Source organism: Cryptomeria japonica, chromosome 5, assembly GCF_030272615.1.
Source record: "Cryptomeria japonica chromosome 5, Sugi_1.0, whole genome shotgun sequence".
In the NCBI taxonomy this organism is placed as follows: Eukaryota; Viridiplantae; Streptophyta; class Pinopsida; order Cupressales; family Cupressaceae; genus Cryptomeria; species Cryptomeria japonica.
In genome coordinates, this window is record NC_081409.1 from 708601767 (window position 1) to 708673855 (window position 72089).

General features: G+C 36.4%; 1 protein-coding gene across 1 annotated transcript; it reads left to right on the forward strand.

The window, feature by feature from the left end:
* The first annotated feature begins 26017 nt into the window (after positions 1-26017).
* Positions 26018-34160, forward strand: LOC131075042 (uncharacterized). Its single transcript, XM_058011825.2, has 3 exons — positions 26018-26855; positions 33744-33825; positions 33940-34160. The coding sequence occupies exons 1-3, from the start codon at positions 26365-26367 to the stop codon at positions 33976-33978; spliced, it is 612 nt and encodes a 203-aa protein (XP_057867808.1). The 5' UTR covers positions 26018-26364; the 3' UTR covers positions 33979-34160.
* Positions 34161-72089: the final 37929 nt, after the last annotated feature.

Genomic DNA, 72089 nt, shown 5'->3' on the forward strand with positions numbered 1-72089 from the left:
GTTCAGACCCCCCCAAAACACCCTTACTAATCACCAACCCGACTAAGGTGGCTCAAGAGGATACAACCACAGCCTCTCCAACTCTGGAGGAATCTCCAGTTATGGAAGGATTGAATGTAAATGAGGAAAGAGAATTAATTATCAATGAACTGATCGATATGCAGGTAATGGAAAATAGCATAGTATTAGACAACAACTCTAACAATCCACAAAATAGAGGTATCCTTCAGATGGGAGGTGAGAAATCAATTCCTGACTGTGGCAAATCCATGAGCAACAAAAGAGGTCGGAAGTCTTTTTTAGACAAAAGGAAGATGGACGGGGATGCAAAGGGGCAGGCCAAAATTACAATACTGTTGGGGCAAGGAAAATATCCCCACCCCCTCATAGAGGTATAATTACATGGAATGTTAGGGGTTTGGGAGCCCCTAACAAACAAAGACTGATTAAGCAAAGCATACTAAAATCTGCTATGGATATAATTATGATACAAGAAACAAAACAAGGCAAGACTGACATGAATAATTTTAGCAGATGTTCACCCAATGGCAGATGGAAGCAGTGGAGTCTATAGGGGCATCGATGGGACTAGGTATAATGTGGAGAAAAAATGTAGTTGCATTCACATATCAAACCAAGATGCAAAATTGGATGGCTAGCAAACTAAGAGCCCTTAGTCTAAATCTTGAGTTTATTATTATTAATGTATATGGCCCAATTCCTATAGATAAAAAGAGATTAGTGTGGTAGGAAATTGAACACTACTTAAATACTCAGGTTGAAAAACACATCATCATAGGTGGTGACTTCAACACCATTTTATACTTATCTCATAGAAGCAGTGGGATAAAAACTATTAAACAACCACAAAGAGACTTTGCAAACTGGATAAATAACAGTAACTTACTAGAAATCAAAACTGAGATAGGTTTTCACACATGGAATAACAGAAGAAAATATTTCTCCAACATAGCAAAAACACTTGATAGATTTTTTTTTAAAGGAGATCTAATCGATCTTCGAACAAAACTAAATACTATAGTATTACCTTGGTCAGGCTCTGATCGTTACTCGGTATGCTTAGAACTTCTAGGGGAAACAAAGAAAACTGGGTGCCCCTTCAAGTTGAAAAGAATGTGGTTTACACATGAAGACTTCCTCCCCAACATACAAAAATGGTGGAAGGATAGTATCTTTGTAGGATCAAAAATGTACTGTCTGGTCTCTAATCTGAAAGAGATTAAGCACAAGCTATTAGATTGGAACAAAGAGAAATTTAAAAACATCTTTGAGGAAAAGTAAAGAATTGAGTATGAGCTGGAGACGATAAACACTGATGTGATGCAAAATGGGATGACCTCTAAAACATATGAGGCTGAGAAAATGCTTTTATGTGAATATGAAGGCATTCTGGCCAGAGAAGAGATATACTGGAAATAGAAATCTTGAGAGACATGGTTAAAAGATGGTGATAGAAACAAAAAAAAAATTCACAACAATGTCAAAATGAAAAGGGCAGCAAACAAGATTACTCAAATCACAAATGACAGTGATCAGACCATAACGGATCAAAAGATCTGATCGCAAAAGATGCAACCAAGTATTTTGAAAATATCCTCAACAACTAGGAACACTCAGATCTCCTTAACAATAGAATCTTATTAAATAACATACCCAAATTGATAACAGAGACAGATAATAAAATGTTAAACTCTAAAATCACCCATGAAGAAGTTAAAATGGCTTTGGCGCAATTTTAGGGAGACAAAGCCCTTGGACCGAATTGCTTCCCTGCTAGCTTTTTTCAGAAATGCTAGCACATCTTAGGGGATGAGGTTACCAATGCCTTGGAATCCACCCGCAATGCAGGGAAATTCCTAAAAGAGATTAATAACACCTTTTTGGCCTTAATTCCAAAGAAGGAGAACTCCTTAAAATGGGAAGAGTTCAGACCCATTTCTCTATGTAACATGACTTATAAACTACTAGCTAAAGTCATGGCCAATAGACTAAAAAAATTACGACCTACCATAATATCAGAAGAAAACACAAGGTTTGTACCCAATAGATCAATTTTGGATGGAATTATTATTGTCCAGGAAGCCATCCACTCCTGTCAGCTCCAAGGGTAGCCTAATATGCTGATAAAATTAGATATCAAAAATGCTTATGACAAAGTGGATCGATACTTCCTTTGCAGTTGCATGAAGGCCTTTGGCTTTAACAAACAATGGATCAATTGGGTTTACTTCTGCATATCAAACCCTAGGTTCTCTATCTTACTAAATGGGAAACCGGAAGGATTCTTTGAAGTTTCCAGAGGACTTAGACAGGGGGACCCTTTATCCCCATTCTTATTCATAATTATGTCTGAAGCCTTAGGTAGAAGCCTAGATGCATCACGGAGGTCTAGCAGACTAACGGGGATTCAGATCACTGGTGGGGTAGAACCATGCACCCATCAACAATTTGTTGATGACACAATGATTATGGGGAAAGGACAATTAAAGGAAGCTAAGAAAATTAAGAACATATTACAATATTATGGATTGGCTTTAGGAGAGATGGTAAACAAGGAGAAAACATAAATATTTTTCTTTAATATGGAAGCACGAGAGGAATACATGATAGCTTCGTATCTAGGGTACAAAATAGGGCATCTTCCATTCACATATTTAGGGATGCCTCTGGACAAAGGTATCAGAACCAACAAACTTTGGGATCCCCTGATTGAAAAAGTGAGGAAGAAGTTGTCATCTTGGAAAGCTTTATGGTTGACAGGGGCAGGAAGATTAACCCACATAAAAATAGTATTAGCAGCAATGCCTATCTATCTTCTATCCTGTATACCACTTCCAAAAGGGGCCTATAAGAAACTAACTCAAATAATTAGAGACTTCTATTGGAATGTTGCAGAGGATAAAAACAAAATGAAACTGATATCATGGGAAAAGATATGTCGAGAAAAGAGGGATGGAGGCATGGGAATAAGAAAATTACTATGGAAAAATAAGGCTTTAGGGCCAAAATTGGCATGGAGAATGTACACATCCTCAGAAGCCAAATGGGCCAAAATCCTTAGGAGAAAATACATATCACAAAATTAGAGAGAGGGAGTATTTAAGGAAACAAACCCACCCAAGGGATCTAGTATTTGGAATTTTATAAAACAAAGTCGATCGCTCATAGTGAACCATCTATCCTGAGATATTCACGATGGTAGAACCGCCTTGTTCTGGGAGGATTTCTAGGGGGTACCCCTCAATAGACAGTCTAATGAACACAATCGGCATAAAAAATCAAATGAAATCTTTATGGGGGAATCATGTAAGGGATTACACGATATTGACACCAGAATTGACAATGGGATGGAAATGGAAAAACATGCTCCCATTCTTGGTGAACAATAAAGACCAAGAATTGTTGCAAATTCTTCAGGGAAGAATAATAACACTCAAACCTGGGCTAGATGATCTTATATGGTCAAAATCAAAGGATGGGCAATATAATTACAAAGATGTTTTTAGAACCATATACGATGAGGCAAACGATATCAAAGACGATATCTCTAACACAATTTGTTGTGACAAATTCGGTCTCCCAAAAGCTGGCTTCTTTGCCTGGGAGGTATTTCAGGAGAAGGTCCTAACTACGGATCAATTTAAACTTAGAGGTTACAAAGGGCCCTCAATTTGTATCTTATGCAAGAAAGATGAGGAAACAAATGATCACATATTCACAACCTGTAACTACACACAGAAATGATGGTATTGGCTGATGGCACAATTAGGCTAGTCAGGTGCCATCATCCCTTACCTAAAGGATTGGCTTAGAAATTGGCCAATCATCAAAAGGAATAGCATCTTCCACAATCTATGGATATGCAGCCCAACAATAGTAATTTGAGAGGTTTGGAAGGAGAGGAACAAGAGAATCTTTTAGGAGACAGAAATGAAGTTAGAAAATTTGATAGCAAAAATAGAAGCCTCCATCACAGAAACCTCCAATAATAGGAATATGACCATTCCACAACATGATATGACATTTACAGATTGGGATAACTATATCAGAAAGCAGTGGAAGGGGATTAAAATCCCTCCTTTCTTTGGGAAGGAGAATAGCGATAAGACCGAGGGTAGAAAAGCATGCAAATGGATGCCTTTGGAGACTGGATGGTGCAAACTCAACTTTGATGGAACATCCAGAGGTAATCCAAGGGAGGTAGGGGAAGGATGTATAATCCACTCACATGAAGGGATATGTATTGGATTGAGATCCTGATATCTAGGGCATTGCACTAACAATAAGGCAGAATTATTGAGCCTAATAGAAGGTTTAAACCTATGTAAACAATTAAAAATATCCAAATTGGAAATAGAAGGGGACTCGGTCATCATTGTTAATGCAATGAGGACTAGGAAAATGCTAAACTGGGAGCTCAGAAGTTTATTGGATAGATCCCTCTCTCTAATGGAAAGTTTCTCACATTACATGCTCAATCACATCTATAGGGAAGCTAACACATTGGCAGATAAGCTATCCAATTTAGGGGCAGATGGAACAAATTGAACCACATCATTAAGATACAGGCAATCAGACCAGGATACTCATACGCAGGCAGATATTTAGACATAATCCTAAAAACAGCACATTCACATACATATTGGAAGGTATACATATGTATATGCACATATAGAGATATATATGTAGGCATATATTTGTATTTATATAATTATATGTGTACACGTGCATATATATGGTAGAAGAGACATATATAGATGTGCATATACATATATCATCATATATACAAATATTCATGGACACATATACAAATATATGTGCATATAATCATATATATACCTATCAATAGTATTCCTAGAGTAGAAATTACTCCCTTTTATAGATGCAAATGAATATAAATAAAGTATGTTGGTAAGCATATAGGGTTATATACATACAAGTATATGACATGACAACATACAAGTATACATGTATATACATACATAGACATATACATGTTTCATACTTACATAGAGATATACATAAATATCTATATATATAGACATATATACAGAGGCCGAAATATGCAAACATACATATAGACATATATGAAAACCTGTTTATAGATAGATCTATATAATATAGATATGCATAAACATCATCATATGACAATACATTACCATTTAGACATGGTTTGAACCCTTAACAAGCTAGAGACACAAGGATATAAGACAAACAGAGAATAAATGACAAAGCAATCAACAATCTCACAATCGATACGACATGACAGAATAGGGTTGAAACTCTCACAGATGTGACAGAAATACATTGCTCATATGTACACATACAACAAGATTAAATACTCAAATCTATATGTACATACACATATATGCATATATATACAGATATACAAGTATGGATATAGATATATACACATATAACACACACACACACACACACACACACACACACACACACACACACACACACACACACACACACACACATAGGTGCATATATGTATACATAAATCTACATATTGCAAATATACAAAGATGTTTATAGATATAAATTCATAAAGCCATATATATATATATACACACACGATCATGGACAAAAATTTAATACAGATAATATATACTTACACACAGATATAGATATATATAAAAATGATTAAACATAATAAGCTAGAAATCATCATGAAGATACTGATCGACTACTTGAGCAATCATACATTGATAAGGGTAGGGAATAAGGCAAACCAACAATCATGAAAAAGTAATAATTACTCCCGCAGTCATTACAACAAGTCACTTTGGGGAGGGAAATATGTCAGAGTTATCAGTAAGCAATCATAATATATACTGAAAGGCAGAAAGGAAAACATCATGAGAATAGCCTGGCACAACCAAGGTCACAACTTGTATTACCGATAATACCGGTTGACATAGCCAGTATATCTAAGCATAGGCACTCAACACTTAGTTGTGTTTAAAAATGGATTCTGGTATTTGTCTTTGCCCTGAGAAGCATGAAATGTCCTTCCTCGGAGAGATCTCTAACAAATGTTGGTCGGTTATTTTGAGATCTGAAGATGATTCAGTCATACATGCGACCAAAAGGATTTTAGGTGATGAGATTATACTCTCAAAACATAGGAAACAAGTTAATAGTATCATCCTAGTAGGGTTTGCAGCATACTACTCACAATGGGAGAAGAAAAGGCAGTCACAGTCACATTATGCAGGTTGATTTTCAAAGAAGAATACTTGGTCAACCTAGAAATGGCGATAAAATGTGTGGTTGATAAGCTTCAAATACCTTACCCAAAAGATTACTCCAAAGTCACGGAAGATATAGATAAGGAAGAGGTGCTCAATATAGAGTTCAAAAGGCCTATTCTAAGTAGCAAGGATCATAAACTCTCTCATCAAAGACAAACAAAGATTGCAAGGAACATTTCATTCCTTAAGCAATGGCTTGGAGTGGTAAAAGAACCAAAAGGGGAATGGTGGGTGAGTTATATGGTAGAAGAGTGGTGGACCCCATTCCAGGCTGATAATCCCAATGAATCATAGGCCTCTGGCATGGAAGTCATAGATGACAAGGAGGAAGATTAAGTTTAAATTATGTTGGTGTAAATAATTATTCATCATGGATATTATTACACCTTACTTAAGTTTACTTAGGAAATGCATTTCATAGTAGTTTGGGTATGAGACACTTGGGTGTTTGTGCCACATTGGGATAGCGTGTGTAGGAGAATTTCCACCTTTTATGGTGTTGATCTTGTTACTACTCTATCATATCCACTTATTGTGGTGTGATCATTCCACCTTCGGTGGGTGATCCACCTCATATGAAATATTATATTGTTTCTCCTACCTACCCATGACTATTTCCTACCTACCCTCATTTCTTATTGAGCCACATGCCATGTTTGTATGCTCACATATCCATATAGACTTGCCTATATAAGCAGGCTCATATTCATTGTATGTAATGCTTGATGATCCAATTGATCAATATTTTCATCTTGATAGAATATAGTTTATTTATATCATCTATTTTTTTCTCTCTTATTTGTGATTTTCATTGCCTCTATATCTTGGCAAATTGTCACATGATATCAGAGCCATTATAGTGTTAGTGGTTTGCTAATTGAGAGAAATGTGATGCTATTTGGGGTTGTGTATTTTGGAGCTTTCTATTGCGGGTTATTATTGAATCTTGATGGGTCAAATATGAGGTTACCATTGGATTGAGGCGGTCCAAGAAATTCATTTTTTCCTTTTGTTTCATCCAAATCGGACTTCGGAGGCCAAATCTAGAGGCATTTGAAGTTTGAAGCTGCAACGAAAATTTTCCAGAAATTATAATTTTGTAGACAATTTTCAAATAGTGATATCTCACTCATCCGGACTGATTTTTTCGAGCAATTTTTTTTCATTTTGGGGTAGAATTTCATGATCTGTACAGTGGTGCAAGATTTTTCTGATTTTCGGATATAGTTTTTTCAAAAATCATGAAATCCCGATTTTTACAACTTTGGAGGCTTCGTTTGGGCTCATATGGACTCCTTGTCAGGTGTCATTTTTTTTTGAAAGCGCATAATTTTTTGTCTACTTTCATAATCTGCCATTTGTTTGCAATGATTTTTGAGTGGATATTGTACTTTCAATATTTGGTCTTTTTTGGCCTATTTGGTACTTGTATTTTGCTTGGATCTTAGTTTAGATCACTAGCAGTATTTGTTGAAGTCTCTTATATCTCATTTTGAGAAGTTGTAAAGTAGAAACTAGAAGTCCACATTGCCATTATTTTCAAGTGCCAACATGATCTTTTTATGGGGGGTTAGTTGTTCATTTATATCTCTTGGTGAAATTCCATTTGGAGGCACCTTCATCTATAGTATTCTACAAGGCTTCTTTGTTGGTGGCATCATTTTTCCACATTTGAATATTTTATCATGATGTATGCTCTTGCATGAGCAATGTTGTACTCACACTATCATAAAGTGTCACATGTCTTTGTATCTTGTCTTTATTGACTATTTGATGTAATCCTCTTGTACACGTAGATTAGAAATATCTTGTGAGACTTGGTGCATGGCTCTAGTTGAGACTTAGATTGTACACATTTGTGCATGGCTCCCATGAGATTTTGATTGTACCAATATTTATGTCATTTACGAGTATCCAAATGATGCTCAAAGCAGCTTGTCTCCATGCTTGATCTTTATTTTGTTGTAGTGAGTGATTCGTCGTCATTGACATGGTACCTGGTTTTGTCACAGTTTGACATTATTGGTGCAACATTGGCTCTCTTTCTTTCTTATGGGGAGGCATTTTGGTCAACATCTTGGACCATCCTTGCAGGAGATTTGAGATTGAGGGAGGGCTTCATGGTCTCTTCTTCTCTCTTATGGGGGGGAGATCTTTTGTTCTTCTCATTCATCATTAAGAGTATTGGGTGCTTTCATCATCTCTCTTTTGGGGGAGGGTTTTTTCCCATTGGGTTTTTCTCTCTTTCCCCGCTTTGTGAGAGATTTCATTGCATTGGTTTACATGCATTTGCATTTGTACATGGGTACCTAACATGGCCACATATCTGGGAACCATCTTGAATTGCTTAGTTGCATTGTAGACTTTAGTGCATTCCCCTTAGTTTCACTTAAGGGGGGGTGTTGGTGTAAATAATTATTCATCATGGATATTATTACACCTTACTTAAGTTTACTTAGGAAATGCATTACATAGTAGTTTGGGTATGAGACATTTGGGTGTTTGTGTCACATTGAGATAGTGTGTGTAGGATAATTTCCACCTTTTATGGTGTTGATCTTATTACTATTCTATCATATCTACTTATTGTGGTGTGATAATTCCACCTTCGATGGATGATCCACCTCATGTAGAATATTATATTGTTTCTCCTACCTACCCACACCTATTTCTTACCTACCCTTGTTTCTTATTGAGCCACATGTCATGTTTGTGTTCTCGCACATCCATATAGCCTTGCCTATATAAGCAGGCTCATATTCATTGTATGTAGCACTTGATGATCCAGTTGATTAGTATTTTCATCTTGATAGAGGGAGTGTGCACAAAGATGGTGGTCAAAAAAATGGACACCACCCAAAAAAAACATGAAAAAACAAGCAGCGGGTACGTGGTTTTAAAATTTGAAATTCCTGCGTACGCGCTTAGGTTTGTTCTTCCCGAGCCTAGAGAAGATAGCACGTACGTGCTTCTTTTAGAAAAATAAGTGCGTACGCGCTATTATTAGGAAAATGAGCGCATACACACTATTCATAGGAAAATGAGCACGTACACGCTAATAATCCAAATAAAATCGCGTACACAGTGCCTGGTAAAAAAAGTTTTTTAAAAAAAATCTGGGTCTCATTTACCCATGAATAGCGCGTTTTTAACTTCAATTTCCCCCATTTCCTCTCCTGAACCACGAACAGGGTGCTATATTTATCCTCCAAGCCATGGATCAAGGTTAGTTTTTCCTTATTTTTGTCTTTCTTTCCAGTTTATGAAATTTGTCTTACATTTTGAATTTAATTTCATTAATTTTGATTAGGTTTTTTTCATTTTTTATTTCAAAAACCAGATTCTTCTAATCCAGAACAAGAACAAACAAATGCACCTCCTGAAAACCCACAAGAACAACCAAATGCACCTTCTGAAAACACACAAGAACAACCCCAAATTCCTCCTTTTGACTGCACACCCGAAACACAGGAAGAATTAATTAATCAATTAGGACAAAATACGTCTAAAATCAATAGACTGATTGTTAAATTGAAAACTTTTGAACTTGACCATCATCAATCCCTCACCACTAGCCTAGAAACATTAGCAAGTCGTGCCATGGTTGTTTCCACAGAAATTACCAAATGGGGAAGCTTTAGGGATAGGTGTTGTCAATTCTATGCCAATGGGCTATCATACGATGGAGTAAAAAACAAAAATATTACTAAACAACAAATATGTGCCCTTTTTGTTGATCCCAAAACTAGTCAATCATTACCTCTTAATGCAAAGAGGTTTCCCATACATTGGTGTACCAATGTGCAGATGAAGAATCTTTTTTGGCAAAGGTGGTGGATGGTCTTCGATGATCCACCTTGTAATAATTATGAGGTGCCATTATATTTTTTGAGAAAAATATATTGTGAATTTATGCTCAATGTGTGGCCAAACTATTTTGACACGAGAGAGTTTCATGGTAGAGGTGGTGGCTCTGCCCAAGATAGACTTGGAGTCCGTAGGCCATTAGCCGCGGAGAGTCACCGCCCCCTAGCACCCAAACCCAAGGTGCATCATGCTATCCCATTAGAGTTGAAAGAGTCGATGGAGCTACAGACTCTTCAGGCGGCCACAACATTGACTGGTGCCATCATCCAGCATGGGACATCATTAGCACACCCTATTGTATTGGATGATGAGCCATTAGAAGGCGACAGAGAGCCCATCTAGCATATGTGTGTCAATTGCTCGGGGATATTCTCGAGGATAGATGATGCAGCCAGTGCAGATGGATCCTCATATCATCTGTGCACGATTTGCGGTTGTAGATGTGAGGCTTACACGGTTGAGGATGTCGCACTAACAGATGAGTTGATGGACATGGTGTTTGCCCATGAGCCACAGACATAGGTGTGTTGATTTGAATTCATAACATTTTATTTATCAGTCACTTTAAATTTGTAATTACATAAATGAATTTTCATTTATACATCGATTTAAATTGAGACAAATAATATGCATTTCAAGATGCAGCAACGGTATCCCATACACCTCCCCAAGTTACTATAGCTGCAACTTTGATGCCTGAGGTATAAATTTTGTAACATGTTAAAATAGAATAGTACATTTTGAATTCAAAAAAATACAAGATATACTAACTATCTTTAATGATTGGTCCAATTTCTGGTTTGTAGGTGTTGACAGGGAACGAAATGTCCTAGATTAATGATATCACGCTCTCTGCGATCGATTTTGGCCTACAAGGCTATACAGTATCATATTTTGTACAACTCTTTTTATGTATTGTTTTGATGGAATATGCAAGTCATTTCATTTTAGAACATTAAAATTATGTTTAATTTATTATCTGTACTAATATCTCATGTTAATTTTGTTTTTTTTAGGGTACCCCCTGCGCGTCTAGGGCTCGTCCTAAGAAAAAGAATTCCTCGAAGATGCCAAAACGTGGGAAGAAGGTAATTGAACACATTTTTAGTTGTACAATTGTTTGAAAATGTTGAAATCAAGTATTAGCTGGGGTTTGTATATTGATTAGTGTTTTTTGTCTATTTTACATGTACAGCGGCCATTGAGCTTTGTGGATTTGTTAAATGCACCTGATTCGCCCGCGGATTAAGAGAGGGCGGAGGTATGTATCTCTACTTTATTTTCTTGATTTCATGATTATATGCACATGTACACGTGAACTTGTGATATATTATAATCTTATAATTTTTTCATACAGGAAATATCCATACCTATTTCGTCAATGGTGAACCCTCCTCCTTGCACTGGAGAAGCATCTCAGGATCCGGTACACTTTTGTTTGATATGTAAAATTAATTGTTTTTAACCTTCAATACTTATTATTATATTAATTGTATTTAATCTTTGAATATGTTTTGTATAGGTAATAGCGACAATTTCTACATCGATGGTGAACCATCCTCAGTCCATTGGAGAAGCATCTCAGGTACAGGTACGTCACTTCTCTCTATATTATAGCTTTTATGTGTTTTTGATATATTTAAGTTAGTACATTGTATTAATTGTACATTTAATCTACAATAAACCCCTTCGCGGTATGACCATAACGTGGATCCATTTAAGTATGTCTTCAAAAAAACTCCTAAGAGTGACAAGGAGAGGAGAGCGAAGACATTAGCTCCTAGAGAAGTCGATGAGGTAATCTACATTTCAATTGCAAAGGAATTAAAGTTAAATGCATAGTTATGTTGTTAATTGTGAACTATTTTCTACAAAAGAATTCTAACTTGGCTTTTGAATTGTGGTTTTGCAGCCATCTGCAGAGTCACGTACTACATCGAAGAAGCTTGATTTTGATGATCCACCACAAATTTAGGATCATATAGTGTTAGTTTTGGTCATAGAATGACCAATACATGTAGATATATTCTACATTTTTATTGTATATCGATTTGGACATGGCATATGCCACATTTTTGTAATACTTGTATTGACTTGGCAGACATGCATTTTTTTATATATATAAATATCGATATTCGATCCAATAAATGTGTAATGAGTTTATTATTTTGTATTCATTGTATTTTGTGGTTGTCCTTTTATAAATTTAAATGAATATTTGCATATGTAATCAACAATATGAATATAAACAACAAAAATATATGATATAAAACATTGCAATCGTGGAATATGATTTGATAAAATTTCTAAAATGTTGAATTAACCCTACAAAACTCCTTGTATTCAGTTCATTATTGTGTATTCGTTGTATTTGGTGGCTGCCCTTTTATAAATTTAAATGAATATTTGCATATGTAATCAACAATATGAATATAAACAACAAAAATCGACAATATGAATATAAACAACAATGTGTTTGGTGCGAGAGCACCCTCACACTCGCAATGGTCAAATTTTGTTGATCCTGTACACAAACTGACGTTGCGAGCATATCCAGGTGGGTAGGTTTATGCTAGGCATGCCCCTATCGTGCATCCCAAAGCGCTAGAACGTCGAGAGTCATACCGTACCGGTGCGAACTCTCAATTTCTTTGAGTCCAAAAAATTATCAAAATTTGATGGATTGTTTCTTCAAATCTGAGACACATATGGTCAATCCATTTGATCCCATGGGGTCGCGTGAGGATCCTCTACAATTTCCTATCTCATTTTTGGATGAGTCGGAGCCATTTTCAATTGGTAGCATTTTTTCACCTGCTCCAAAAACCGTCAGTTGCATGCAATGCAAAGTTGCAAGATGGGCTAGAATTGATTTGGTTCATCGTGTGCACAAACCGATGTCGCGAGCATGTTCAGGTGGGCAGGTTTACACTAGGCATGCCCTATTCGTGCATCCCAAAGCGTTGGAACGTCGAGAGTCATACCGTACCAGTGCGATCTCTCAAGTGCCCTGAGTCCAAAAAATTGTCAAAATTTGACTGACTGTTTCTTCAAATCCAGGACACATATAGTCAATCCATTTGATCCCGTGGGGTCACATGAGGCTCCTCTACAATTTCCTCTCTCATTTTTTGACGACTTGGAGCCATTTTCAATTGGTAGCATTTTTTCGCCTGCTCCAAAAACCGTCAGTTGCATGCAATGCAAAGTTGCAAGATTGGCTAGAATTGATTTGGTTCGTCGTGTGCATAAACCGACATTGCGAGCACATCTAGGTGGGCAGGTTTACACTAGGCATGCCCTATCGTGCATCCCAAAGCATCGAAACGTCAAGTCATATCGTACTGGTGTGATCTCTCAAGTGCCCTGAGTCCAAAAAATTTTCAAAATTTGACGGACTATTTCTTCAAATCTAGGACACATATGGTCAATCCGTTTGATCCCATGGGATCATGTGAGGCCCCTCTACAATGTCCTCTCTCATTTTTTGATGACTCGGAGCCATTTTCAATTGGTAGCATTTTTTTGCCTACTCCAAAAACTATCAGTTGCATGCAATGCAAAGTTGCAAGATTGGCTAGAATTGATTTGGTTCATCGTGTGCACAAACTGACATCGCGAGTGCATTCAAGTGGGCAGGTTTACACTAGGCATGCCCCTGTCGTGCATCCCAAAGCGTCGGAACGTTGAGAGTCATACCATACCAGTGCGATCTCTCAAGTGCCCTAAGTCCAAAAAATTGTCAAAATTTGACGGACTGTTTCTTCAAATCCAGGACACATATGGTCGATCCATTTGAACCCATGGGGTCGTGTGAGGCTCCTCTACAATTTTCTCTCTTTTTTTTTGATGAATCGAAGCCATTTTCAATTGGTAGCATTTTTTTGCTTGCTCCAAAAACCATCAGTTGCATGCAATGCAAAGTTGCAAGATTGGCTAGAATTGATTTGGTTCATTGTGTGCACAAACCGATGTCGCGAGCATGTTCGAGTGGGTAGGTTTATGCTAGGCATGCCCCTATCATGCATCCCAAAGTGTCAGAACGTCGAGAGTCATACCGTACCGGTGCGATCTCTCAAGTGCCCTGAGTCCAAAAAATTGTCAAAATTTGACGGACTTTTTTTTCCAATCCAGGACACATTTGGTCGATCCGTTTGAACCCATAGGGTCGTGTGAGGCTCCTCTACAATTTCCTCTCTCCATATTTGATGAATCGAAGCCATTTTTGATTGGTAGCATTTTTTTGCCTGCTGCAAAAGTCGTCAATTGCATGCAATACAAAGTTGCAAGATTGGCTAGAATTGATTTGGTTCATCGTGTGCACAAACCGACATCACGAGTGTGTCTGGGTGGGAAAGTTTACGATAGGAATGCCCCTATCTTGCATCCCAAAGCACCAGAATGTTGAGTGCCATACCCTACTGACGCAATGTAGAAGTTGCTTGACAATTTTTTTGACAACTATGACAATTTTTGCTCAAATTGTATCTAGTCTCAATCTATGACCCCTATGACCTACTAATGACTCAAATAATTCTCCATGATTATTCAAGAATCAAGAATTCTCATGATTGACTAGGGACACATCACATATAATCAAAACATAGTCACAAAACATTGACACACAAAATAGTCACAAAACATTGTCACATATTTTTTAAGAATTTGCTTCTTAATATGGTCAAATCAGCTCTTGGCTATTTGATTATACAAAAAAATGTCTTACAAATCATCTCATGGGCTTTTATACAAAATTTGGCATTACAATATGTGCAATTCAACTCATCACCATTTTAATATACAAATCATCTCATGGGCTTTTATACAAAATTTGGCATTACAATATGTGCGATTGAGCTCATCACCATTTTAATATACAAAATTTGGCATGTACATATGTACAAATCAGCTCATTGCCATTTAAATATACAAAATTATGCCCCTAAACATGTAAAAATCAGCTCATGGGCATTTATATATACAAAAAATGAATATAGAACAATTTGTCGATGATTTATACAAAATTCTCAAAATCATTCTACTCTGAACTGTAGAATCAATCAAGTGAGCCTTCAGGATCGACTCTAACCCGTATTGTGTCAAGTATTGCCTCGTCGTTAGATTCACGAACTTTCCATAAAATCTTGTTATGAGGTCTACCACAATAATTCATCAAATGAATATTTGTTACAACAACAAGGTTAGAGAAATGAAGAATATATCTGTGTGTTTCAAAGTCCTTAAACAACTAAACATCAAAATTCTTGATAGGGTATCTCCGAAGCCATGTTCTTGTCACGACAACAAACCCTATTGGGTACTTAATACCCTCTCTATCAATGATTTTGGTTGTCGATTTTCTTTTAGGCTCAACACAATGACACAAATAGTAATTTGTTCCTTCTTCGTTGTTCTCTTCTGCAACAACTGGATACACATGACCTGCATTTTATAAAGTGTTAATTAATACCAAAAATAAAGTATGATGTACAACAAAATGAACCAAAAAGAATACTTGCAAAAAAATTAACTCAAAAAATCACCTAAATCCACTAGGTCGGATACATGGTCAAAATCCACTGATGTCTCCATCTGGCTCAATTGTAGTGCTTTGGGAATTTGATATGAATCAATCGGAACCAACGGTCTACAAGACCATTTGTCAACCCAATCGTGTGATTCACATTCTTCCCACAAACAATACATGCATGAAGAGCAAAAACATACCATCTGTCTTGTATAAATTACCAATGAACTTGAATTTGAACTCATAAATGAGTGCATGTCACTCAATCCTGCAACTATACAACAATCTAGATAGTTTTCAATGTTAGATTCAGTGATCAACCAAAAATATCTACGAACCAATGACGTACCTGGATTACTTGGACCCATCATAGACTTACACCATCGCACAATTGTTTTTGCATCTATCAACTCAGCACCACCTTCGTACTTCAATTCTTCCTCAGCTAGGGCTATTTTCACACATGCTCCTGCACCATTGTGCTCTCCCTTACCATGTCCAGCCTCAGTGAAATTCCAAAAATGTTGTACACCGCTTGTCACATGCATCTTTGTCAACCAATAAAACATCCTTGCATTCTTGAATTGTGCGGTGCAATTATCTGACCATATTAAGTGTCGGTTGTATCGTATGTTCCTTTCCCTTAAACTATCATAGAAAAATTTAAAGCATCCTTGTACAAACTCTGATGAATGAGTACGATCATCACTTATGTAGAAGTGATACTCTCTTACAACCTTTCTATCCTCCTCTATGCATAAAAATAGAAACTTGTGTAGAGTGATAATACATGGATTGCAGTTCATTTTGAGGTTGTAGTGTAAAAATTTTCAGTGAAATCAATGATAGAGACAATGGTGCCAAGAGGAAATGTGTCCTTACATAACTTGAATTGCTCATCTAACCATCGAGCTCTATGTGTATGCATTATGTACTCATAAACTAGTTCTCTTGAAATATTTTCATAAATTGAGCTACACATATATCATTTTTCACTAGCTCACATCTCTTCAAATCTTTTCCATCTTTAACTCCATATGCGACTGTCTTGTATTTTCCGAAAGAAACTAGTTTCATACCAATTTCATGTGTGCTCTCCAAATGTATGCATCTTGGTAAACGTTTCAAACCACCACATATAGTACAAGAACCTTCCAAACAAGGCATCTTATAATAAATGCAACCATCATGTCTATTACATAGCACACTTAAAATAAATTCTCTTGCTGACTTAGGAGGTGCATTCCTGCAAAACATCGTTAGTGTGCAAATTAGAACAAATATGACGAAAAATATCATAGTGCATGGAAAATTCAATATGCATCCTACAACAACATGTGGTGCATACATGATTAATCTTAATATAAAAAGGTTTTGCCATTTCAAAAAATCTTTGAGAAATTCTTATTTGAGGAAAATTTTGAAGGAATCTTTCATAAAATTTAGTTTGAGTCATATCCAAATAGTGTTTGGCATGTGGCTCATGATTTGTAGACCCAATTTGCCTTCTAACAATATCTCTTTGGTTGGGCGATACTCTTGTGTTGTCATGCCAAAAATTTTCAATTAATGTTTTTAGTGCATCAACAACAACCTTGTCTTTGCATGGTAGTCTACCCGAGAATGCCCAAAGAGAATTATTGTTAGGTTCCTCTATTTGTTCTCGCCTCTTTAATGCTTTACTTAATGTTGTTCTACTAACGTTTAATGACTTACTTGTTTTGCTTATCAAATGATCTTTTTTTATTTTCTTGCTCATTATGGTTGATGTAATGGCATGTCAAGTAGCATTAGAATCTTTACTATGTGATTTTGAACCAATAGATTGATATGCATCAAATAGATTTCTCACAATAGTTCTTTCACTGTTACTTTCAGATGATCTTAGGCCTAGAATTTTCATTGTCTCTAAAATTCAAATTTTTAATCATTTGAACAATTAATTGACATCTTGCGGTTTGATTTAAGTTTTGAAAATAGTTTTTCCATATTCTTTTAACCATTCTCCTACAAGTTCATTCATTCATTTTATTGGGCATTGGCTTCAATATATTCTCATCAATGTCAATTAGATATTTTGGTTTCCTACGAATGATTCTAGGAGGTGTTAACATCGGTGCATTATGTACATTTAATTCATCAAGTAGAGAAGGTGTAATATGTTCATCATTTAATTGATTATTCAATGTGGTATCTTCTTCAATTGCATTAGGTTCAAACGGTAAATGATCAAATGTTTTTTCTTCAATTGCATTAGGTGCATTATATTCATTTGGTAAATCGAATTGAGATGTTGAGGATGGCATACCTTCTTCTCCCATTGTTCTTATGTCGCGCAATTTCTTCATATGCTGCCTTTGTCTTTCCTTTTGAGCCTCTCATTGTTCCATCGTTCCTCTCTTGTTCTTTCCCATGGTTGATATCGGTTGTCCTAAATAGAACCATATTACATATATATGTAAAGAAAAGTTTATAAACAAACAAATAACCATAAATATGCATCTTATCACTATTTTTTGGAATCAAACTATTAAACAATCACAATTCAATCATTTGAAATCATGCAAAAAAACAAAACTAATAAAAACAATAATTCAATCATTTAAAATCATGCAAAAACAAGAAATTCACTTACTTTTATGTATACAACAGTGATAGAAGTGCAGACATAGTTCCAGTGGGGCCTTCAATGACCTCAAAAACTTCTTTTGAGGTCGTTGAGGCTCTTCGGAAACTAAAATAATGTCTATAAACCGCATACGTGCTATTAGACCATAAAATGTTGACAAGTCGAACAATATTATTTTTTCCCATTCTGGACTGATAAGTAGCGCATACGTGCTACTAAGCCTAAAAAATGTTATCGCAGGGTAACGAATAATGGGAATAGTACCGTGTACGTGCTTATGAGTAATAAGTACCGCATACGCGCTCCTTTGCCTTAAAAAAGTAATGGCAGGGCAGTGAACTAATAGTTTCAGTACCCTGTACGTGCTATTGGTAGTAGAAAAGATGTGAATGAGTAGGGACGGGGAGAGAGAGACGGAGAGAGAGAGAGAGAGAGAGAGAGAGAGAGAGAGAGAGAGAGAGAGAGAGAGAGAGAGAGAGAGAGAGAGAGAGAGAGAGAGAGAGAGAGAGAGAGAGAGAGAGAGAGAGAGAGAGAGGAGATTAGGGGAGGGAGAGAGGAGGGGGGACAGTGGGAGAGAAGAAGGGGTATGGAGGAAGGAAGAGGGGAGAAGGAGAGGGAGAGAGAGGTGGAGAGGGAGAGAGAGAGGAAAGGAGGGAGAGGGAGAGAGAGGGGGGTGAGGGAAGATGAGAGAGGGAGATAGGTAGAGGGAGGGAGAGAGGGAGAGAAGAGAGGGGTGGGAGAGAAGAAGGGGTATGTAGGAAGGGAGAGGGAGAGTAGGGGGAGGGAGGGAGAGAGAGAGAGAGAGAGAGAGAGAGAGAGAGAGAGAGAGGGAGGGAGTAGGGGGAGGGAGGGAGAGGAGAGGGTAGAGAGAGATAGAGAAGAGGGGGAGAAGAGGGTATGGAGTAGGGAGAGGGAGGGAGAGAGAGAGAGAGAGAGAGAGAGAGAGAGAGAGAGAGAGAGAGAGAGAGAGAGAGAGAGGGGGGGGTGGGAGAGAAGAAGGGGTATGGAGGAAGGGAGAGGGAGAGAGGGAAGGAGGGAGAGGGAGGGAGAGGGAGAGAGGGAGAGAAGAGGGGGGAAGGGAGAGAGGGAGAGAGGTAGAGGGAGGGAGAGAGAGAGATAGAGAAGAGGGGGAGAATATGGAGAGAGAGAGAGAGAGAGAGAGAGAGAGAGAGAGAGAGAGAGAGAGAGAGAGAGGAGAGGGTGGGAGATAAGAAGGGGTATGGAGGAAGGGAGAGGGAGAGTAGGGGGAGGAAGGGAGAGGAGAGGGGAGAGGGAGAGAGAGAGAGGGGGGGAGGGAGAGGGAGGGAGAGGTAGAGGGAGGGAGAGAGGGAGAGAAGAGGAGAGAGAGAGAGAGAGAGAGAGAGAGAGAGAGAGAGAGAGAGAGAGAGAGAGAGAGAGAGAGAGAGGTGGGAGAAAAGAGGGGTATGGAGGAAGGGAGAGGGAGAGGGAGGGAGAGAGAGGGAGGGAGAGAGGGGAGAGAGGAGAGAGAGAGAGGGAGGGGGAGAGCTAGCGGGGTCGGGAAAGAGGAGGGGTCTTAAGGGGTCACAAGACACCATATGACCTCTTAGGAAACAATACGACCTCTAATGACACCTAAGGGGTCATATGGTGGGCTCATAAAATGATATATTAAATTAAAAGTTATGAATAGAACATCATACATCGAGACTCCAAGCGAACAAACAATGAGACTTTGCTAAAAAGCCAAGTGTAAGAGCTTGACCTAACCCTAAGAGTACTGCCTAAGTTCTAAAACATATGATGCTATTAAATTTGCAAGGTTATAAGACAGATCTTGATTGTGACTATAAGAATTACACACTTGATTTCTTTCATGGGTATGTATTGTTCCAAGTTGTTTGACAAGTGATGATCATCATATACTACCACCGCCATGCATACAACAAAATTTAATTTCTTTAGGTGACAGGTGTTGTGTAACAACATGGTAACTCTCGCATACCCACCACTATCATTCTATAGGATATCATCTGTGTTACTCTCCCTCTTTCTCTTCCTACCTGTTGCTTCCTTCTGAAAAACATATTGTAGGTACTCTGACTCATCATGTTGCTTTGTTGACACTATTTTCCACATTTGCTCTGCTCATTAAAAACACATTCGAGAAGAATATTTCTACAAGTTTCCTTGTTTGTCATGGTAATACACCTGTGGTTCAATTTCAAACCCTATTCCTCCTATTCAATATACACACACAAATCCATCAGTCAATTTTCTTAGGAGAGCATACATGATAAAAATCAAAGAGGAAGTTGCAGACAAGAAATAAATTCACTTACTTCTATAGAAGTGCAGACATAGTTGCAGTGGGGTATGGAGGGAGGGAGGGAGAGAAGAAGAGAAAGAGGGATGGGGTATGGAGAGAGAGAGAGAGAGAGAGAGAGAGAGAGAGAGAGAGAGAGAGAGAGAGAGAGAGAGAGAGAGAGAGAGAGAGACCTTGTATGCATTTGAGAGGGAGAGACAATACACTTACATGTGTATATATATGTTTAATATACTATATATATACATATATTATACGTATATAAACATATTATATATACAATATCATATTATACACATATTATATATATACATATATTATATGTAAATAAACATATTATATATACAATATCATATTATACACATATTATATATTACATATATTATATGTATATACACATATTATATATAGAATATCATATTATACAGTAGCGTGTACGCGCTGTTTATAGGGAAACAAGCACGTACGCGCTGCTTACACTATAAGTACCACCGTATGCGCTTTTTAAACCATAAGTACCCCGTACACACTTTTGACTATTTAGGCTTGGAAATAGGCTTGGATGACAAAGCTACGGTTTGGAAGTTTGATTTCCCTCCATTTCTCTCATTTTTGACGTATTTTATTTTATCAACTTGGTTTATCGACTTTGTCATCATCAGGTTTACACTTCATCAAGTGGGTATTTCTAAAATTGCCACCATATTTTCACCCATCTTCTGAGATTTCTAACCATATAATTTTTTTCAATTTGAAAAACAATAACATATTATTATTGAATTTCTTTTACCAGTGTCTCCATAGTTCTCACAGACATGGGTGCACCATTTTTTGAATAACTTTTCATATACTTATCCAAATTTAAAATTTTTTATATATTATTGTAGTGCACTTGATTCTTTACAATTTAAAAAAAATAAAATTGTATTTTCGATTTGTTTAGTGCAACTTATGCTTCGCTCACAAACAAGTACCTAATTTTCGGGATGTGCTCGATTGGAAAAATCATAAAAAACAAAATACTCAACAAAAAATTACAAAAAAATACACATATTCTAGTGCTCACTCTTAACTATTTTTTTGCCAAAGTATTTGCCAAAATACTAAATCTAACTATGACTTTTTTTATGCGCACGTCAGACACTATGTTATGTTTTTCAAAAAAAAATCAGGGTCAGTTTTTCGTGCATGAAGGATTTGACCCCCTTAATCTTATCCACTTTTAAAAAAGTTTAGTAGTTTGAAAACTAGATTTAGAGTACTACAATATTTGTTCTTTGATTATCTTCATGTCTTGAGTGGATGACTTTCAAATTTTGCCTCCAAGTTCAGGTTCACCCGATTTCAGAAAAAAAGTGTCCACTTATACCCCCCTTTTTTCCCACCATCTTTGTGCACTTACCCTAGAATATAGTTTATTTCTATCATCTATTTTGTCTCTCTATTGTATTTTTCATTGAGCCCTAGATCTTGGCAAAATCTCACAAATTACATAGTTTTGTTTGCTATTACTACTACAACTAATCTTATACATAGAGATATAGGATTTGCAGTTAGTGCAAGGTACATATTGAACTATATATAAAAAACTTTGATATAGCATAGATAGCAAAGGGTAAGATACTCACTTGATGACAATTTCAAAACATATAGTTATACTAATTAAGTGAAGTTTAGAATGTCGATGTTTATTGAATCAGGCATCTACTAGAATACAGTAATAGGGAGTACTTTAGTAGTTGTGGCATAGTGGTTTACTTTAGCATTTATATTCAAACATATATAAGTCTCGAATATCATGGTAAGAGCCTGAAATACAGGCTAGATAGGTTGTGTTAGTAGCAATCCTTTGTTGACCAGTGTTTATACCTCTAATATTATTGTAGACTGGGTAATCTTTCATAGTACAACCAACAATTTCTGATGTTGAGTTAATATGAAAGAAACCTAGTCTATAATAATAATAATAATAATAATAATAATAATAATAATAATAATAATAATAATAATAATAATAATAATAATAATAATAATAGGGGTAAGTATGCAAATATAATATTGGTTCTTATTCTTCTCTTTGGCACTAATAGTTAACAAAGTGGTTTTGCAAAGGGATTGTTTTGAAAATCTATTTTGCAGGATAATCAGAAGATGGCAAATATGGCAACAGTGAACTTGGAAGTTTGGCATAAATACACAACCTCATGTAAATCATATATGCTACCTATGAAGGGCTTTTGATCAGCCAGAATGCAGAATTTGTAAAAGATTATATGTAAATCATTAAATGTTATTAGTCATTGATTGGACCTATGGTCTTGTGCAAGGCCAGAGGTTTTCTCCTCTTTGCTCTTTCCTACCGGTGCCCACACTGAGCAGAGATTGTAATACTATTTAATAATAAAATATGGCTTAGGCCTTTTACCAAGAAAAATAAAATAAAATAATATAATTAAATTATTTGACGGGAGAAATACAAAATATAAAATGGTTTTAAGAACCTTATTTTATGTTTACAATTTTCTACAATGGACTATTGAACTTACGAGAACTAAAATTGTCATATATTTCTCTTATACACTCTTGAACTAATGGTAAATCTCATCCTTAACTTTATACCCACATTTTCTAGCCCGACTGATGATGCTTTTCAATTGAATGATTTTTTTGTAAGAGTCAATACTAGGATTTGATACAATGCAAGAGCTAATTGTGAGCTCACCTACCCCAAGATCACTTGAAACACAAAAAATATCCTTCTATAAGAGAGTAACGAAAAGAATAAATTTATTGATTATGCATGCAAAAATTTACAATGATTGATATTAGATCAATGGTTGGGTAGGACTTAATTGGTTGAAGACTTCTAGAATTATTCCCATATTTCTAAGTAAAATTGACATATGAACATGCATGGATAGGGCCTAATGGGTGAACTAGTTAGGTAATATAACCCATTCACATCAAGACCTCCTCTTGAGTAAAACTTAGGGAATTGTAAAAATAATCAAGAATATATGGAGGCAATGATAGGTCCTATATACTATACCATATTGGGTATCCATTTACAAATGATCTCACACAAATAGATTAAAGAAAAAAAACCTTATGAAAAACAACCCTCTCTAAAAGAAAGAATTCAAGAACAATAATCATGTTTTTAAGTGATAGAAGTGATGAGTGGAGGACTCAACATGACTCCTCAAGGACCACATCAATCACAAATATAGAGTAGATATCCTCCCATGCAAGAGATAAGTAAAGTGAGACTATATATACCCTACATATAATGAAGTATCTCCTCTGACAATGATGAGTGATTAAATACAAAAGAGAATTCAATGCCTACAAAAAACATTCCTTCACTTGGGAAGAAATATGTCTAATAATAAATTTAGAAGAAAATTCATCACCAATAATAGAGATGAAGGAAGAATTTACATGATATGTGTCTCTAAATTCTATGACCCTTATCATCATCCTTGTGAGTCGTGCCAATATAAGAGTTTTTGAATAGGTTTATGTGAAAACTAGATTCGTTAAATTGTCTTTAGGAACTTCCAAGCACACAAAAATGATAGGTATGAATTTATAATACAAATGTAAGATTTGTGTTATTTTATTATTTTTAGGAATCAAATTTCCTTCAACATCTTTAAACCCTAATTCACCAAATGATGAAAATCCCAATGAAGACCAAGCATAGATAAACCCTCAAAAAAATTGTTTATTTGTTCCTCATCATTCTAATATGTATATTCATAAAATCTTTCAAAATCAATAATTGCTTATATAATTCAAAAAAGAGTAAATAATTTTCAAGCAAGAAATAATATTCAACCAAGAAATTATATGTGCTCTACTTATTACATGACACCCTAATGTAAATTAAAAAAATAATTATCCATATTGTAAATAAGTGGATGTTATAAGAATGATACTAAACTATACCACCTATAGAGCATGTTACCTCAATAAGTAGGATCAATGTATATGAACTCTAATAAATCCAAGGGTCACTAGTTTGGGTAATTTCTTTAGCACATGGAAATAGATGGGCATATTCAATGCATAAGAAACCTATAAACCTTCTATCCTCTACTCCAGTTTTGACTTTTGTGATGTGGAATGTATAAATTGAGAAAACAATTTCAATTATTTAGTCATACATATTTCAAGGGACAATGAAATATTAGGTTCTAAAGGCATGAAGTATGGTATACAGGACTCCATGACTAGTATATCTAAGATCTTATACCTCATATACACAACATCATTAAAAGTATCTAGATGTAATTTTAGCAAAATGATTGAATTCTAACTAGAGTCATATAGTAACATCTTGAAAACTTGAATACAAAACCATCCAAAACAATCTAATGAAATATAATTTCTCAATAAAATGAATTTCTAAAAACTAATTCATAAATAGTACTAATATAGATGCAATCACATGGATAACCATATAAAGGAAAGAATTTACCAGTATAAAATTTGAATTAGAAAGTAAAATAGGCAAAATTATTAGCTTAAAACATAGAAAAAACATAAGAGGTAATTCACACTAAGTATGGGATGCATAGAGGGGCACATGTAACCCTTTGTCAAAAGATCTATGTATAACTAAGAGCATTAAAAAAGATCCTCAACAGTTAAGAGCATTAAAAAAGATCCTCAACAGTTAAGTTTGGAATATAAGATAGGATATAGTGCATGTTTCATCACACACTTTTCTTAAAAGTTAATTAGTTAGAAAAAACCTTAAAGTTTTTCTTATAAAGAGGTTATATTTCAAAAGTTTGACATTCCAAAAATAAAGTATATTAAATTTATAAATACAAATTATATTAAATTTTCTATTTTCAAAAGCTTATCATTCCTTCCTAGTAATATGACACTTTGTAAATACCGTAAGTCTTAAATTTATTAAAACTTTTATTCTAAATACAATTTTTGGAAAAATTTCTAAAACTTTCATCAAATACACCAAAATAACTTTGGAACATTAGATGATAATAGAGCCTTAAAAAAGCATAATTCTAAATACAAATTTTCAAAAAAAATCTAAAACTCTCATCAAATACACCAAAATAACTTTGGAACATTAGATGATGATAGCACCATAAAAAAACATAATTCTAAATACAAATTTTCAAAAAAAATCTAAAACTCTCATCAAATTCATGAAAATAACTTTGAAACATTCGATAATGATAGAGCCATAAAAAAACATAATTCTAAATACAAATTTTAAAAAAAAATCTAAAACTCTCATAAAATTCACCAAAATAACTTTAGAACATTAGATGATGATAGCGCCATAAAAAAGCATAGCAATGTGACTTAGATTCATTCCCATGGAGATGGCTGTTAAGAGCAGTAATTGTAGAGGCATATGCCAGTACATTCTGTGGAAAATGCACCAAACCCATCTCCAACTCTTGGACAGCAAATAGTTTCCATAGTATATTAATGTTGTGGAGAGCAGCAAACGTCACATTTAATTCTAAAACGCGCGGGCAGATTATCTGGCGGCAGGGATTCAAAATTGAATTCACATTAAATTCGATCAGTCACTTCACCCTGGAGAGTTAAAAGAATCGCAACGGAAAGCAAAACAGGAAACGGAAATTAACTCTTCAAAAATTGTGGGGGCAACCGACGTTCCGCATTTCTTGGCTGTCTTCTGCTATAAATATAAGCATTTTCAACACCAGATATCCAAAAGGGCGAAGATCATCATCATCATAATCGAACAGGTGAGAAAGTAGAAATGAGCGGAAAGGAACGGCCTGTGGCGCGGGAAGATGAAGAATGTGAAGAGAGCTATGCATCATCATCTTCCGATGAAGATAGCGAAGAGAGCTATTCATCATCATGTTCTGATGAAGAAAGTGAAGACAGTTATTTATCACCATCTTCTGATGAAGACGAGGGTAGGGAAAATTCAGCTAGGAGAAGTCCCAAAGAACGTTTTCAATCTTTGCAAGCATCTCTGAAATGTGCTGATTACTGTAAGCAGTGTGATGGCACGAAAGCGGACTTGGTTAAAGCGAAAAGAGATAATAAGAAATTGGCTGAAAGAAACAAAAAATTAGAGGAGGAGCTCAAAAGGGCTAAAGAACGAGAAGAATCTAGCAAAAAAATAAAGGAGGAGCTCAAGAGAGCTAAAGAACGAGAAGATAAGGCTGGCGAGGTTAATGACTTGTTGAACTGTACAATTTGCTTCCAACCATGGACTCAATCAGGAGAACATAATTTCTGGTATGTTGCAGATGCAAATGGGTCTCAAATTATAGTGACTTATATTTCTTTTTCTGCTTTACAATTGTGCACTACCAATACAGAAATCCTGTACTACTCTCATAATCTTTTATACTTTTTTCAAATTAAAGGGGTTATTTTTGGGGTTGCTCTATTGATCTATAAAAATATCCTTTGATGTACATTCTGAACAGAGCTCCTATAATCTGATAAATTTGCTAGGATTTTATGCGTCTTGGATGTCTTACACTTCTTTGCTCTGCTCTTGTATTTACTTTAAAACTTCTTTCTTTTTGAAAAATTAACTGAAAGCCCTTTAATGTACCATGGAAACCAAATACTTTCCTTCGTGCCAGCAGAGAAATAAAAAGTTTATCCCATGGTCCGATCTTTCGGGTTTACTGATTTTTAAATTAACAAATTTTGGAAGAAATTCTCTTGACGAGTGAGTGATGAGCAGGGAATTTTTTTAGAACATTCCCTAATTTCATGTTTTAAACAGATTTTCTTTTTTTCTTTAATCTATTGACCCAGACGGTTATGGATTCTGTATTAGTTCTTCAAAACATTTCTTTGTTTTTAGGTGGCATAAGTGAAACAGTTCACGTGCCTTGTCTAGCCTCGCACATTTTGCATCCACACAAGAACAGATGGCTTCAGAATCCCTCATCAACTAGGCTTTCTGTCTGTTTCCCATTCTTTGGACCCGGTTAGTGACATTATCTGTAACAGATTGTGTATAAATTTGTTACACCAGTGCAAAAATGTCAACTCTAGCATTCCATGAATGTGCCTTCTTAATTAAGAATTGCTCTCATTCTCAATTTCCGTATGAAACAATTTTTTTTCCATTTTTGTTGTTCTACTCATTATATTCTACTGTTTAGCATTCTATTCATTTGGTTGTCCTACATTATTTACTTTCTTGCCCATGAATGTGTTTCCAAAATAAAATGTCCTCTGCAAAATGAAAGATCAAAATTGGGAGTTAACAATGGTAGTATTGGTTGTTTCACATTCTTTGCAACTATTCTAATGACAGGTCTTTTATAGCAATTACTAGGGCATCTTTTTTATCTCCAATAGATTTGTGAAATTGAAAGGACAGCCTTGGTGACATTATCTGTTAAAGAGTGCATTAGAAGTATTTGTGAAATGGAAAGGACAGCCTTGGCGACATCATCTGTTAAAGAGTGCAGCAGAAGCCAAAATAATAGCGTACCTGAGAGAATGTTGGGCCTGCTTTGGTATTTGTATACCACTAAAATTTACCTGGCTGGATATTCAAACTCATAGCTAATGATGCGTAGAAGATCTCCATACCCTAGGGTACTTATAGCTTTCCACATAGTCTGGGTTTCCTCCAACAAACTCTGAAAGACCAGGTCAAGAACTGAAGTAATCCTCAGTGCACAAATGTAAGCATATTGACTACTAAATATCATGAAGGGAGTTCAATGACTTGCTTGCTTGTGTGCGTAGCTAGTAAAAATAGGTTCACAGAGAATGAATCCAAGGAAAAGGAGCATTATAGGTAGGATGCAGAGTAATTCTAACGCTCGCTATAAGAAAACATGCACAAGCCATATCAAGTGTTAATGAACATGCATGCAGTAAAATCATCTCCAACAATATATTATTTTACTCCTAGGCCCTGCCGCCCTAGCCATCAATCAAACTCCAAAGCTAGTGGTATATAATATTTTACCATTTCCACATCATGCTATGGAATTCTTAAACAAATTCCAGCCTCAGGTTTCAATTATCAAAGAAACAACACACAAGCTGTCTGTTAGGGGAGACAAATATATAAATCAGAACCTGAGCACCAAGGAGATGTACTGCCACACCACTTGTGCAGAAACCTACAAGTGCTCCAATTGATGATCTTATGACGCATAAACTCTGCACATCCGATGCCAAGAGTGGAAGAGTGAATACTATTTTTGGCTATACAAGCACCCATAATAACATCTGCAATGGCAACACTGCCATTTGCAGCCATATGCAGCATCACTATAATGAAAATGGGCATCATACTGTTTAGGGAGATGCCAGTATTTAGATCAGCCCCATAAAACATGCTCAACATACAAAGGACAATTTGAGATCAAAAAGTTTGGCATGTTATTTTCATCCCAGTGTCAGGGATAGGGCAAGAAGCTTTCAAGTTTAAACAAAAGGCATGAAACTTTTGTATATACTTGAAACTTCTATATTGTGAAGAACAGAAACATAAATTTTGTACTTTTTGAAATGTATATTTTGAACTTTCCCAAAAGGTGATAATGTTTTCAATCGCAACAAAGCCATCTGAACATACCAGGCAGACTGTGGCCTTTCAAGAAGCAAGTTTTTGTGATTAACAGACCTCAAGATTTCTATTTTGTGCAAGGTCCTTTGTCAAACATTAATCCAGCCACTGTATATCCTGTTGGAAGTATTTTACAATACATTGTTAAAGATATGTACATTGGGTCAAGGGTAGTTAGATAATGAAAGAATGGAATTTTGATCAACCATGGGGTCCCCTAGTACTTCAGAGACAGTTTGCTCAATAGCTGTAGCCGGTTTCCAGTCACATGTACTTCAGGGGAATAATGTTTTCAAGTTTTTGAATTAGATCTAATTCCTATATCACCATCTCAAAAATCAATATTTTTTCTGGTTCAATAGAGCTTTAAATCACAAGGAAAAAATGCAGCAATGCTTTCTTATACAAAACTTATAGGTACGGATTGTTTATTAGCTTTCTCGGTCAAACAGGTCAACTTGAGAAGTTTGCTGGAATTGTTATGAGTCCCCAAATAAGTGCTGACCACCAAGTCAACAATCTCCCCCTCAACATCAACTGAGTCTTGAGGGCTTCTCAAAGTTCCTATTCTGACTCATAGTCTTCACCCTATTGAAGAAGGAGATTCATTTGTTGGATCCCTTGCTAGACAAGATAGCAAGTGACTTCAGAGTCGCTATCACCTTGGGTACCGATGCCTCCAACATTGTAGCAAGGGAAGAGTCCAAATGCCCCTTCTTTCGAGCCTTCTTTTCAATCTCCTCTTGGATACCCTGTAGAGTTTGCCAAATTCCATTTAAACATTTTGTTATTCTGCACAATCACATCCTCCTTTTATCTTTTGAGGGACACGTTGTTGCTCTAAATCTCCTCCATAGCCTTCATTGTTTCCTTTTTGTCCTCTTTCTAGTCAACATTCTCATACAACCCCTTCAATTCTTCCTCAATTCCTTCCCATTTGTCTAACTTCTTTGCTAACAATTTCTTTGCTAAATTGTTAGCCGCTTCCCAAACTCTCTAATCTTTGTCCTCCACGACCCAGCTAGAAGCTCTAGAATCAGCTTTAGTGAGTGCTTCCAGCATATTAATTTTCTTCTTTGCCACATTATGCTGACCCGAAAGCCAATGGATGATAGCCTATTGCTTATTGTAACCATCACAAAGTTCATTAGCTGTCTCCGCATAAACAAGGGAATCCCATTTTCCGTCGAAGAGGGGGGGCAGGAACCAAAGGAAGGGGTTGAAGCGGTACCCTCTTTGTTTATTTGGGGTACATTTTGACCTGCTAGACCAAGAGGAGGCAATATCCTCAGAGGCATTTTACTCAACAGCTAGCTTTTCAACAATTCTAACCACAATAGGAGGGGTTTTTAGATTAGCCATTTTGCTAGGGTTGACACAAGCAAGGGTCCCTTTGGGTTTAGGATTGGGGTCGGGCTCTTTGCAGTCTAGGATGTCTAAAAGCTCAATGCTTAGAGAAGGGTCAAAAAGATTAAAGGCTGGGCCACTAGAAGGGGTTAAAATTAGATGAAAATTGTAAAGCCTAAGGATAAGCCCCTAGTGTAGGGGAATGACATCTTTGGTTTTGGCCACAACAACAGATTGAGAAATAGACAAAAAAAACCAATATGAGAAATTCATCTTCAGCCCATACCTATTAGATGAAGCATGAGGAAAAGATGAGAGTAGAAGCATTTGAACCTCCCTTCCAAGGTGAAGAATTTCATAAGGAGCAACGTCGCCTTTTTCCAAATACCAGGTAAATGGTTCCTGTTGAAACCACTTTGATAATGGACCACATTTTCATTGGCCTTAAGAAACCTTTTAAAATATTCTTTGTAATAACCCTTTGGCTTCTTTGGGAAGGTTGTGCATTCAAACACCAAACTTCTCCGTACACACATTGACCCCATCCATCTAAACTTCACCATCATCTTGGGATTTGACAAATTGTTCAGACAAAGTAGGGTTGAATCCCTTCATTCCTTCCACAAAGATCACCAATTTTCCTTCCACCACCTTATTCCAAAGAAACCCATTCTGTTTAAACTTGTCGCAACTATCAGGTTCCGTTTGGATGAGGTCCCACCCATGGCATGCAAAGTAAAACGAAGTATAGGAGTCGGAGAGGGATATAGCCAAAATCATCTTTGGGAAAGAGACAACAAAGGGCGGTATTGCTAAAAGCGTAGCTATCACAAGATTTAACAAAGCCGGTCCTTTCCAATAGATGATTATAGTACAACGTGGCCAGGTAAGACACTGAAAAGGAAATAATAAAATCATTAAATCTCATTGGGATGATTTTCTTCAGCAATCGTGGCACGAACAACATCAGGTATTTCAATGTAGAGTTGTCCAAGTTTTAAGGCCCTCGATAAAAGGGTCTAAGTTAGCTACTCTATTTGCATTTTTATTTCCTTCTTTGAAAGTGTGTTGGTATCTGATGTGGCCAAGCATAGCAATCATGTCTTGGCACTTTGTGATTATATCCTTCACCCACCAATCCTGGCTTCGCTTTCCCTTGCAGCATCATTATGACATTTTTCAAAACACCTTCAAGTTTCAACAATGATTTGTTGGTAACCTTTGTCTTTCGTGATGGCAGTTGCAAAGAAAGCCACCATTACTTCCGTCACGTTGGACGTTTCAGAGCCCAGATTTGCCACGTAGGCCATAGGCCACCATGACCTTACCCTTCGTATCTCTAATGACCCCACCCCCACCAGCCCAACCTGGGTTACCTTTAGAAGACCCATCAAAAAATTGTTTCTACTATCTATGATAAAAAGTGATTTAAACTTGGGTTGTAGGAAAGATACTTGTATGTAATTCCTATTCCTAGTACTCTATGTTTTCTTCATCATTCTCAATAGAGTGGTTAGCTTAGCATGTATTTGTTTCCAGTTTTGGATATCATGCCTCTATGCTTTTCCTTATGCTGAAATATCCATTGATCCATCCATAAAAATTTCCATCCGGAGTATGATTTAAACAAACATGGATAGGAAGCAGCCAATTATCAGATGCTATGTCAATGTACCCTGCAGTAAAGGAAATTGATCAAGAACGAAAGCAACCAATTATCAGATGCTATGTCAATATACCCTGCAGTAAAGGAAATTAGTCAAGAAAGAAACCTAAGGGATATCGATGAAATTGTTAAGAAATCAGCTTTTCAATTATCTAATGCAGAAATGCCAAATTGGCAGTGTTCCTTTGGCTTTCTCCCGCGTGGTTCAAAGATGTTGTCTCTTCTTTAGGCATGAATTCTGCAAGTTTAGGTATGTTCTGTTTTATTTAGCATTGAGAAGAAATGCCTTAATTTAAATTTTCCTCCATAAAATTTGTAATATAGCCACAAAGTATTGTAGTAAACTTTTGAAACCCAGTCATATTTTTGGTGCAGGCACTCTTTCTATGGCATTAGGCTTATGCATTTTCCAAGAAATAGACTTACAGTTACAGGTGAAATCATTTGTCTATACCTTAATATTATACTCATTGGGCTTTCACTTTCATCTGGAGCTTCATGTGTTTATAAAGTCTTCAGCGGGGAAGGTATGCTGTTTTAGCTGCTGTAGAAATGGGGAAGTAGGATAAAAAGTATGCTAGGAACTTTAGAAAATACTAAACGTAGAGCTCTTTTTAAAATTTTAAAGGATTCCATCCTCTTTAGATGTTGGAATGCTTGCGCTTATGCCCTGGATGTCAATCAGCTTCAATGATTTTTGGTGGATAATGTATGAAGCAGTGCTTGCTTGCTGTAAACTTCTTGCCGTAAATTGTGGTTTGATGTGTCAACTCAGTTGGATCATCATAGATGATATTGGTGTGCTCAATCTGAATATTTTTTTGTTACAGTCTGAGTTGGTCTAGTGGTAGAGAATTTGTGTTCTTGAAAGAGAGGTCACAAGTTCAAATCTCACAAGGGGGTAGGGTATGTATAGCTCATTTGTAGTGCAGTTAGGTGCCTCCTGGAGTACGAGGTAGTCCTATATTGCTCTAACCAATCTGTAGACAGACCCATATACAGATTGCTGATATCATGGATTATAAAAGATCCTTTCCTTTCTTGATTTTTTATTTTACTAATTTTTATTTTCTCTTATCTTTAAAGACGAGAATCCCTTCCTTCACTAGCTGGACGTCTATCAACTCCAAGATGTTTATTACATTATTTGCTTTTTTCAAAGATAATACATCATGTTATTTATCATTGACAAAAAGAAACGAGGCTCGAACATTATTTATGAAGCGAAGTAAATTGGATGAAACTCTATCTCCTGGATTATAGCATCGTCTTGAGTCATATGCGTATAGATCAGATGTTTTCTATTGCAACATGACAAACCTTGCATGCTTTAATCAAACTAAGTAACATGCATTCTATTACAGTTTTATGTACTCCAATATTCCACATACGTTTGTCAATGTAATGCTCAGCTAGGATGCATTATTTATAGCTAGTAATGTTCAGTTGGGATGTATTATGTGTAGCTAGTATTACTGGCTCTTGAGTTTGGCGGAATATTCTTTTTTATTGTCAACAGTTTATAAGAAGAATTCTAACTTCTCTAATTGTGGAATTCCAGCTCTCTTTCTTGTGGCCATTTCTTTGGAAGATCATGCATAACAAAATGGATTTCAAGAAATGGAAGTTGTGGTCCCTCCACTGTAAGTGAAATTTGATTCTTATTTAATATATTTTTTTAATATTTTATTTGATTCAATTAAATATGTTCTAGTAGGGTTTCTTTAAGTGATATAAGACATCATTATGTATCCCAGATTTATGATGGGGTGATGAAGCTTGCACAGGCAGATTAGTCAATTATATTGATATACTTTACCAAAAAAATTGTAATATTATCTATGTTCAGGAAACCGGTGTTTTTTTATATCTAACTATATTTAGTTTAAATTTTGAAAATCTTGTAAATTGATCATTGGGGACTTTGAAAGATATAATTTTGAATTATTCGGGAAATTGTTCTAATTTTAGTAGCAAACTTGACACATTTTCTCTGTAATTAAAATTAACATGCATATGTGAAATTACAATATAATGCTTTTTTAAATACAATAATAGAGATCTTTTATTTTATTTTTAATTTAATTTTAATGATATATAATTTGCGTTACTCTTGAGATTCGGAATTTCAGCTGGCATCCTAGAAAAATATCCTGGATGAATGCATAATGAAATGTCCAGCTTGTTGTCATAAGCTCAATTTGTTGTTGAACTATTCTAGTAAACTGTCAATAGGTCATAGTTAAATTCCAGTTTGTTGTCAATTATTTAAGTGTGTTGTCAAATTACAGAAAGATCTTTGAATATTCAACAGCTATAAAATTGTAATCTCTTAATGAATAAATCAATAAAATAATTAATTGTTCTATGTTCTTTGATTTAACTCTTCCAATATTGATTGCTACAAATGTTGATGTTTCCAATGATCTTAGATTAAAAAATTGAATCCATAGAAAGGTATGCATGGAATTCAAAATTAGTTTTCATATGATTGAGCTATGAGAGTATTGTATACTAATCATCCCCTTAGAATTCAAATATTAAAAAATTAGTTAAGTGTCTAAGATGTATATTATTTACTCATTTCAGTAGAGTAAAGTTGACATGCACATGTAAAATTGCAATATATTGCTTTTTAAAATACAATAATAGAGAGATTTATTGTTTTTTTTTTCTTATTTTATTTTAATGCTATGTAGTTTGCATTATTCTTGAGATTCAAAATTTTAGCTGGCATCTTAGAAAAATATCCTTAGTGAATGTATAATGAAATATCCAGTTTGTTGTCATAAGTTCAATTTGTTGTTGAACAATTCCAGTAAGCTATCAATAGCTCTTTCTTAGTTTTCAATTTGTTGTCAATTATTTTAGTGTGTTGTAAGCTCTTTTACAGAAACATCTTTAAATATTCAGCAACTATAAATTTGTAATCTCTTAATGAATAATCAATAAAATAATATGTTGTGTTCTTTGTTTTAATTCTTTCAATACTGATTACTGCAAATTTTGATGTTTTCAAAGATCTGAGATTATATAGTTGAATCCATAGAAGGATGTGCATGGAATTCAAAATTATTTTTTTAATTAACAATTAGTGGGAGCTTAGAAGTTGAAGCTAAAAAAAAAAGAGCCTTTTTAAATTTATTGTAATAGATAACATAATATATTTGAGAAGGAAAATAATTTCTTTTACTATGGAATTTAGTATTAATCAAATTAATATATGTATATATGAATAGTCATAATTAGGTTTGGGAATTGGTTGAGTTGGAAATAGAATTTGAAAATTAAATGAAATAATAGATGATATTTAGTTAAATGATAACCAAAGAACAATTTTGAATCATTCTCCAATTATCAACTAGATTATGTAATTTATCTATTGTTAAACTCATTTTATTAGTGAAACTAATTGAATTTTACATTCCATTTCTTTCATATTAGAGAACAAGTTAATGAGCCTGGGCTAATTTATGTAAGGTGAATTTATATTTATATTTGTATTTTGAATGTCATGGAGCTATCTAGAGCTACTCCACAACTTTACATAATATGCAGTTTACCTATTATGAAGATTTTAGGATTGATGGTATTGATACCTTATTTGGTAGTCATATGATTAAGCTATGAGATTATTGTATATCGATCATCCCTTCAATCTTTAGCACAGGCTTTACCCGATGTGTGCTATCCTCCACACATTGACTGATGTTATCTTCCACGTAGCTTGGCTCAATTATGTTCCGATCTTGCACTGAAAAATCCCCTTCATTCTTCTTAAACATTTCCACGCACTCATCGTCCTCAACACTTCCTCTTTTAACTAGCGAGGTTTCTAAATCAAAACATTCCTGTAGACTGTTGTCGAATTAACATAAATAACAGAGCATAGGGCTAATCAACCTGTTACTCCTATTCGCCAATCCCCTTCATCAATATCATCTCCTATTTCTTGTGCAAAGCATAGAGGTAGACCTCTACATAGTGATAAGACACAACAAGAAATTAATGCTGGGATACAAACTACAATTCTTACTAACCTTAATGGCGGAAAAAAAAGATAAAACCTTCTTTCAGACCTCCATTGACGTGGGCTTCGGCTACTAAAAGCAATTTGTAGTTTGAGTATATTGCTAGGGTGTTTTGCTCTCCAAACATACTCATCACTCATATGATGAGGGGAAGCAATTTTTCTTCTCAAAAGGAATGAGGATTATATCATGGAATGTTAAGAGCTTAAATGCCTCTAACCAAAGGCGTATGGTCAAGCGTCAGTTAAATAACACCACTTTCTTTATAGTCATGCTTTAAGAAACAAAAATGTCAAATCAAATTGCTTGCAATTTTTTTCCTATTGGAAGCCTTTGGATGTCCTTACTACTCCCTTTGATGGATCATTGTGGGGTCTTGCCATATTGTGGGATGCTAGTAAATTTCTGTAAAGTTTGTCTCTTCAGCAAAAAAATTGGATGTTGGTTAAGGTTGACAGATGTTGTTCAAGTTCCAATTTTTGGTTGTTCAATATTTATGGGCCATCCTCAATTATTCACGAAGATAGATTGTGGAAGTTGCTTGGTGAATTAATTTCAATTCTAAATGAAGAACTTGTCATTTTGGGAGGGGATTTTAATGTTGTATTGAATGATGGGGAAAAAACGAGGGAATCATCCCCTCCAAGAAAGTTATGATAGATTTTAACCATTTCATTATTGATAGTAAGCTAATGGATATATCCCCAAAGCTGGGCAAGTATACTTGGACTAACAAATGGTTTGATTTTTGTCAAATTGTTGAAAGATTGGACCGCTTCTTATTGTCTGACCATTGGCTGATTGTCAATAATGATTTCTATTCTTCAATTCTTCCCTATTCGGGATCTAATCATTTCCCAATCTTACTTGAAGTGCTTGAGGATTTTACACACATGAAAGGATCTTTTAAATTCGAACCAATGTGGTTTAGGAGTGCATCATTCCTCCCCCTGTTGAAACTATGGTGGCAAAACTGTCCTTTTTTTGAGGGCTCTTGGTTATTTCAAATTGCTAAAAAACTTCTCAATATGAAATCTAAAATCAAGAATTGGAACTATATCATTTTCAAAATATTTTTCAAGAAAAAGCATGTATTGAGGTTGATCTGGCTGATTTAAATTAGTGAATTATTACTCAGTGGATGAATCAACAATCCTTTTCAGAAGAAAAAAATCTTAATCTTGCCTTGGAGGAAATTCTCCTTAGGGTAGAATTGTAATGGAAACATAAATCTAGAGATATCTGGCTTTTCGAGGGGGACAAAAATACAAAGTTTTCCCATGCATCAACCAAAAAGAGACGACTAATAAACAAAATTGTTAGTATACAAGGCCCTTTGGGTCCTCTTGAGAAAGAGGATGATATTGCCAAGGAGGCTGTCTCATTCTTTCGTACCCTTCTCTCAGAAGAAACTATTGAACTAAGGGACTCTATTTTGGACATCGTTCCACCTTTTATTTCTACTTCAGGTAATCATATGTTAATGTCCCCTTTCACTTTAAACGAATTGAAAATAGTAAATTTTCCATGGTTCCAAATAAGGCCCCGTGCCCTGATGGCTTCATCATGCTTTTTTTTCAAAAGTGTTAGGAGTTCATTGGGCATGATATTCACTTGGCACTTGAGGAAGCTGGGAGAAATAAAACTGTTAAAAGAGCTCAACAACACTTGGATTGCCCTAATTCCTAAGATTGATACTCCCAGATCTTTTGCTGATTTTCGACCAATATCCTTGTGCAACTCACTTTACAATTTTTTTACAAAAAATAATCTCCTCAAGATTGGCTAAGGACATTCCAAACATTATGTTTGAAGAGCAAGGGGGATTTGTTTTGGGTCAAGAAACCTCGGAGGGTGCCATCCTTGCTCATGAAATTCTACATTCTTTATATGTGGAAAAGAAATTAGCAATTACTCTTAAACTTGGTACGATGAAAGCATATGATCGAGTTAATTGGAACTTTCTCATCCGTATCCTCCATAATTTTGGTTTTCATAGCAGATGGATTATATGGATTTCAGCTTGTATATCTTCTCCAAGATATTATGTGATTATTAATGATACTCCACGGGGTTTCTTTGCCTCCTCGGGGGATCAGGCAAGGTGATCCACTCTCCCCCTTTCTCTTCATCCTTACGGCTGAGGGTCTCAACTGGGCCATTAAATAAGACAATGCACTTTCATTTTGGAAAGGAATTAGGGTGATTAATTTGAATGAATGTTATACTCATAATTTATTTGCAGATGATACACTCCTATTTGGGGAAGCAACTCTTGAGGAATGCCAGATCATTAAAAGAATAATAGAGGATTCTTCTTCCTCTTTGGGTCAATTAGTTAACCCCCAAAAGTCAAAAATCTTTTTTATCAATGCGACCCCATGGTTCAACAATGATTGTCTCAATTTTGGGGCTTTACTTTCGGTTCCTTTCCCTACAAATATTTGGGCATTCTGTTTTTCACTGGATTGGAAAAACACAATTTCTAAGATAAGATTATCTTTGCTATATCTAATAGGATCTTATCCTAGAAACATAAATGGCTAACTTGGCCATGTAAGATCATGATGATTAAATTAGTTCTTAATGCCATTCCCATCTATCTTATGTTGGTTCTTAACATGCCTAAAAGATCACTTCAGGAATGACAACCAATTTTGAGGGGATTTTTATGGGCTGACAATGTAAATCAGAAAAGGAGTTACCTCTTCTTGCATGGAGCAAAGTTTGCCAACCTAAGGACCATAGGGGGGTTGGTATTAGGGATTTGTCTCTTCAAAATAGAGCTCTGGGTGCCAAGTTGTTTTGGAAGTTATACTATCATTCTCAAACTAAATGGGCAAGGCTTATGTTTTCCAAATATCTAGATTCCCTAGTCAGAGACGGATTATTCGCTACCATGGTTTTGCCTAAAGGGTCTAAGATTTGGGACTTCATCTCCTCTTGCAGATACTTGATTCTTCCTTCTCTCTCTTGGCTCATTCATCATGGTGCCAAAGCATTCTTTTGGGAAGACTCCTGGAATGGTCTTCCCCCTCTTTCTTAGTTTCGGGATCGGTCCCCTTTGGACACAATATTAAAAAATGATTGGGGCATCTGTGTCTGTGATTACTTCACTATTGATGAAGCCTTTCATCTGCCTTCAATCAAATGGAAGGAACTTCAGGATGGGATGTTCCTCTTAATATTATTTCTGCTTTTCGAGAGGAACTAGCTAATAGAAGGTTGGTTTATACTCCCCAAGAGGATGAGCTGATATACAGGACAATATACAGTTAAAAGTGGATATGAGTCTAAGTTCAGTTCAAATCATATTGAGGAATGGCCATCAAGATTGCTTTGGGGGGTTACTTGTCTTCCTAAGGCTAAAGCATTCACATGGTTGGCTATTTAGGACAAAGTCCTTACTGGGATGAGGCTTGATAGGTTAGGAATTATTGTTGTCTTCCCATGTTCGCATGTTCTTTATGGAATCCTCAGATCATTTATTCTTACATTGCTCATTTTTCATGGATTGTTGGTATTGGCTCCTTTTCAAATTGGGTTGGGCATCAATTGTTGGACCCAACTTACTATCCTTTTTTATGAGTTGGCCATCACTACATATATCTCGCGTATTTGCATCCCTTTGGGATATCAACCCTTCTATTATCATGTGGAATATTTGGTTACAAAGGAACAACAAGATCTTTAGGAAGAATTTTTCAACCTTGGATGATGTCCTTTATAGGATTGAGCAGTCAATTTTTGAAGAGGTCATGCCTTATATCTATAAGAATATTAAACACTTAAAGACTTTTACCCATTGGGATAATTATATACACAAGACTTGGCCTCTACTTATTAGCCTCCCATCTCATGGTTGTACAACTGACAATACTAAATCCAATGTGAGGGAAAATGTTGTTTGGACTCCTCCACCCGAGAGCTTCTTTAAATTCAACTTTGAAGGTGCTTCTAGGGGAAATCCCAGACCATCGAGAGCTAGAATAGTTATCCGAGATTGTACGGGCTCCATCATTAAAGCAGTTTCTAAGAAGCTCCCTACTGGCACCAATAAAACTGCAGAAATGAAAGCTCTCGGTCTTGGACTTGCCTCAACTTTGGATTTAAACATTGACAAATTGGTGATTGAAGGTGACTCTATGGTTACTTTCCACACTCTTATCAAATAACAATCTCATTGCTGGAACCTCAATTATCTTTTGGATAAGGTTATTCTTCATCTTCAAGCCCTATCTGATAATGAGGTCAAACATTACTATAGGGAATCTAATCAAATAGCAAATTTCCTGGCAAATAAAGCCATTAATGATGATCTACCCATACAAACAATGGATCCACAAATCCTGTCATCTTTTCTTTAATTCTGGTTATTGGAAGCTCTTTTTTGGCTTCACCATTGTTGTTGGATTTGTTGAGAATAGTTTCTCCTTATAGTTGGATTCTCTTTTGATGATGCTGAAATGCATTTGATACATATTTTCACCCATACCAGGTTGGATTTCTCCTTATGGCTCTTTCCTGTGGGTTTGTATACGCTTTACCATAATTCTCTGCTTCATCTCCACCATTGGGTGTTTGATGCTCTGATATTTTGTTGGATTCATTGTCACATGAATGGTTTCTTATTGATGGGGTTGGCCGAGGGCAATTTTTCTTCTCCCTCACCATTGGTCTCATCTACTCCAGCCCAATTGTTTCACATTGATGGGGATGGAAGCACAAAAGCAGTATGAGGTTTTGTATGGTTATGTTGAGGGTTGATTTCTGACTTATTTTAAATGTTGTTGGGGCTGATTTCTTATTTATTCATTATTGGACATGCAATATGCCTTGTTTGATGCCACAAGAAAGATGTATTTCTTCCTTATGATTTAGTTTTTACTACACCTTGTTCTTCTTTGGTATGGATATGATGCTTGAGGTATCAATTTATGATTGCTACATCTAGGTTTGCTAGGAATTAATGGTTACATTACTCTTCCTATTTTGGCTTTCTCTATGTGAGTCTTATGCACATATTTAAATTTGTGTGCTCTCTACTTTTGAATGGTGAATTTCTACAACTCTCTTTTCTATTGAAGATAATCCTAAATTCTTGAACAGGGGCAACTTATATCCAAGATTCCTATTAAATCTGGATTTGAGCATGAGGTCATTTTCATTGTAGGGTTTATTGTTTCTACTTTCTTGACTAACTAATGGTTTTTAAGCGGTGACCAAAAGGCTTACTAGAAAAAATGATAGCGTCTGAGTCATCAAATCCCGAACCACCTGATTGTGATACACATCTGAATAACATGAATGGCAGATTCAAACCAATTCCACAAACCAAAGCATATCGAATCATACAGTATCAATATCATAATCCAGCCACTCTATCGGAACCAACCAGAAACCGGTAAACAACCAAAATTGTCGGATTTTCCATCAATGACAAAACATCAACGCAACACATAATCAATTCCTCCAAATGCCAACATATATGACATACCTTAACATCCATGAGATTTCTATGTTGGATAAACCATTCATAAGCTTCAAGTTCACTAGCAACAATACAATAGAGAGAAGAGTTGTTTGAGAGCCTTCATAAAGGGCCTCGTATGCCTTCTCAAGTACAGGTAAATCATGAACATCATCAAAGTCATCTCGATCATCATCATGTTCAATTGTGCCACTAAATGTGTCATGGATAAATGTATTTGTACCATCATCTTCAATTGTATTTTTTGGCACATTATCATCTTCTTCCATAGGATCATTAACTTCATCTTTGATATTCACTGTTGGCCATTTGGTGGAATTGATTATGTGTTGCAATGATGTTTTGTCATTGATGTCAACACTAGCTATTTGGATGCTTTACCGACACCCTTCTGGTCTTGGTAGGTTAAGTGGTTTCTGGTTAACTTGGATTCTGTCTGATCCGGCAGGCTCTGGTATAATATGGTGATGGAATTGACTTGTTCATGATACTTATACTCATATTTGGTCAGATGGTTTTGGTTTGGTGATTGGATGTTATCTTGCTTGCTTAGATGATTGGTTTCTGGTTCCGGCGAGGGTTTCACCGATAGACCTTTTAGTGGAGATCTTTGATGAATTGCATAAGTGGTGTTGGTACAGCTTCTGATGGAGTTTCAGGATGTTTTTGGTGATCATGTTCGAGATGTGGCGTTTGGAGATCATTGTTGAAGCGTGTGGACCTATGCTTGGTCTCGATTGATCTAGGTTATGGACTGACATTGATGTAACGTGTGGATAGGACCTATTGTTATATTTTTGAAATGTCTTATGCGTTGATATTACTTGTTTGGTCTAAGGTTGACATGGTTTATAATTATGTAATCGATTTATTATCTGGTGGCTGACTTGATTGTTTATGGTCGAGGGTTTGTATAAATAAGATGTAAGATCTCATTGTAGATCATCATGGTTAAAGAAAAAGGTCATGGTCAAGGAATGCAATGTGAGAGTAATGTACTATCATTCAGGCAGAGGAGTTGGTTGATCATTCGAGATCGAATTGGGTTTATGTAAGAGGATTTAGTCCTTCGATATTGAGCTTAACTAGAACTATACTCAGGCATAAGAGATGCTATCTTTTGCAGTTCAACACTTCTTCGAATTGTTGTCTGGATTTATATGTAGTCAGTGAGGCTCCTTTTGTGATGAGCAGTGTGCTCTAGGTTGTTGGCCTTCCTGCAAGTGAAAGCCCCTTCATTGTAATTCACATACTTACTGCAGAAGTATTATCTAACTGTGGGTAGGCTTCCCACAGTAGTTTTTCCCTTTACCGGGTTTTCCACGTACAAATCTTGGTATTGTGTGGATGGATTTTATTATGTGATTACTGTTTATATTAACTTCTATTTTGGTGTTATTGTTTTGGGTTCCGATTTAAAGTTTTAATTGTTGAATGTTTCTGTAATCTGTGACAACTAATTCACCCCCCCCCTTCTTAGTTGTCTTCTGGTTATCTGGACTATCTAACAATTGATATCAAAGCTTTGGTCCTCTTTGCAGAAAGCTTAACCGCTTGAGGAAGATCCTATGGTGACTAACAGTTCAAGTTCATCCAGTTCTTCTGGAGCTATCTTTCAAAAGGATATTTTGAGTCTTGATGGAACAAATTACATAGTATGGAAGATTTGGATGGAGACTAATGTGAGATGTCTTGGCAAGGAGATTTGGGAGATCACACAAAATGGTGTCACACCCCATAATCCAGGATCTGACAATCCTCCTCCGGAAAACTTGGACAAGGATCTTGATAATGATTGTAGAGAAAGAGAAGCCCTCTTGTGTGCACTTTCTGATCAACAAATAATGGGATTAATAGACAAATCATCTAGAAAGGCTATATGGGATAAATTGGAGACTCTTAGAATGAAGGTGACCCTACAATGAAGATTGCTAAACTTGATGGTTATTAGGTGAGATATGAAAACCTAAAGGTGGAAGAAGATGAAAGGATTATTGCATTCATGGAAAGGGTAAATGAGATTGTTATGGGAATTCAATGTTGTGGTGGAACTCTGAGCGAAGATGAAATTGTTTCTAAAGTCCCGAGAGCCCTACCAACTGCTTACAAAATGAAGGCTACTGCTATTAATGAGTTGAGAACAATGGCTAATACATCTGTCAACAGAGATACCTTGGTTGGGAAACTATCTGCTTTTGAGCTTGAGGAATTTGGACCTTCTAGAGCTGTGAAAACTGAACCTTCTTTTCATGCATCTACATCTGCAACCAGTAAGCAAAACTGGAAAGATTTATATGCAAAGGAGTTAGAAGATATGAAAAGAGAAGATGATGAGTTTGAGCAACTCGAAGCACTATTTGCTAGAAGAGTATCGAAAGGACCGGTAGGAAGTAAGTATGAAGGAAAAACACATTTTAAATCTTTTGCATGCAATAAGATTGGTTATTTTGCATCTAGATTTCCTAAAAGAAATTCAAGATTTGAAGAAAGAGTTAAAAGATTATTTAAGCCTAACCTTGGATATCAGAATAAATATAGATTCAAGAAAAATAGAGACAACTCATGCTACATAGCGGATGAGGAAGACATTACTGATTCAGATGATGAACCGACAGAAGACTCTGCTAGTGGATCCGACAATGGGAAGGAATGGGTGTTGTTGGCTATCAAAGAGAATGTACCTAAAGAGAAGGCATTTATAGCTAGAATTGAGGACAAGGATGAATGGGTAATTGATAGTGGTTGTTCACATCATATGACTAGAGATAAAGGGAAGTTTCTGTCTTTGCAAGAATTTGATGGTGGACTAGTTAGATTTGGAGATGACAAGGCATGCATGATCAAAGGAAAAGGAACTATATCATTGGATGGTAAGAACAATATTGGCAATGTTTATTATTGTAGACGTATAAAAATAACTACTTTCCTAATTGAATATTTAATATGCATTTTAACCTCAATCCTCTATTTCATTAAATTATATTTACTTAAATTATTCACATTCCTCTATTTGATTAAATGAATTAATTTATTTAATTAAGTTCACCTAAGCCTTTTCTACCCCTTTGATTAAATAAATCATTTTATTTAATTAAATCCCCCTTTTAGCCCATTTAATTAAATTTACATTTAATTAAAATTGCAAAATCCCACAAATGCAAGTTGCAACCACAATTGAAATAAATTAATTTTATTTTAATTAAATTCTATTTTCTCCACCCACTTGCAAAATCCTACATCTCCCACTTGCCTCCCTAAACCCCTTCTAGATTATTCTAATCACTTTTAATTTAGCCTAATCCATCTTCTAAATATTGTCACATCCCAAGCAAGGGGAAGTCACTTTTCAAACCTTCAAAGTCTTTGAAAACCATTAAAGGATTTATGTCTTCAATAAGTTAACCTCCAAAGTCTTTCAAACCATTGATGGTTAACTCAACCTTCTTGCATGATTAGAGAATTTCTCTCTAACTCAACCCTCATCTAACCCAAGGGTCTCATCAAGCATACATTGCTTTGACCATGTTTATTCCTTTAACCCTTGCACAAGAGTTTATCCTTTGGATAAAAGCTTTATCCAATGGATAATCTTAACCTAACCTTAACCCTTACCTCCTAGGGTAACCATCATGTCTTCTCAAGCATTTAATGCTTCTTACATCTCCTCTCAAGCAGTCTCTTGTTGATAATTGTCACCATTTCATTGGTGAGAATTATAAACATGGATTGATAAAGTTCAATCCTGGCCCTTGATAAGATCATCCAATCCTGACCATCCATTACCCTATTTTTCCTATAAATAGAGCTCTCCTTCTATCATTTTGATATCCAAGTCGTTAGTATCAAACTTATAGAGATTTTACTAAGCATCTAAATTTCATACATCTATAATCATATTTAAATCAAGCATTTAGCCTCTCTTTGAATAGAAATAATCTTAATAAGCATTTTAGGAAGCATTTCCTTTATCATTGCACTCTCATATTAGACTAGTATATCATGTAGGATAGATTTTACTAATCTTTTATCTTATCATTATATCCATGCTAGTTTAATTCAAACTAGATTTAATATCATGCATAATTAGGAATGCATTCATATTAAGTTGATCAATATCCCTCGTTCTCATTCCTAAGTCACTTTGCTCAGTGATCTGAGAGCAAAGGAATTGACTTGAGGAATCTTGTGAGATAGAGAACAATGGAACATCCCTTGAGAAGTTGAGCTATTCAACATAGCTCCATAACTTGCACCAAGAGTCCCATTGGTGTGTGGACTTGTCTAGAAACTAGATTTTACGTTTCATCTCGCCACTTTTCCTGCATGCATTTCTGGCGCTTTAGAACATCAGCCTAGCGCATTGAGAGCAACACATGGCATTTTTAGTCTAAACTATAGCGCGTATTCAGGACATAATAGTGCATAATCTTCCCAGTCAGAACAAATTTCAAAACTCTAAGTTAGTGCGTAACATAGGCAACTTAGCGCATAAGGAACTTTGTGTAGCGCAACTGGATCATACCTTAGCGCATACGGTCTCTAGCTTAGCGCATGGTTAAAACTCAAAAAACCAGAGATCAAATCTGACCTTTTGAGAAAAATTCATCAAACTTCATGAGTACCCTTTCAGGTCCTGTATCGAACTCAGTTATCAGAATTAGAGTCCAAACATCAGAGAAATCAATTCCAAATTAAGCAAGAATCCTTAGAACAAAATTTGTCAAATTTTAAACTAGCTAGAGATAAAGCTTTATCCAATCAAATCAGGTAGTACCATCACATTGATCAAAAGGTCTACCATCTAAACGGATTCTATCAAACCAACAAAATACCAAGTTTAATCCTTGAGTTTTCAAATCGAGTTTCCATATTGGGAGACTCTTATCCATATCATTTTACACACTTTGTCGTGGGGGCGAATCTAAACCTCTACTTGATAAAGTAAGCTTGAGTTTTTCAAACAAAGTATCTCAAATCCAACATTGAAGGAAACCATTGATCATTCGTGTATGAACACTCCTTATATTTTGAGAAGAACAAGTCTTCATCACAAAACTGAGTTGAAGAAGAGACAACCTGGTTCTAAAAAGCTTGCCAAACATAATAAGTTTCTCTATATTAATGGCCAACTTTTTAAATCACATCGCATTCTTGCGTCATATGCGATTATATCTTCAAGGCAAATCAAACGAGTTTGACAAAGAACCCTTAAGAAACAGAGCTTACATTCAGAAAGCAACATTCAACCAACACTTAAATCATGGAGGAAAGATTAATCCCGCTTTATTCCAACAATTCTGCATCACTTATAACATAGCTCGATTTGAACCACCAACCCCTGAACAAGAAGAAGAGTTTATCCCCTTTGTCACAGAAAGCTTCTACTAGATGCCCGTTGTCACTCGCTCTCAAAGAAACAAGAAAAGCAAACCATAACCAGAGTCAAGTATGGGTCGTAGATTATCCAACCCTTTTGATTATACTAATCTAGAAGATACTGAAATCACTAAGGAACTTCTCCAAGAATGTCAAGAAAACCCTTCATTCCAAAGACTCATGGAAAGACTCATTGAAACTGACAAGGAAAAATGTATGCTCATGCTAACTAGCAAAGGAGTTAGACTTCCTAAAAATTTCGATACTGAAAACTTAAAGAATGTAGACGAACAAATTTTTAGGACAAGGACTCAAAATTACGCCTATCAAGAACAACAGAGAGAAGAAGAAATGCATGACCCTGAAATCATACCTGAACAACATAACATACCCGAATATAATCATGCCCAAACTAGGGATAATGAAAGGGAAGAAGCTTTCCCTTGGTGAACAAATGCACCCATGGTCTCTCTTACACAACAAATTCAAATACTGTAAAGACAAATGCAGGACATGCAACAGGGGACCACAATACGATACTCCTTAAATCAAATTTGTCCTTACCCCTTTCATAAGATATTAAACATGATACCTTTTCCCCTGAATTCAGATCTACCAAAATATGACAAATACGATGGTAAAAGTGATCCCTGCGATAATGAAAGGGAAGAAGCTTTCCCTTGGTGAACAAATGCACCCATGGTCGCTCTTACACAACAAATTCAAATACTGTAAAGACAAATGCAGGACATGCAACAGGGGACCACAATACGATACTCCTTAAATGAAATTTGTCCTTACCCCTTTCATAAGATATTAAACATGATACCTTTTCCCCCGAATTCAGATCTACCAAAATATGACAAATACGATGGTAAAAGTGATCCCCGCGATCATGTTCAGGAATTTTGTACCATAAGCCTAGAATTTGCTCACGATGACACTTACTTAATTAGTCTATTTCCAAGAAGTTTGGGAGGGCAAACAATGGAGTGGCTGTCTAAACTTACACCTCTCATCATATCCTTTGATGAGTTGGTAAACAAATTTATCACACAATACTCCTATAATACTCAACATGCGATCACCATGTTGGGTGTATGTAATACCAAACAGAAAAACAATGAAACATTCATGGTGTTTCTTCAGCGTTGGAGATGTATAGTTTAAAGATATCCTCAAGATGTGCCTGAAAAGGAAAAGATGGAAATCTTCATCGACAATTGTTAGTTAACATATTATGCTTCTTTGATTTTTATTCAATTAAACTCCATGCCCTCACGAAGTCACAATTGTAAACTAACACATTGAGAAAACACAGTTGTTCTTTTCCCTCTGAATTTTAAAACAGATACAACCCCCTTATAAAATATTCAATGAATTATTCAATATAAATTTGTGCCAACTTTTAGCCAGAAAGCAGTAAGGCAATACATTCATTCATAAACATGCAATGAATATAGCATACATAAATATTTTTGTTGATCATGAAAACACAGTTTCACAGATTTCAGACTTCACATAAACAAGGAATTGGCAAATTAGTATTGCTAGATAATGTTCTTTCTCAGATAAATCATTCACATAAACATATATGATCCAGTTATAATTAAACCCACAAAGAGGCAAATTCTCAAGATTGAACACACAGATTCAAGTCTTTTAGCCAATATTTGTTTTCTTCATTCATTCAAAGATAAATAACGATCCAACATGATTATCTTTCTAAAAGAAACATACAACAAAACATAATAAACCCAAAACCTTCTAGATATCTCCAAAAATCTGAACCCCCACTGTAGTTTCAAAACATTAATTAAATAACAACCATTGTTTATTTTACCCTTACAGAGTAATTTTCTGTGGTAAACAATTACCAACAGAAATAGTTTGAAAACATAACTGTAAAATAACAGAAAAAGTCTTATGAGAGATAAAAGAGGACACGTCCTCAGAAATGAAAACAAATTCTAACTAGGCGTTGGGGATTTTTGAGTTGTGCCATCCTCGGCATCCACATTCAGTGGCGCCTTCCATTCCTTGTACGCTGCGACGAACTCCTGTAAAGATGGAATACTGGGAATTTTAACAGATGTCATCCACTGTTTCCACGCCTCTATCTCTAGCCGGATCTTCTTGATTTTATCCACGTAGTTAGGTAACTGGTCTATGTAAATGTATAATAGAGCTTTGACTCTGGCAACCTTTGTGAAATCAGTTGTCATGGGTGCTGCATTCTTCTTAACCTTGTCCATAGCATCACATAAAAGTTTTACAACAACATTCATGCTCTTTTCTACTTGACCATCGCACCAGACATAAGTGGTATGAATATGTTTTAATTCAATTGCCAAATTCTGACATACTCCCTTTAATTCTTTCTCCCACTTGATAAATTCCACACAACCTGTCTTGAGTGTTGCATTCCTCCAATCAATATTGCGCTTACCAGTGAATAGGAGTGATTCATCAACTATTTTAGGTGGTTTTCAGTCAGAAACTTAGCCACTCCATACCTTTGAATTTCATAAATCTGTAAAGAGGCAGACGCCCATTTGGTTTCTTCACTCTCCCACATTTTAACCTATGATTGAATGTCTGCTATTAACAGTGAGGTTTCATCAAACAATTTTTTGGATTCTCGAATAAATTTGCAACCGTCATTAATGACTCCATTCACCCAATCGTCAAAAACAACTGTGATGGCCTTTCCCCTTTGGATTTGACTTAATAACTTTTGACTGGCAAGAGATGTAGGATCAAAAGATTGGGAAGCTTGAGCTAATGACTTAGGAGAGGAAGAAACACCGCCGATCACATCAATGTAATCCGCCAACACTTTGATCGTTTGTTTCAGCTCCTTCTTATCCTTCTTGTCCTTTTGTGATCAGGTTAGCATGCGTTTTGCAGAAAATTCAAAGTGATGGTTATCTGTATCCCTGTCAGCAACTCCAAGATCTACTTTCTCCACGTGGTAACTATCAACATAAAGCTCAGATGCTTCTCCATCAACCTTTGGCTTCGCAACCTCCACCATCCATTTACCTGTTTTATCATCAATCCTTAACCTTGTAATTGCCTTTGCCCTTTTTTTTTTGAGGTGTTTTCGTCACATGGTTACTCACAACATCGCCGATTGGCAAAGCGATGGGAACAATATTTTTGCTTTTGTTTATAGAAGACACTAGCCATTGGGGAGAACTAACAACAAAATCCTTTAGGATTAAAGACTTCTCTCGAGTCTGTTCTTTAAAACCAAGAGAAGTGTCAAGGTTTTTAGCAAAATCTAGATCAATATTATCCTCAAAGTGATCCATCTTTGACAAGTTACTTTCTTTTGGCAACTTATCCTTCTCACCTTCTTCGCTCGAGTCTAGATCAATAAAGTGTTCTGCAACCTACAGTTGGCTCCTACCAATTTTGGCCCTTGATCTAGTCACATGAACAGAAACGGGTGATCTGATAGCCTCTTTAGCTGTAGAGGTGGGTTTCTTATGATGAGAAGATTTCTTGGTTTTTGTTTTTGTTCTTGCAAGACAAATATTTTTCAGAAATGTTAGCATTAGGAGCCCTAAAAATAGCTTGCATAATCATTTGTGATTCTAAACTCCGAGCATCCAATCGTCTCATTCTAGAAAGCCAATGTACGGTTCTTTGAATCATGGTTACTTCCCTGACATCGATGTCATCCCTTTCATACTCAAACCAACTTATCTCATCTAAAGGCTTTGATTTGATTATATCAAATTCAGGATCAAGGATGTCTTCATCATGATCTGTAACCCCCTCATCATTCACCTCCAGCTTCCAGTCAATAATCTATTGGATCCTCAATCTGCTATAGTCTCTTAACCGGACTTCAAAATCATCTTTACAATCCTCCCAAAAATATTCCAAATGGGCAGAAGGAGCATAATTTTTCCCTAATTTAAAGGTCTGAACAACAAAGAGTTTACTATCAAAACTGTTCCTAGCTCGATAAAAACCAAAATTGAAATTATTTAAATCAACTCCAACACTGGGTGCATCTGCAAATGACTTGCAAGAAAAAGAATCTAATTAAGGGGAAAGAGGGCTTCATGATCACTTAAATCTACATACTTTTTAATCACATGGGCCAATTGCCTACAAATCTCTGCTAACACAAAACAATCAAAAGCATACCAAGGCAATTTCATGGGTTCCTCCTCAAAACCACCCACTCGAAGGTAAGTGAAGTGGGGATACTAAATATAGTAGCTCCCGTATACTCTGATTAATTGTCGAACCTCTTCATAAATCCTTCTTTCCAGACTTCCTGTCAATTCTGCAAACACTCTTCCAGTAAAAACATCATGAACCCGCGTATAGTTTTCTAGAGCCTTTTCACTCTAAAAAAAGGGATAGAATTCAAAAAGCCGAATTCCTTCAAATACTGAGACTCGAGGTACTCCTTGCCATTCTTTTATGCATGCCAAAAAATATATAAGATATGAAGACATGTAGAAATCCTTATCCCCGAACCGCGCTTGTTTTAATTGGTCCTAGAGCTCTTCTGCAATAACCTATCCCCAATCAATGTAGCAGGCACCGTCTAAGATGACTTGGATGAAATGATACATCCATTCCGTGAACAGATAAGAATCAGCCACTCCCTTAACCTTATGCAACAAAACTATCAAATCCCTAATGTAGGGTTTTACATGATCTCTATTCAAGGATTTCGGTAAGAGAGAACCACCTCTCTGAGGCTTAATCAACCGACTTCTAGCAATAACATTACTATGCTTGTCGGCCTTCTCATGAAATCTTGTAATAGAGAGAGAAGGGGTGAATTTAGAGTATGCATCCCTCTTAGGAATTCTAAATATTGAGACGATTGTTTCTCAGTTCACTGTTAACAAGACCTGACCATCATCTTTCCTTATACATTGCTGTCTAATATCAAACCTATTGATGCATTCCCTCACCAATTCTGGACAAATGATCGCTAAAGTAAAGGTTGCAACTACCACCAAACCACTATTTGCTATTTCAGTCGTGAATGGGTCTGACATTTGACTTTTTAACCTCTCTAAGAGGTCGCCCATGTCAAAATCTCTTAGGGAAGTGTCACTGAATTTAGGATGCACACATTCTAGACTAGCAACATTTCTGAATAAATGAAATGCAGACTTCACTTTCACTAACTCAGCTATTAAAATACGATTCCTCAAGCAAGAAAACAAAACCAGAAGTAAAAGCCAACAGGAAATCGGAAGAACTGAACTCACCTTGTGTCAACGAATTCCCAAAATCCCTATGCTTGCAGAAAAAGTTTACCTCTCACCACCTCGAATGCCTTATCAAAAATGAGTGAGCTGTTGGTAAAATCACCACTTATAACGGTGCCATATATCAAATTTAAATTCATTGAGAAACAAATCTGCCTCACACATGCCGAAGATTTTGATATGACAGCATTAAATGCAATCTCTTAACTTCCGTTACCTCACTCATTCCACTCATTGCAACTTTTTTGACGCGTGTTATTAAATTAACTTTCCATGATTACAAACATCCAATCATGTGCCTCGAGAAAGTCAACGCCAGATGTTATCTTTGAAAGAAGAGTCATGGGTGTTCAAAATAAATCATAACATTCCCTTATTGAACCCCACGAACCCATTGAACACAAAGGTTCAAGTCAAATCACACACGTTCAAGCATGTTCATGTATTTATCAAGAAAGACTCCCGACTATAATGAAAAGAAAGGAGAAATAATTGACTTGAACAAAAACAAAAAGTACAAGGCAGTTCATGCTAGTTCAACTAGGTTCACATAAGCTCAATAAGGTACACATTTAACAAACTGCCGACCTTACATTTAAAGATGAGGATACAAATTACCATAGAACTAACTTGCCCAAAATGAACTTTGATAATGACATGAACTAGAACAAAAAAATTGAAATATGATGACAAAACCTAGGATATAGGCAAACCCTTGCCAACAACAATCTAAATAGTCAGATGAGTTATCAACTCAAGCTCCAATGCATACCATCTTTTGCCAAGTTAATTGAAAACATAATCCAGGTAGAGGAATCTTGCATCAAGAAAGGAACATTAAAGTTCTTTAAGGAAGGAACTAACTCATCCAACACTCACTCCTTTAACAACCAAAACAACAACAACACTTTAGACAAATCCAGATTCAAGACCAGAAATAAAAACGTTGTTAATGAGGGAGGAACCGATGCTAATGATATGAAGTCCAAACAACCAGTATTGACTTTATCAGGTAATCTGCAAGCTAACAAGAATAAAAAAAGTGCTAACTAAGGCACTAACACTTATCCACAAAATACCAATCATGGACCTTCAAATTCAAACACCAACAACATTACCCAAACCAACAATGATACCCAAGGCAACAACACTAATCAAGGGACTAATACAAATCAAAGAGATAACACCAAAACTTTCCCAAATAGACGCATATACACACCATTGGGGCAATCCTTAGAATCAGCATTTCGTGAACTCCTGACAAACAAGATTATCACATTGCCAGCCATAAACAACTTTGAACCCCAAATCCAACCGCCTTGGTGGAATGACTCACATTTTTATGATTTTTATCAAAACAAAGGACATCACACAAATGATTGCACGAGGCTTAAGAATATTGTTCAAGATATGATTGATAGAGGTGATTTAACGATCGATGGACTCAAAACAAACAATGATCATGATGCCTTTAAAAATCTTCTTCCAAATTACAACAAGGAAGGAGCTTCATCATCAAACAATATACGGGGAGCTCACATAAATAATCTATACAACAACACCATCAATCACATATCAACAAATGACAACCAAATAAATGTCATAAAGATCAAAGACAAACCAAACCATACATCAATTAGTGTAACAACCTAAGCTCAAAAATACGTCTTGAAAGGACATACATCAACATCGACCACTATCCCCAAGACTCAATATGATTTGGTAAATCAACCGCGGAGAAGTCCTGCTCAGATATCCATACTCGAGTTACTCAAACTCTCGCCAAAACATAAGGACATCTTAGAACAAGCACTCGTTGAAACAAATATGCCTCAAGATCTGGATATTGATAAATTTCAAGCCATGGTGGCTCATATGACAAGGCCTCATAATCTCACCTTTTTTGAACATGATAATATCTCTTTGAGTCATCCACATAATACTCCCCTTCATAGTGAATTATTAGTCTCCAAACATTGAGTTAAAAGAGTATTAATAGATGGAAGAGTTGGTCTCAATATCTGTACTTTAAAACTTATCCATGCATTAGGCTTCTCTGAATAGTCTATTGATCCACACAAAAAGAACACCATCAAAGCCTATGATGATGAAGAAAGATTATCGAAAAGAACAGTGACACTACCTATTCAGGTAGGACCGATACAAAGGGACACTATGTGCCAAGTCTTAGACATAGACTTAACATACAATATTTTATTGGGTCATCCTTGGATACATGAAATGCAAGCAGTGCCATCAACCTACCATCAGTGTGTCACATTCCCATATAATGGACAAGATATTTCCATCTCTGCTGATAATAACCCCTTTCAACATTGCAATGCTATGGGGGCAGCTCAAGACAGCTCGGTTCCACACAACAAGGAAGCTCCCGCTTCCTCAACATTAGATCATCATCAAGAAAAGCTCAAATCTTTATCCATGGATTTCAAAAAAAAGATGAAAATCAAAGAGAAAGGCATGGGAGAATACTCTTTCGAACCCATTTGTCTATCCAAATTGCCAACATTGCCAGAATCTCATGGGAAACCTTCTACATCGACACACCAAACAATACATCCCATCACCAATTTTGATGGAAAATTTATCCAATTGGGCACACTAGCACATGAATAAGAAGAGAGAGACATCCTTAGTTGGCTATACAAGGATGAGGGAGAAGTCAGAGCTTCTACTCTGGAGGTAGCCATACCAACACAACAGTATGGAAAAGGATTCCTGATCATGCAACAGATGTGATACAATGGAAAAGGACCTATAGGAAAGTGTCAAGAAGGCATTAGAGAACCACTAGACCCTCCTTCACAATTTTCTCAAGGCAAAACATGACTGGGATATGGACACAAAATACCCCCAAGAAAAAAATACAATAAATATCAAAAACCTCAGTGGAAAGCAAAGAAGAAATGCAATGAGGACTCATGGAAAGAAGCACTACGCCAAGTAGTAGAAACAATAAGGAAAGAGCGAGAACACCAGGAAAAAGAGAAATGACAAGAGGAACTAACCATTCAAAGGGAAGAAGCATCTTATGAGAAAGTGCATCATGTACAGGAACCTATTCAAAACAAGGTAGAGTCACCACCTGAAGAAATCACTGCCCCCCAAGGAGAAATAGTATATGAACAAATGCAAAGAATACAAGTGGGTTTTGATTCAGAATCAGAGAAAACTACAAGACTGGGAATCTCTTTTCACCCTACAACATACCTGTCCACTACACTGAAAGGCTCTGGGACAATACTTCTAAAACTGATTCTGATGATTATGAATGAGGTAGTTGTTCAAATGTTATTGAAGATGTCCCTGAAGGTGCTATACGCACACCCCTTTCTCAGGAAGGACAAAGCACAGAGTCTTGATTACTTGAATTCGGTCTGCAACATATCTATGAAGCTAAGGAAAATGAGCAGCGACACTATGAGCAAGTCTACACGGAAGATGATACCATCAAATATCTTGACAATATCATTAACTTAACCAACATCCTAGACAACCTTAACGATACCTCTATCATGACACTTACCACAGCTGACCTCGACCCACCAAATGAATCTCTACCACTCGTATTTTCTGATTTGATAGACCGGGATGAACCTGAACACCATGACATACCTATTTTCCCAGATGATGAATCCATTGTCCATTACCTATGTACAGTTAACCCAGAAATAGGCTCTACCAGCGAATAAAATAACGATATCTTCAATCAAGAGGGTGTCAAGTCTCTCAGTCACAAAAATGAAAGAAACAAAGGATCTAATGCTAAAAACCAGTCAATGGCAGCACTAGATCACAAAAAAGTTGAAATAAAGGACGCATCTGAGGGTGAAAACCTTTTTAAGGCACCTAAGGATGGGAGACTTGACACTCTTCCTGAACACTATCAGGAGCAATCACCCATATTGATTGAGCCCACTCAATCAATCAACTTTGGTATAGAAGCAACAGCTAAAAACATACACCTAGCAAAATCATTGACAGAAGAGGAAAAACCAGAGTTTATCAGATTCTTCACAGAAAAACAAATCAATTTTGCTTGGTCCTATGCTGATATGCCCGAAATAGATCCAAACTTAATCATGCATCATTTATCTATTGCTCCACGATCTAAGCCAATCAAATAGAAATTAAGAAAGATGAATCTGCATGTCGCATTAATGGTCAAAGCTGAATTAAAGAAACTGTTAGACGCCAGATTTATTTGACCTATAGACTATGCTGAATGGATTTAAAATACTGTACCAGTTTGAAAACCAAACAGAAGCATCAGAATATGCATAGTTTTTAGAGATGTCAACAAAGCCTGTCCAAAGGATGACTTTCCTTTGCCCAACATCAACATAATTGTGGACCTCACAGTGGGCCATGCAATCCTGTCATAAATGGATGGTTTCTTTGGCTATAATCAAATCAAGATGGCCCTAGAGGATCAAGATAAAACAACATTCACCTGTCCTTGGGGAACGTATTGTTGGAATGTCATGCCTTTTGGCTTAAAGAATGTCGAGGCAACTTATCAAAGAGCAATGACAACAATCTTTCATGATATGATGCATATCTTCATGGAGGACTATGTGGATGATTTACTCGCTAAGTCATTCACCCAGGTAGAACATCTGGGCATATTAGACAAAATATTTCAAAGATTGGAAAAATTCCAAGTCAAGATAAACCCTAAGAAGTGTGTCTTCGAGGTGACATCAGGAAAATTATTAGGTTACATTGTGTCAGCAAAGGGCATTGAAGAAGATCCAGCGAAGGTACATGCCATCATGGAGATGCCATCTCCCAGGAACATTAGTCAACTCAAATCTCTACAGGGATGACTGTAGTCAATTCAACGATTCATAGCCCAACTAGTAGATAAAAGTCTACCATTCAATCATCTGCTACATAAGAACATACAATTCAGATGGGAAGCCAAGTCTATGGAATCATTCTATCAAATCAAGCAATATCTAATGAATCCACCAGTTCTGGTACCACCACTAGCAGGAAAGCCACTCATTCTCTACATATAAAAAATGGACATATCATTGAGGGCACTGTTAGCACAAGAATATCAAGAAGGCAAGGAATGAGATATATATTACATCAATAGAACATTAAATGTATATGAGCTAAATTACACATTCATTGAGAAGACTTGTTTAGCTGTGGTATTCGCTTCTCAAAAGTTTTGACATTACATGCTAGCTCACACAATCAAGCTAGTAGCAAAAATTGAGCCTCTCAAGTATTTACTCAACAAAGCAGCTCTTACAGATCAACTGGGTAAATGGGTCATGATTCTCAGTGATTTTGATATCCAATACACAGAGCATCGGGCTATCAAGGGACAAGTAATTGCAGATCAATTAGCTGAAGCCCCACTACCATATAAGAAACCAATGAAGGTAGAATTTCCAAACAGGGATGTCCTTATTGTTACAATCAAACAATGGACTGTACTTTGACAATTCCTACACCCAACATGGATCAGGTGTCGGCATCTTGCTCGTCACCCCTGAAGGACACACCATTCCAAGATCATATAGACTCATGTTTTCATGCACCAATAACATCACTGAGTATGAATCCTTGGTCACAGAAATCAAAATGGCCGTGGAATGGAGAATCACGGAATTGAAATTCTATGGAGATGCCTGACTGGTTATAAATTAGATCAATAATGAATATCAAACAAAGGATGACAAGCTATTGTCGTACAAAAGAATGGTAGATGATTTCAAACAATATTTTGTACACATCACCTTCAAGCAAATACCAAGGTTGGACAATAGAGCGGTCGATGCAATGTCTACTATCTCTTTACTGCTACAAATTCCAAAGCAACGTAGTCGTTATGAGTTCCTGGTAGAGCAATTGTTTTCCCCAGCCTATGACAACTCTGCTTCCTGCATCATCTATGCCTTAACCTGTTTAGACTCTCCTTTATACGAGGCAATCTATGAATATCTTAAAACCAATACCCTACACATTGACCTATCTGATGAATACTAAGAGGGGGGGTGAATTAGTATACCCAAAAATATTATTAAACACTTAAGCAATTTTATTGCAGACCGGTGTAGTCCCTTAAACAACAAACCGATTAATACACAAACAAGCCAAGTAGAAAATAAAGCATTCACCCACAATAGAACAATGACCATAACACGATATGTTGATGTGGAAACCCAAATGGGAAAAACCACGATGAGTAAAACTCACAAGTCCACTATCTGCAGAATAGCAATCGGACCAGTTAAGGCCTTACAATGTTCTTCACCTGAATAGATCCTGTTAGGAATCCAGATCTCTGGTAGGAGATAAGTCCTTTTAAAGACTACCCCGTTAAAGGATTTTAGATCCACAACTATGAACCACCTTGTTAGAGGATTTACAACAGGCTTAACTAAGCCTACTCGGTTAATGGTTTCTAACTTGTCAAAGAGATTAGTAATCAACAAGTAAGTGATCTAGAAAATAACACAGAATGCTTAGTTAGATTCTTTATTTCTCTCTATTAATGCATTGTTGCATTACTTTAGTCTTCTGTTCAATCTTTGTCGCAAGATACCTTTTTCACACAGACCTAATATTCTCTCCAACACCTCGCACACATGCCTCAAAAACCCTAGACATGATGTCCTCAAATAGGAATCGAATTTCATGTCAGTCCAATGAGATTAGACTACAATTTCCTAGGTACAGTGCATCTTGACATAATTTGTAACACGACACAGAATCACCACCTTGATGTCAGTGGATGATAGCTCATCACACTTTACAAGTTTGTCGGTTAACAAAACACAGTATACCGATTACCGGTTTACAAACAAATACAGGTAAATTGGAACATAGTGTTCTGATCTCAAAAAGATTGGCTGCCGCTTGGGGTCCTTGTACCGCTTGAATTCCTCAGTCATGCTTTGACCGGTAAGCTCCTTTTGCAAACATCGATAGTCTTCTACAAACAAAGACTATGCATACATTGACATACAATACCAATTTGAACAACTACTTGTTGAAAATAACTCATACAACAAATAAGTGTGCGTCCATCAATGACAATCACAACTTAAACATCATCAAAATTACAACAATCTCCCCCTTTGGCATTGATGCCAACACTTAAGAAATTTTTGACATCTAAGTGCTTACAAATCAAAAATGATGTCATAATCAAATTACTCCCCCTAAGCATATATACTACTCCCTTTGCCAAAATTACAACCATGTACTACTTCAATACCACTCCCCATAAAATTTTCAAACCAAAATTACTCCCCCATGACAAAGTAATAAAAACATGCCAAAATCATATTGCATAACATAAAAACAGAGTATATGTCTATGACAATAATGAGTAAAACTTTTCAAAAATGAATTTAAAGTTTTTCAAAAAGTCCTTCATGTCTGTAGACCAGGTATCTAGGAGTGAGGCAACAATTTCACTCTGAATCTTCATCTCGAATGTTAATTCCTCCATGGCATCAATAATACTCAATTATTGAGTGACAATAATGGCGTCCATGTTCAGAAAGCACTTTTGAAGAACCTGTAACTTAGGTAACAACAACAACTGAAGTTTTTGCAGATCTTGAGACCGCTTGCAGATCTCTAAATCAATAATGTCAATCTGTTGCCTGTGGGTCTGTACATTCTGCCCATACACTATGAAGGAATCACAGGGTACTTTGAAGTTGTATATAAATTGCTTTAACTCCGATTGGAGTTGACCCTTCTTCTTCAGAGCATCATCATACAATAGATTGGGTTAGCATATTTTGCCCAAAAGTTTATTACCTTCAGCCATGGCTAGACTGATATCATCTCTGTGATGAATTAGCTTGTCTCTGTCTTCATTAAATTGCTTTACCAATGCAATTTTTAGTTCCTTTGCATGCTTTTTCTCTATGATAGCCTGGGCAGCTTCTTCCAATGATTGTACTTGATCACCCACTATTGTGCATAGAAGATTCAACTGGGCCAATGAGGAATCGGTACTAGAAAGATCAGTATCGGGAACTAAGGTTGAAAAAGTATCAACAAAAAGTTGAATAACATCTTTTTATTTCTTCCTTTTTAATTCCTCCAATCTTTCTTGAGCAAGTTGAATACTTCTCAAAATCTTATTTTCATCTATTGATTTGGTGAGACATGCAAGAGTCAATTCATTGTGACCGGTGGAATCAACCTGTTTGGCTTGAACTTGATCTTCGGTTGCCTTGGGAGTCTCAGAATGTTTTCCACCTTCCTTTTCTTTGAGTTCCTCTTGTCTCTTCTTCTCCTGCTCTTCTTTCTCCTTAGCCTCCTTGTCGGCCTTCTCTTTTTCCTCTTTCTCCTTCTCCAATTTCTCCTTCTCTACCTTCTCCTTCTCCATTTTCTCTTTCTCTGCCTGCTCCTTCTCTATTTTCTCCTTCTCTGCTTTATCCTTTTTCACTTTCTCCTTTTTCGATTTCTCTTTCTCCACTTTCTCCTTCTCCACTCTCTCTTTCTCCACTTTCTCTTTTTCCATTTTCTTCTTCTCCTCTTTCTCTTTTTCCGCTTTCTCCTTTTCTATTTTCTCTTTCTCCACTTTCTCTTTTTCCATTTTCTCCTTCTCCACTTTCTCTTTCTCTTCTTTCTCTGGTTTAGTACCTTTAGTATCTAATACATCCACATCAATAGGGCCATTTTTCTCAGTTACTCTTTCTCCCTAGTCATTGAAGGCTTCATTCGGTTTTGATTGGGATAGGTCTGGCTCTCTAGTGCAGGAGCACCTAGTTGAGTAAAACTCTCCTTTTTGATTATTTAATGCTTTCATGTTTGTAAGGTCTTGTGTTAGGTTTAAAATGTTTTTTTAGGTTGTTGTGTGTCTTGTCTAGTGGTTTTGATCTCATTTTGGGCTCAAGAGGTCAAGTTTTGCCTTTCAGGCTTTGAGTTGACAATTTTTGGCAAAAATGTGTAAAAATACCTAAAAGGTCTCCAAATGCTTTCCAAAGCATTGAAAAATGTTTAATAAGTGGTTTTAATCATTTCTTATTTGTTTAGACAATTTGATAAGGTTAGATTGTCAAAATTTTCTTTTGGAGCAAGAAAAGTTGTCATTTGGGCTTGCAAAAGTTGTCAAAGTTGTCATTTTTGGGTTTTTCTAGTAAAATACAGTTGTGGAAGCCTCATGTCCATATAGGGCTTGGTAAATAATTGGAAAAATTATAAAAAATTCCTCCATTTTCCTTAAGAAAGGTTGGTGATTGTATGAACAAGAGATTCCTAATAAAAATCATGAAATTTTGGCTTTTATCACTGTTTTTTACTTCTTTGGAGTAACAGTCTGTACTGTAGCACTCTTGTCCGTACTGCAACTTTTTCAAAGTGTGCATATTGGTTTCCTAATTCTATTCAATTGATTATTCCATTATTTTTCTTTTTTCAACTTGGAGAAATAAAAATATCCTCCGTTCTGTGTGCTCACTGCCCTGTCAAAGGTTTGAGGTTCCAAAATGCCACCACTTGACTAATCTAGGTCTGGGATCCCACAAAATGGATTTATTCAAGTTGGTACTCATGTATATAGTGTAAATATTCTTCTTTTTGTACCAAAATTGTGTTTGGAAGAAGGATTTGAGTGAATACTAGGAAAGTATTGATTACTCGGCTAGTAGCATGATCAAAAACTCAAAATTTGCACCCAAAAGAAATTTGGAGTGAACAAATGTATGAGGAAGAGGTATGGACATATGGAAAAGGGTTTTGAGCACAATCTTGGCTTGTTAGAGTATCTTATTCTTATCAAACATTCTCATTTTGTAAGCAAAACAGTGAGTTCACTATTTTTGTGAATTGTGTTGCCAAAATGCTCAAGGAATGCTTCAAAAGAATAATCCAAGCCTTGTAACTGTGAAGGCTATGTAATAGGAGGTTTCATAAGTGTTTTCAGACCTCATTGAGATATATTCCCTATTCAAACTCCTTGTGATGCAGGTCCAAAGGTATAGCAACAATTGACTGGTAAAAGGGCAGCATTTTAACGGTCACAGTGGCATTTCTCTTCATTTTTCTCAGTTGTTTGCCAAGTGTTTGGCGTAATGCTTATCTATAAAAGGCATGGGAAGCTTGAATTTTTTGTGGTAGATGTCTCCTAGCAGTATGGGAGTTTGAAACAAGTTAGGAAGAAGGAATCCATGGTGGAAGCATCCAACCCTCACTAAACCCTATTTTTAAGCCCAAATTTGTGGACAGTCACTAAACTAGGTTGATGGAGCCTAAAACCATAAAAATATATTTTCTATGACCTATTACATACTACCCAAAATATCTCCCATGGTCAAGAAGCCCATCGTTGGGCAAGGTGAGCAAAATTTGGCCAATTAGGCCTCCATGGGCTAGTAGCCCTTTTGACTGCATAACACACACTTTACAAGAACCTGATTGCAAGGAGGATTTTGGGACTCTTGGAACTTTGTGAGATAATCCTATAATAGTGAAACAAATGACATATAGGACCTTGGATAGTGTCTATTCCCTTTTTGAGGTTTTGACCCTTGGTTGGTGAGTTGAGTAAGCCAAAGGCTATGGGCCTAAGACTAAGTTTGATTGTCAAACCTTGAGTAAATCTTGTTTCTCTACATGTCCTTGTTGGAGACTCCTAATGCAATCTGAAATAATGAGTTGAATGCCAAAAGAACAGGGATTGAGAATGTTTAGATGGGTGGAGTGAGCAATTGAAGAAAGTTTGAGTAAAGGTGTGAGCTTTCACCAAGAAGGGAGGTTGATGGTGAAGACTTGTAGAGAGACCTATCAAGTATAACTAAACTTGTTATTGCAAACATCAGGAGCAGACACAAATGATACCTTTTGTTTCCTTTTATGGCCTTTTGACTAAATTTGGCCTTTTTGAGCACTTACCTAGCAACCTCCCTATCATAGTGGTATCAGAGCCAACAAAAGATTCAGGAGAAAAGGATCATTAGGAAAATATGGTGACTAATGCTGAGTTATCCAAGAAGTTTGAAGACCAAGAAGAGGAAAATAGGGCACTCAGAGAAAGATTGGATCAACTAGCAATGAAACTAGCTGAAGTAGAAGTCAAAACTGAAGAGGTCCATGATAAGGTTGGAGATAAGGGTAAAATGGTAGCCATAGAAGATGAGGTTCCCATACCTGACCCTGTTATTGAGAAAGAACCATTCTTGAAAGCCTTGAGAGATATGAGTGGTAAAACCTTAGAAGGAGTGGCCTTTTTCAATGGAAAGATGGATCCAGATGCTCTTATAGAATGGATTGAAGTTCTAGAAAACCATTTTGAATGTGATGGAATAACTGAAGCACAAAAGGTTAAGGTAGCAAAATCAAGGTTGAGAGGGGCAACTTTAACTTGGTGGAAGTTCATCCAAGAGGAAAGGGTGAAAGAAGGTAAGAAACCAATAGCCACCTAGAAAGAAATGGTAGCCAAAATAAAAGAAACCTACCTTCCTGAAGAGTATGAAATACAACTTCACAAGAAAAGACAAAACTTGAGACAAAAAGACCTAGATGTTAGTAGTTACACTAAGGAGTTTCAAAAACTATGCATGAGATCCAGAGTAGTAGAGGATGAGAGCATAAAAGTGGCAAGGTACTTGAATGGGTTGAGGTGGAACATCCAGGAAGAGATGAGCTTGTTATGCCCACAAATAGTACACAAGTGCTATCAACTAACACTTAAGGTGGAAGAGAAAGGTAGGAGAAAGCAAGAACAAAACAACAGAGGAAGACGTAGGGGAAGAGATGGTAGAGGCCATAGAGGCAGTTTTGGGGGAAGGAGCATAGATAAATGATCCCAAGGAGAGTCTAAACTTATAGAGAAAAGTGGGGATTCTCATAGCAAACCCAACTATAGGGGTAGGGGATCAAGCAACCCGAGTAGGGGTAGATCTAATGGACCAGGGAGAGGGTCCTACTTCTCAACCATGAAGTGCTATAAATGCCAAAAGTTGGGCCACCCTACCTATAGATGCCCAGAGAAGTCTAGTTCATCCTATGGTGGTGAAAAGAGGGTAAACTATGTTCAGGAAGATGGAGGTAATACCAAAACTTCAGCATTGAACCACCTAGCTTCAGAAGATGGTGAGAGTTTAATGATCAAGAGAGTGTTAATGAAGAAGCCACACAGTAAAGAGGTCTCACAAAGAAGAGCATTGTTTAGAATTAAGTGTAAAATCATGGGAAAGGTGTGTAAGGTCATCATTGATTCAGGATCCATAGATAACATCATATCAGAGGTAGCAATAAGTAAATTGAAAATACCTAGGATACAACACAAGGAGCTATACAAGGTCACATGGTTGAATAAGGGACAACATGTGTTAGTAAATGAGAAAACCTGGGTATATTTCTACATAGGTGGATATATAGATAAGATCCTATGTGACATCCTTCCTATGGATGCTTGCCACCTACTATTGGGTAGACCATGACAGTTTGACAGAAAAGCACAACATGATGGGGAAAGAAACTCCTACTCATTTCAAAAAGATGGAGTAACCTATCAGATTCAATCCCTCATTGAAGAAGGAGAGAGCAGCAACAAGATACCTAACATCTTGTTAGTAAATGAGAAAGAATTCATCAAAACACTAGAAGAAGATGAAGGAGTGGGATTTGCACTCATAGTGAAACTCAAGGAAGAAAAGGTAGAAAAGAAAGTAGAGATACCATATAAAATCCTAGATAGCTTCATAGCAATAATCAGTGATGGTACACCTGCAGCCTTACCACCTCCTAGAGCCATTAGCCATCAGATTGATTTCATACCTAGAGTCTCTTTACCCAATAAGGCAGCCTATAAGATGACTCCTGAACAAAATAAAGAGGTAGCAAGACAAATACAAGAACTCTTAGAGCAAGGGCTGATTAGGAAGAGCATTAGTCCTTGTGCAGTACCTACAGTGTTGGCACCTAAGAAGGGTGGAACATGGAGACTTTGCATAGATTCCAAAGCCATAAACAAGATCACCATCAGATACAAATTTCCCATACCCAGGATAGAGGATTTGATGGATTGTTTGGGGGGTGCACAGTATTTCAGTAAAATTGACTTGAAGAGTGGTTACCATCAGATAAGAATCAAAGAGGGGGATGAATGGAAGACAACTTTCAAAACAAATGAGGGTCTTTATGAGTGGCTTGTCATGCCATTTGGACTCTCTACTGCTCCTAGCACATTCATGAGACTCATGAATGAATTTTTACATGATTTCATTAGCAAGTTTGTTGTTGTGTATTTAGATGATATTCTTATCTTCAATAAAACTAAGGAAGAGCATTTGAGGCATTTCGCTAATGTTTTGAGAAAGTTATCTGATGAACAACTAACCATTAATCTTGAAAACTGTGATTTATTGAAGCAAGAATTGGTCTATCTTGGTTTTGTTGTATCAGGAGGCAATCTGAAAATGGATCAATATAAATTTGCAGCAATAACCAGTTGGCCAACTCCTAAAATAGCCAGTGATGTTAGAAGCTTCCATGGTTTGGCACAATTTTACAGAAAGTTCAGCAGGGGATTCAATGAGGTTTGTGCTCCAATGTTAGACACCATCAAAGGGGGTGTAAAGGTAAAATTTCAGTGGACGGATGCAGCCAATAAGGGGTTTGAATTATTGAAAACTAAAGTAGCTACTCAACTAGTGCTCATTTTACCTAGTTTTGATGAGCTTTTTACTATTGAATGTGATGCTAGTAATATTGTTGTAGGAATTGTTTTAAGTCAGGAAAATAGACTAGTTGCATTCTTTAGTGAGAAGTTGAATGATGCCAAGAAAAAGTACTCTTCATATGATTTATAACTCTATGCATTAGTATAGGCACTTAGGAAATGGAGACACTATCTTCTTCCTAAAGAGTTTTTTGTATACACAGATAATCAGGCACTAAGTTTCTTGAACTCACAGGATAAATTGAATCATAGGCATGTTAAATGGGTAGAATACTTGAAAGCTTACACTTTTACTCTTAAGCATAATAAGGGTCGGTTGAATAAAGTAGCAAATGCTTTGAGTAGAAGGTTGTTAACTATTCATGAGATTCAAGTACAAAGCATTGGTATTGATAGTTTTAAAGATATGTATCCTACTGATGATGATTTTGCTGAAGCTTATAAAGTTTGTTAAGATTTTGAGAATAATTTCCATGGTGCATATGTTGATTTCACTTTGCAAGATAGTTTTTTATTCAGGGGTGGACAGTTGTGTGTTCCAAAAGGTTTTATGAGAGAGAACCTCATTCAAGAGAAGCACAATGGGTGCTTAAGTGGGCATTTTGGTCTCAACAAGACCTTATAGTTGTTTCAAAGGTTCTGTTATTGGCCTAAGATGCAGAGAGACATCAGAAGGTATGTTGACTAGTGTTTGGTGTGTCAGAAAGAAAAAGGTAATTCCTCTAATGTTGGTTTATATCAGCCTCTTCCCATTCCACATAGGCCTTGGGATTGCATTAGTAAGGATTTTGTGGTAGGATTACCTAGAACTCAAGCAAGATTTGATAGCATCTTTGTAGTAGTTGACAGATTTAGCAAAATGGCTCATTTTATTCCTTGTAAGACAACACATGATGCAAGTCATATTGCTTACTTATTTTTGAAAGAAGTTGTTAGAATACATGGTTTGCCTACTAGCATTGTTTCAGTTAGGGATGTTAAGTTTCTTGGTAATTTCTGGAAAACATTGTGGAAGAGATTGGGTACTAATCTCTCTTTTGGTTCAGCTTATCATCCACAAACTGATGGCCAAACTGAAGTTGTGAATAGGTCACTTGGAAACATGCTTAGGTGCTTGGCAAAGGAATATGGGCAAAGTTGGGATCAGCTCATTCATCAAGCAGAATATGCCTACAATGATAGTGTCAACCGGTCTATAGGTAAAAGCCCTGTTGAAGTTGTTTATGGTATGCATCGAAGGGGTATAATGGAGTTGAGGGATATCACTAACTTGCAGCCTAAGAGTGGAACAACAGATGACATGGCTCAATCCATGAAGGAGGTTCATGAGCAAGTGAGAAAAGCTCTCCAAGATACCTCCCAAAAGGTCAAGGCAAGAGTGGATGCTACAAAGAGAGATGTTCAGTTTTCCATAGGTGATTATGTGATGGTTCATTTGAACAAAGAAAGGATACAAAAGGGATTTCCAAGCAAACTTCAGATGAGGAGAATAGGCCCTTGCAAAATCTTGGCTAAGTATGGGTCTAATGCTTACAAAGTTGATTTGCCTACTGATGTTTCTTTGTCTCCCATTTTTAATGTTGCATATTTGATTTATTTCAAAGGGTAGCCACCTGAGGAGATTCAAAGAGTTTCAAATGTTTCACAATCCCTTTCTGATCTATCTCTCCCTTCTCTTTCTTTTCCCCAAGCAGAACAGGTTCTAGACTCCAGGATTCTCAAAAAGACAAGGAATCACACCTACATGGAGCATCTCATCAAATGGAAGGATAAGCCTATCTCAGAGGCCACATGGATACCTAAAAGTTAATTTTAGAATTTTGGAATCCTTTCTTCTTTTCTGCCTCAAGGAGTCACATGACTTCTTTGTTTTTGGGAGAGTATGGTGCAAGAGAACCTAGTTGAGTAAAACTCTCCTTTTTGAGTATTTAATGCTTTCATGTTTGTAAGGTCTTATGTTAGGTTGAAAATGTATTTTTAGGTTGTTGTGTGTCTTTTCTAGTGGTTTTGATCTCATTTTGGGCTCAAGAGGTCAAGTTTTGCCTTTCAGGCTTTGAGTTGACAAATTTTGGCAAAAATGTGCAAAAATGCCTAAAAGGTCTCCAATTGCTTTCCAAAGAATTGAAACATGTTTTATAAGTGGTTTTAAGAATTTATTAGTTGTTTACACAAGTTGATAAGGTTATATTATTAAAAATGTCTTTTGGAGCAAGAAAAGTTGTCATTTGGGCTTGCAAAAGTTGTCAAAGTTGTCATTTTTGAGTTTTTCTAGTAAAATACAGTTGTGGAAGCCTCATGTCCATACAAAGATTGGTAAATAATTGGAAACACTATAAAAAGGCCTCCATTTTCCTTGATAAAGGTTGGTGATTGTATGAGCAAGAGATTCCTAATAAAAATCATGAAATTTTGGCTTTTATCACTATTTTTTGCTTCTTTGGAGTAACAGTCCGTACTGTAGCACTCTTGTCAGTACTGTACCTTTTGGAAAGTGTGAATATTGGTTTCCTAATTCTATTCAATTGATTATTCCACTAGTTTTATTTTTTCAAGTTGGAGAAATAAAAATATCTTCCATTTTGTGTGCTCACCGCCCTATCAAGGGTTTGAGGTTCCAAAATGCCACCACTTGAATAATCCAGGTCTGGGATCGCACAAAATGGATTTATTCAAGTTGGTACTCATGTATATAGTGTACATATGCTTCTTTTTGTGCCAAAATTGTGTTTGGAAGAAGGATTTGAGTGAATACTAGGAAAGTATTGATTACTCGACTAGTAGCATGATCAAAAACTCAAAATTTGCACCCAAAAGAAATTTGGAGTGAACAAATGTATGAGGCAGAGATATGGACATATGGCCAAGGGTGTTGACCATCATCTTGGTTTGTTAGAGTATCTTATTCTTATCAAACATTCTCATTTTGTGAGCAAAACAGTGAGTTCACTGTTTTTGTGAATTGTGTTGCCAAAATGCTCAAGGAATGCTTCAAAAGCATAATCCAAGCCTTGTAATTGTGAAGGCTATGTAATAGGAGGTTTCATAAGTGTTTTCAGACCTCATTGAGCTATATTACCTATTAAAACTCCTTGTGATGCAGGTCCAAAGGTGTAGCAGCAGTTGACTGGTAAAAGGGCAACATTTTAACAGTCACAGTGGCATTTCTCTTCATTTTTTTCAGTTGTTTGCAAAGTGTTTGGCATAATTCTTATCTATAAAGGGTAGGGGAAGCTTTAATTTATTGTGGCAGATGTCTCCTAGTAGTATGGGAGTTTGAAACAAGTTAGGTAGAGGGAATCCATGGTGGAAGCATCCAAACCCTCACTAAACCCTACTTTTAAGCCCAAATTTGTGGACAGTCACTAAACTAGGTTGATGGAGCCTAAAACCATAAAAATTTATTTTCTAGGACCTATTCCATACTATCGAAAACATCTCCCATGGTCAAGAAGCCCATCGTTGGGTAGGGTGAGAAAAATTTGGCCAATTAGGCCTCCACGGGCTAGTAGCCCTTTTGACTACATAACAGACACTTTACAAGAACCCGATTGCAAGGAGGATTTTGGGACTCTTGGAACTTTGTGAGATCATCCTAGAATAGTGAAACAAATGACATATAGGACCTTGAATAGTATCTATTCCCTTTTTGAGGTTTTGACCCTTGGTTGGTGAGTTGAGTAAGCCAAAGGCTATGGGTCTAAGACTAAGTTTGATTGTCAAACCTTGAGTAAATCTTGTTGCTCTACATGTCCTTGTTGGAAACTCCTAATGCACTCTGAAACAGTGAGTTGAATGTCAAAAGAATAGGGATTGAGAATGTGTAGATGGGTGGAGTGAGCAATTGAAGAAAGTTTGAGTAAGGGTGTGAGCTTTCACCAACAAGGGAGGTTGATGGTGAAGATTTGTAGAGAGACCTATAAAGTATAACTAAACTTGTTATTGCAAAAATCAAGAGAAGACACAAATGATACCTTTTGTTTCCTTTTATGGCCTTTTGACTCAATTTGGCCTTTTTTAGCACTTACCTAGCAACCTCCCTATGACTCTCGCTCAGCCTGTCGATTTGCTTTAGATACCTTCTACATCTTGATAGCTTCTTTAGCCTACAGATGAGTGTCTTTTTCTACTTCGGAGATTTTACCTCCAAGTAATTGAAGTCTTCTCTTTCGCATGAAAAAGATGCCTTTGTACCGATTAAGAAGCTCAAATAATTCAGAATTAGAGGCATCTAGAAAATATTGAGCAAAAATTTGCTCCCTAATATCTTTCTCCTTTTCAATGATAATGCGCCATTTATTATCCAAAGAGGTATACAAGGAATTAGAAACAACAGGTTTAATATCAATTAGAGACCGATCATTATCACATAAATACTTAATAAGTTCTTTCTCTACCTCCTGTTTTTCAATATCACTAAGATCATCAAAATAATCTTTTAGATCATCAAGAATTTTCTTTCTCATGTTCTTTATAATCCTTTGATAATGAGTCATAGGCTTGTAAGAAGGAATGTGTATATTTACCGGTGCAGAGGTTGCAGGTACATTACCGGTTAGCTTGGTCTTCTTACTTGGTTGCCTCACCTTCTTTATTTCATCTTCCGATTCAGTGTCTACTGAATCCTATACTTCGCTCTTGGTTCTCTTCTTCCTCTCAAATACCTTTGGCAGAATAGCCTTCGGTTTCTTCTTGGTTGGTGACCTTTTGGTCACTTTAGGACTAGCAACAGATGTAACCAGTGTCGATGACGTTGGCACAACTTTCCTTTTCTTCTGCTTTGGTACAACAGTAAGATTAAACCTCTCAGAGTAGGTACCGGTCCTCTTCTTCTTTGGATCAAGCGGTGAAGCAAGTAGGGAAGAGGCATACCCAGTGAGTATATCATTCACCACTTCATATCCCATAGGCTCAACTTCCTCTTTTCTAGGCTCAACCGCTTCCTTTATGCAATGAGCCACTTTGATCATGAAACAAATATCATCTTCATACTTCTTAACCACGTCACTTGATATCCTTATTCTCTGGTTCATCTTCAATCTGAACTCATCAAAATAGTTGTTCAGGATCTTTGGATAAGTAGATCCCACTGCTTGCAGACTCTCCTTGATTCGTCTTGTAACCGGTAGGTCACTTGACCATTGAATATCACCAACTCCCAGAAAATACCCTTGAAAGTAGAAAAACAACCCAACAAGTAGTTGTTTGAACTTGAACCTTAGTGTCTTGTCCTCTTTAATGGATTTCAAGTTCTCCATGAGTTGTTTTTCCATGTAGGTACACAAGTCATACTCTGCATCTTCCTTGATCATTCGATAAGTGGCATACACTGCAGCTGTAGGAACATAATTCATCCTGCTAGCATAGAATACTCTATACCCAATCACCATGCACACATACTTCACCAAGTCATCTCTTATGGTGTTTAGAGTCATTGCCTATTGGTTGCTCACAAAACCAATGAGCTTTGTCACTTTGACTTTTGTGATCTTGAGAAGAAGAGGGACTTCTCCAATATTGCAGAAACCGGTCACATCATGGATTACCTCCGGTGTGATATCATGGGTTCGCTCAAGATACATCTTATCACCATGAACCCTACTAAGAATAATTATTATATGATCTTTTGTGAATTCCTCGAGAAAATATACTGCATTGTGGAATTTCTTCTTCTCGATCACGTTGTACTTTGGTTTAATCTTCTTATCTTCTCCACAAAACAAACTCAACTTGGAGTGAAACACTAGAGACCCTAGGTCTTCCAGTCTGCAATCAATATAACCAGAAACATCCCCTTCGACAATGAATCCAGCAGGAATTTGAGATAGGGCATTGTATTTCAACTTCTTCCTAAGAAACTCGGATGACTCCTCAGGTTCGGTAGAACTAGAAGGGATTTTGGATGTAGAATCCATGTCTAAATAATTCCTTATGATAAGAGTGTTTCGACAAAAAATACCTTTTCACTCTGAACTAGGGTTCGTCGATGTCGAGCACAACACACTTCTCTAAAATATTGCTTTACCACTCTGAATAACTTGAAATGACTGCAGGGTCTTGCACAAGATTT

Coding starts and splice junctions, on each gene's coding strand:
- LOC131075042 (XM_058011825.2), top strand. CDS start 26,365: ATGAGCGGAAAGGAACGGCCTGTGGCGCGGGAAGATGAAGAATGTGAA. Junction 26,856..33,743: donor TCAGGAGAACATAATTTCTG/GTATGTTGCAGA, acceptor GTGGAATTCCAG/CTCTCTTTCTTGTGGCCATT. Junction 33,826..33,939: donor GAAGTTGTGGTCCCTCCACT/GTAAGTGAAATT, acceptor TATGTATCCCAG/ATTTATGATGGGGTGATGAA.